The sequence below is a fragment of the Phaethon aethereus genome, assembly GCF_964289735.1.
Source record: "Phaethon aethereus genome assembly, chromosome: 16".
NCBI lineage: Eukaryota > Metazoa > Chordata > Aves > Phaethontiformes > Phaethontidae > Phaethon > Phaethon aethereus.
The window spans coordinates 8762894-8832559 of record NC_138592.1 but is presented as its reverse complement, the minus strand read 5'-3'; the positions used below and the strand labels follow the sequence as shown (position 1 = coordinate 8832559).

At 39.9% G+C, this 69666-nt stretch overlaps 1 protein-coding gene across 1 annotated transcript; it reads left to right on the top strand.

The window, feature by feature from the left end:
• Positions 1–11753: 11753 nt before the first annotated feature.
• Positions 11754–26817, top strand: PARD6B (par-6 family cell polarity regulator beta; the record flags this gene model as incomplete). The annotated part of the gene is made up of 3 exons (XM_082007272.1): positions 11754–11819; positions 16667–16889; positions 25988–26817. 3 exons carry the CDS (start codon positions 11754–11756, stop codon positions 26815–26817), a joined length of 1119 nt encoding a protein of 372 aa, XP_081863398.1.
• Between the last annotated feature and the right edge of the window lie 42849 nt (positions 26818–69666).

The following is a 69666-nucleotide window of genomic DNA, read 5'->3' as shown; positions in this document are numbered from 1 at the left end:
CAGAGAAGTTGTTTCTAATATGCATGTTCTTTTAGACACCACATCTTTTTCAGATCTCTCTCTCTCCATTCAACATGTGTTCCTTCAGACACATTTTGCATTGCTTGCTACCCTTACAAACGATCTTCTTCTGCTTTCTTTTTAATTAAGGTCTTTCCAAAGAGAATATGTAATGCCCCTTATTAATAGGTGTAGCTCCCATTCTACAGCTGTGAAAACACAGGTAGAGACGGATTAAGTCTTGATCCTAACAAAGGAAATGACTGAATCAGGAGTTTTGAGTACTGGTTCTGTACTCTGACTCTGGTTCAATACTCATGAAATGGCTCAAGAAATATGTAACCTTATTTTTCGAATTCCTTCAAGTTTCTTTGGTCGATGAACAACTCAATTTCCATATGTCCCAACTTATTTAAAACACTTTTTAAAACGGGAAATTAAACTCTGTCTGAAGGAAAATGTAACTGGGCTGTGACCCAAAATCTCAATTCGTATTTATGAGCAAAGAAAATGTAATCTGTGCACAGACAAAATGAGTTAACTAAAATATACCCAGCCTATACAATGACAGCTCCAAATCAGAAACCCTACAGGATGGCATAAACGTTGTCCTGCTCCTCTTACTCTTCCACCTGCTCCAGCCAGGCGTTCACCTCCCAGGGGTTCCCTGGGTGACTCCCGGCATAAATGTGTTTACCCCTGGATATAAGGCTACCACACCGTTCTGCACCGGTGCAGCCTCTGTAGGAACACCAGCATCCTTCGAGGCTTGCCTATTCACAGATGCCCGCGGACTCCTAAGGAGCCTACCCCCCATAGGTGACATGCACCCCTACAGGTGACGTGACCCCCCTCTCGGTGCCCTGTAGCTCTCACCTACCGATGCGGTGCCGGTACCTCCCCGTTGCCCCGCGCCTCTCGGACACCCGTCTCGCCGCCGGGTGCCCGAAGCGGCGTTCCCGGCGCGCCGCTGCCCTGAACCTCCCGCCGCCGGGCAGGGCGGGGGTCGCGGCCCGCGCTCCGCCGGCGCCCAGCGGGGCGGGCCGCCGCCTCTCCCCGCCCGGAGCCGGCACCCCGGGCGTCCCCGGCGGGGTCAGCTCCGCGGTCCTCCGCGGCCAGGTGTTTCCTACCTGCCCTCGCGGCGGCGGGGCGCGGAGCGGCTCTGCACCGCTCCCGCGGCAGCGCGGCGGCTGACGGCGGCGCGCAAGGGCTGAGCCCGTCGGGAGGGCCCCGATAGCCGCCGCTTATCGCCGCTGCCTCTCGCCCAGCTGGGCTCCGTTTCCAGGAAGCCGCGGCTCCGGGGCGCTTGTTTGCTGCTGGATGCCGATGGCCCCGTCCCGCCGGGGCCTTCCTCCCTCCTCCCTCCTCCCTCCCTCCCTCCGACGCCCCTCATGCTGGCAGGGGGGCCGGGAAAGCGCCGCGCGGCCCCAGCACAAGCCGAGCCTGCGGTCACGGCCCGGACCCTCTGCCGTCACTCGGGGAGCGGCCCGAGCGCCGCCTCGCTCGCTCCAGCCGTTTCCCTCCGGCCCCAGCGCGCCGCAGGGCGATGACAGACCGGCTGCCCAGGCGGGGACACCCGCCCCTGCCCCCCAGCTCTCACCCCTTCACTTCTTCTCAGGCATGTTCTCCCGTGCCTGGATTCCCTCCCTTCCCATCTTCCCCATCCATTGCTCACTCCTCTCCTCTTACCCACTCTCTTCACTATCTCTTTTAAGACTCCCTCCTCTCACAAGCCACAGTGTTTCCCTAATGATCATCTTTCTTTCTCTTACTGCCTCCTCCTCCTTTTTCCCATCCTGCCCTCACATAGTTTTTCTATTATTGAAGACGTGTAATTTGCACTGTCCTTGATCCTTTGTTAACCAAGCCCTGCTCCAAGTCGTTTCTGCTGCACCCACTACTGACCTCCTTGTTGCTCCTTCAGGCAGGACTGTTCCTCAAGACTGAGCTCCCTTCTGCCAGCTTTCTAGACACCTTCCAGATAAACCTGGAAAAAAGATGTGAAATTGTGATGTAGAAAGTAGGCTGACATCTTCCCCGGTTCCTTGCCTCACCCTATGAACCCACACAATCACACCTCTCTTCTTCTGAACGATGCCTTGACAGGTCTTTTGTAAACACCAACACACAAACGTGTTCCTGCCTTGGGCAGAGCACCTTGGATTAAGATATGTCTCATCCCTTTCCCATTTTCCCTTATGTTTTTTAGCCCCATTTCCCCATAACCTTCACATGTTGATAGACTGACAAGCACAGGAAGCTAGAAACTCCCCATGAGGAAAAATGAGCTGACTATACGGAATTTGGACATGCTCTTACGATAACTTTATTACTAATAGTGTTTGCTCCCCTCTCGACCATATTGAGCAACATGTACAACACATACCAGACTCCTCCATCCTGTTTCAAGAGGATAAAACACAAACTAAAGCTCTCAACGCACCAGATGACCAGAGATCCCACACAAGAACCTGTTAGGGCTGCGTTATTGTCTTCTTTTACAGTACTTTACAAAGTTGATTAGTATTTGTATTTTTCTGTGTGCATACTTAAAGAAAAATCTTGAAAGAGGCAAGGGAAGATATCTTGCACAGCTGAACATGTTTTTAAGAAGATGCATGACGGAACTGACACATGAAAGTGAGAGCAGTAAGAGACAAAACCAGACGGGCTGATGGCTTTGGCTGAGGAAACAACTCAAGCACTTTGGGGTTTATATACATTAGAAGATCGGTGCTGAGATGCAAGTAAAAGTGGGTTTCATATTGGATCTTGAAACTGATTGGGACCTGGAGCACTGAAATAGGCAATGGTGATACACCATGGAAAAGATGAGTGTCAGAGCTGGTGTACTAGGAGGACAAAGGAAGGACATGCAAATCCATGGACTTGCACATGTAAGTACGTGACATATTCTAACAATTGCAACTCCACTGTTCTCTTGATTTTGCTAGTATTTTTGAGTGTGATGATCAATCACACTGACTGCTTGAAGAACCACCACTCTGGCAAATATAACTGCAGCACTTTAAGATGCAGCTAGCTATGTGTCCTGCCCCTCTGCTCAGGTTTTCCAATCTTTCTGGACAGTCAGCAAAGCTGGATGTGTGCCCCAGCCTCGACCCACCAGTGTGAACGGTATCAGACCAACTCAGGCAGCACAAGACTTTCCTAAAATGTGGACTGTGAACTGCAGCAGTTAAAGTACGGATTCATGTCTTCGCATGCTAGCCCATAGCAGGGTGGAGCATACAGGGGCTATTTTAAATCAACTTAACTGGATTTGCAGGAGGAAATTTGTCAGAACACCAAATCTCTGCAGGAGCCCTACACAACCAGTTGACCAAAAAACCTTTACTGTTACTGTCATTTCCTCCTAAACATGAGACTTACAATAAATTTCACAGACCAGACCCTCAGCTAATGCAAATGACCGAGGTTCCATCACTCCCGGTGCAGATGTCCTTATTTACTTCAGCTGAGGATTTGCCTTACATGTTTTTATTCAAGTTTATTTTTTATGATCTTCATTTGCTGTGTCTTCATCTGGTGTGTTAATGTGGCTGTTGCTTGGTTTTCATTATTTTTAACTGCATTTCAGATTATTTGCTCTATGGTTTTGTTCACATTCTCCTTTTCCATGAAATTCTAATAAAACACTTGGCTACAGATTTTCCAAATTGAATACTGATGTTTAGTGCAGCTAATTGTGTAGCAGGGTTCAAAGCAAATTCTATAATGTAACAATTTACATATTCTTGAAAACAATGGACACAAACCTACAAACTATTGTTACAAGCTAGTTTCACATTCTTCTAGAATTTCCTTTAAAAATTCCATATTCTCACACATATGAAAAGTAGTAAATACTCCATTGCTGGCACCATTATAATATTTACAAAGAAAAAAAAAATACACTCTGATGCCGCTCAGAACTAGAGACATTAAAAAAATGCTAGTGTATTACCTCCCAAGGATCTTAAAGCACTTCACAAAAGCACTCCACAAATTCAGCCACTCAACCTCTATCAAGTAGTATGCCAATGATATACAAAGATCATTTTACAATGAAATATTCAGGACAATTGCAACTATATTATACATTTAATGTTTCAGCCTCACCAGTGTTCTGGCATAATCAGATTAACTATAATTTTATTGTTTAAGTACCAATCAAGTCATTTTTGTTTGTTTTCTAAACCAACTGAACTACAGACAGCAAACTCTGTGAGCAGACCAGGCTTCTCGGGAAGATCCAGACTAAACTGACTTTTAGAAAGGCTGCTATAAACCATACCTCTGTTTATAATAGCAATAGCTAATAACTCAGTAGTTAGGCCTATTAATATGATCCTTTACACCAGACTGACTTGGAGAAAACAATCATTCTTGCTGCTCTTAATGCAAGCAATATGTATGCAAACTTTGCTTGTGTCTCCACTCCACCCTTTTTTATTTTGCATTCTTTTAATTTCAGGCTACTTAGATGTTAATAAATATGAAGGTATCTGCATAGAAGTAGATCATCAAACAATCTACCAATATATTGACTAGGTGCTTTCGTTACTGTAACACAACAAACTTCACACCACATTATAACAAACCATCCCTATATAAAGAGCATTTACTCAAGAGTTTCTGAGGAAGTGTTAGAGTAAGATTAGACTGCAATTACACACACCCAGAACTCTAAGCACATGATTATTTTTGCTCCTCTGTGCATCTATCTGCACTGGAGTTTATAGTTCATGGTATTATAACTCAGGAGGGAAACTAAGACATGAGCCAACAGAAGCAAAGAGTATCTTCTAAAAGCTGAACGCAACTGGGACGGTGGCTGAACCCACAGGGATTCAGTATTTCCAAATGTGACATACACGGAAAAATTGAACTGCTTTTCAACTCCCCTTGGCTTCCACTTTTCTGTATTTACTTATTACCACTGCATCAGTACCATTTGGTTAATAAACAGTGACAGTTCTATTACGTTAGTGTATAAATGCCTGCCTGCTTAAACTCGGTAGTTTCACAGTGGGTTTGACTTGTTTGTGTGCACAGGCATAAAAATACTGAGGAGAAAAAGCCTATGTTGATTTGAATCGTTTAAATACAGTAATTGTTTTACATGTTTTCCTAAAACGTCGCTAAGTTAATCTTACGATTTCAGCAATAAATCAATGAAATACTGAAGGACTACAAGATTCATTTTAGTGTAAATTACAAATACACGTAAGGTTACGAGAGGACTTTCTGTACCAGTGGCGTTTCGAACAGCTGCCGGACGGCGCCTGCCCAGGTAAGCCTGGCAGCGCCGGCTTCCGCCTCCACGCCGCACCGGGAAGGGGGTCCCAGAGAGGCGCCTCCGACGCTCAGGGCGCGCACAGCGCCCCCTGCCGGGCTCGAGGGGCTCCCACCGCCAGCAGCAGCAGCGAAGGAATGGGCAGCAAGGGCTCCGGTAACACGCCACGAAAGCTTCCCACGCGTGATGCAAATGGACGATCCCCACCATATTCCGTTCTCAACAGGCTAATCCACCTTCTGCATGTATGTAATGCTGTCCAATCTGCATTACATCATATGCGTCACAGGCGCTTCTGGTTGAGCATGTGTGAGCAATCTTGGATGACTGGTGTATTATCCAATAATAATTCAATCATAATACATAATAATGAATAATTTAGACATAGAAAGCATGCAAGCTCAGGAAAAGGGAGGTAAACGCAAGATTTCTAAAAGAGTATCTGTGAAAGTATGGGGCAGGAGGGACTTGCTTACAAAAGCGATATACAAACTCACTACTAAGTGATGTCAAAATAACACGCTGACAAGTGATGCTGAGTGTTTAAGCATCACACCTTGGAGGACAGGAGGACATAAAGACAACATGGTCCAATCTAGCTGTGAAGCAGGCTACCGTGTAACAGGAGCTGTATGTTTATAAAAGATTAAACTGTTAGAATCTAGAGTAGCTTGCTCACTTTAAAGCTCAAACGTCATCCTTGTTAGACAGGAAATTACTTTTAACAAGTGACAAAGCCTAATCATTTGCTTTATTCTTCAAGCATAAAGTGCATAGTCACAAGTAACTTTAAGATCTATCAACCACCATTCTGTCTAAAAACTTTCCTTTGTAGTAAAAGGCGCGAGTACTCATTATTCAGCAGATGGCACTTAGAAAGTGCCACTAGGTTACAGCCACTAGCAGAGGGCATTGTTTTACTCACACATAGCGATAACATGCTTTCCAAACAAGCTTAAATGCAAAGTTTTTATTCCAAAAGGTTTGTTAAGCGGAGCTTTTTATCTAATTCTCTAAGAATAAGGCAAAATTAAAATTCTAACCTGTACCAAGTGAAGTTTAAAAGACATTTTAAAGCAATTACTCCATTGATCTGTCATTATTTTTCAAAATTCTAGATCAGGAGTACTCTGTGAGTACTGGAAAGACAACCAAGTAATGTTCACAAATTACTTTGAGGAAAGAAACACTGTGAAACACAAAGAAAGTGTTATCTATTGACCTACACTGCTCGAGCACCAGCATGGTTTCTTTTAAACAATTTAGCCAGAAGAGTTAAATCATTAAACTGTACACACATGTGCAAGTGTGAGATGTCAGCTGTGATTAGTACTACCATGTTTAAATAAGGAAGAATTTCAAAGTAATCTGGAGTCATTGAACAGAAATGGATTACTACATCAATGGGAAGAAAAAGCTTTGAAAGCTTTTTATTATTTTAGTTAGAAACCTCAGAGAGTACAAATTAATACATCAGTATCAGCTTTTGACTTGTTAGGAAAGTATTTTCAAAAAACTTCAAAAGTTTATCACAACTAAAACCCCTAACCAAGAAAAAGCCCTGAAATACAGGCTATCCACTGTGGGGACAAATGGCATACTTTCTAAAAAGTACTTGCAAGACATCCGCCATTAAGGGTCTGATGTTAGAGCTACCTGAAAGTCAGAATTCCCATTCAGAATGAAAAGCAAAAATTTCTACAGAGGTAAGAAAATCTGAAATAATTCACCGGCTTCTCTTGCCTAATAAATAAATAATTCCATAACGGTGCATTCTGATAATTCCTCAGCAGTGGATTCACAAGCCTACCAAGCACACCAGTATCAAGAGTCCTAACCACAGCTGGCTTTCACGGTGCTCCCATGTTTGTTACGGTCTCAATTCCGTGGCAGGAAGCATGACAGCTTTGGTGTCCCTGATTACTAGGGTATATTGCTGCTAGTCACGCCTTTCCACACAACTCTTCCTAGATTTGGGCAGATTCCTAGGTATGGTACCTATGTTTGACTTTAATTTATGGGAATATTTTCTGTGAATAACTTTAAATGTGTTCCCAAATCTGGATCTAGATTTATAGCACACCAGAAAAATGCTTATTTGACAGGCAGCATGATACCAAGACAACCTTTCCCATAAAGCTAGGCAAAATAAAACAAAAGTACAAATTGAAAGAAAAACCCACAACCCTAGGAAACCAGAAATATTTTATTGGAAAAGATCTCATATATGAACTTTAAAAATAATAATTCATTTTGTCACCAACAAGTAAGTAAATATTGCATCAAAGTAACAACTAAAGGTGCCTGGAGGAGGAGTGGGGGGAAAGAAAAAGGCTAATTGTTTTGCTGATAGCCAAAGCAGAGGCAGAATCAGAACACAGAAATTCTTCCATCTTAACTCTCTGGTTGCTCCTTGGGTCCATCCTATCTTTAACAGGTGAAGTAGCATTAGTTCGTCAGCTAACAATGTAAGTATTTTGTAGTATCTATTTACTGATCAAAATTATGATTTGAAGTGTGCATTATTTTGGACTTACATGCTCCTAGCTTCTTTGCAGTAGATATTTAAAAACAAGTGCTGCAGTTCTTAGGTATTCTTTTTTTTCCCCTCTAAATATGGAAATATTCTCAAGTCTTCCCAGGTACCTGTACAAAAAATGCATTGATAAAATCTATCCAGAAAAGACAAAGCAGTCCCTAGGGTTGAATGACGTTTAAACTATGCTCACACACTGGTATGTACACAGTCACTATAGTATTGGTAGGATTGTATCGTATTGCGGATTTCTGTACAAGAAAAGCAACAAACTTCTATATCACTACCTCAACTCTAAAAGTAATTTTATAGCTGTATAGCTAAAAAACCAAATACATTCATCACTAAACCAACTATTGGTGTGTGTGTCCCAAGAGAAACCCCCCCCCCCCCCAAAATTAAAATCCACAAAATCCCACAATTGTCACAATTTAAGGATAAGAAATTCAATTTTTATTATACAGGTGTTATTTAAATATTACTATTTTAATAGATATAATTTATATTAATGAATTAGCTAAACTGCCATGCAGTGGGGTTTAATTGATGTGCTTTGATCTTGTGTTTGTATGTATTTTGCTGTTAGTACAGATTGTATTTCATAGAGATAAGATATAACAAGCTATCCTTCCCAAATTCTTTCTATCTAATGCAACATTTGTAAATGCACATACCCTGTTCCAGGATCAGCAGTATTAACAGAATGTTATGAAACATATTTCCATGCCTTCATGGGCACCTATAAATAGTGCTCTACAATATTATTTGCATTTGTGAACATCAGATGTGTTTACAACAAAAATGCTTTGTCTGTACCACACACTTATTAAGGGGAAGGTAAAAGCAATTTGAGGTCACACGTGTCCCTAATATTCTGAAAATGCAGTTATCCAAGTGTAGACACTGCTCTTGAAAACTCCCCTTTCTGTAGGGAAATATAACTGGTATACAAGATTAATGTATCAAAATTGCAGAATGTATCATTCATTGCATGAAAATGAAAGCCTGTAAGTATAGATTTTTTTTTTTTTAAAGAAAGCAGGAGAATCTGTGGTATAACCTTATTATAATTTTTAAAATAAAGCTTCTTTTTTCCCCTCTTATTTTTCTCTTTCCAGAAAAAAAACAAACCAACCTCTCATCGACTGCAATACAAGTCAGAATACAATCTACTGAATCTATCAATCACTCTTGTGAGCTAGCATTGACAGTATAAATAAAGAATATTCTATGTTAAATATAAAAACAGTGTAAGCCCTAAACTATACAATAAAAATTTAGATGGGTCATCAATAACAGTCAACATACAGTGGCTGACATTTTCCATGCTTTATTCTTGGAAGTATTCTTTCAAGTCCCAGGAGGGCTGTATGGAATACCATTTCACTTAAAAAACAGGAAGTCTCAAGATGGGAAAGAAGCATTACAGTAGAATCTCGCTATAATCCATGGTGGACTTAGTGATCGAATTTCTACACCAATACAAACAAAGGGAAAAAAAGGCCTCCCAAAAAACATCCCCATCTCTCCAGAGATTAGGAAACCCAACCTGTATTTCAACTTCACAGAAGTTGAAACTGAACGTGCCATGAATAGCTCGATCAAGTCTGAATCACAGGTTTTACAAAACTTGTGACTAAAATAGCTCTATAAACTTGTGTTACAACTGGCACAAAAAGCCTGCCTCTCTACCTACCTTTATCTGAAATCAAATTGTTTATCACATTCTTTCCTCATACATCAGCTCCTTGTGATGAAAGCAAGCCAGTGATTAATACTTTTTATTAGGTTGGTTCCAGTGACTTGAAATGAATTTGCCCTGACTCCTTAAGCATGCTACCACACCCACTGCATGGCACTCCAACCATGCTAGGAATGCACAATAGGAAAAAAAATTATCTTAGACGATACTCCATAAATCTATAGCAATAAAATTAGCTGCACGATGGCTTCAAGCACAAATTGTCTTCAGGAGGTTCTTCCTCCCTCTCTCCAAAAGAAAAAAGGCAAACCAATATCTTTAAAAACCTGGAGAAGGCACTGTTCTCTTCTGTCACTTGCACTCTGTGCTCTCCTATAGCTCATTAAGCAAAACATGCTGTAGGAGACAGAAATGGAAAGTAGCCCAAACTCTTTTCAATTTTGTAATTACAAAGGGACAAAATAAGAGGTTTTATCCAAGTCTTGCTCACATAGCTGTCATCTACCTTCTGTTTACACCAGGATCACAGATTTTATCTAAATTTACAGACTGAATTCTCTATATATCCTTTTGCAGTGTAAAACCAAAACATACTAGATAAAGGATGGGAAGACTTGAATTAGCCTAGACACTGTCTGACAGCAAACTATACTTAACAATTAACAATATCCTCTGTACTAATTACAACTTGCCTTGGCTTGAGTGATAGCTGCAATTTCTTTGCCTTTGGCATGACGGGAGTAAGATCAACTGCACAAAAAAAGGCACCAACTTAAAAGTGATTCAGCACTGTTTGTTTTTTTTTTAATTACTGATTACCAACTGAGACTTGAGAACCGACTAGACACTCACACCTTGCCTCAACTGCAAGTTGTTTGAACTCCCTTCATAGCCGCCTGCATAACAATTATTAACAAGGATGCCTCACATCGAGTTCTCTTCTATCAGGTTGATAGATTAGGGGGAGACCTGTATTTCAAAGGTTTGTTGATGTATCTAGATTAACCTACATGCTTTCTTCTTTCCAATACATGCAAAATTATGTAAGTGAAAAGTAATTTTCCTTCAGATTGTAAAGTGTTTATGGTCTCTCCACTAAGGAGGTTTGTCTCTCAAGGTAGCTAAGCAAACCTTTATATGAAAATAATTGATTTATCCCAGAACTAAACCAATAAACAAGTTTACCTAAGACAACCACTCTGACACATTACCAGACCCTGCAGTATTATTCGTGGTTAAAATGAAAACAAACTCCACCAACACCTTTATGCATACAGATGCACCCTGAGAGGAAGATCAAAATTTCAGCCCGATAAGGACTTATTTTATGTAATGTGTCAACACGTACTCCCAACACCAGTGCGCTTTCTGTGCTAAATTCGCAGGATTCCAACATCTCTGGGGTGTCTTGAAGCCACTCGCCTGCAGGGCTGCCTGGCCCTAGGGGCTGCTAGCACAGAGGCTGCGAAGCGTCAGGGCCTGGCGGGCTGCCGGGCCCACCGCCCCAGCGCTGTCGGAGGACGCGGAGGTGCGGGCTAACGGCTCCCCGCGGCGAGAGGCGCAGCCCAGAGCCGGGCCGGCCCCAGCGCAGGGGGCGACGCGCTGAGGTGCCTGAGGAGAAGGCGGGGAACCGCACTTCAGCCACCCCAGCCCTATGTGTACACACCAGACCCGGCTACTCCAGGGCAAAGGTTGCTGAGGCACATCCCACACCTGCTCACTAGACGAGAAGGGGGAAGGAAAGGCTTCCTTATCACACAACAACCCCTCCTCCCCACCCACGCTGAGTGGCCGCCTCCATCTTGGAACCCCGCCGAGCCAGGCGCAGGTGCGCAGCCCCGTTCGCCAGCCGGCGACTGCGCATGCTCGCCGGCGGCAGGTGCGCGGCCCCGCCCTCCGCCGGCCGGCGCCCCTCCCTGCGGCGCAGGCGCTGTGGTGGCGCCGCGCGGTTGCCCCGCCCCGTCCCCGCGGCTGGCCGCTGGCTCGGCGGCGCGGCAGGTGCCAGGAGCCGCCGTGGCCCCGCCCCCCTCCCCTTGTCTGAGGGCGGAGGCGTCGCGGCGGCAGGAGCCGGCGGAGCGGTCGTGGTTGCCGGGGGCAGTTGGCTTCGGGTCGCGCCGCTCGCCCTCCTTTTCTGCCCCTCTCCCCTTCCCGCAGCGCGCTTGGGAGCAGCCGGGGGAGAGAGAGGAGAGAAGACAAGACACCGACCCTCCGGCGGCATGAACCGGCCTCACCGCGGGGCTGCGGGCAGCCGGGGCCTGGGCACCATGGAAGTGAAGAGTAAGGTGGGTGCCGGCCACCGCGCCTGAGGGCCGCGGGTGGCGGCGCCGGGGAGGGCGGGAGCCGGCCCGGCCTGGCCCTGCTCTGTGGGGGCGTCTGGCCGTCGGGTGGCTGTGGAGAAGGGCGGTGAGGGGACAGGGGGCAGGGGGAGCTGCTGACTCACCTGCCCGAGGTGGCACCGAGGCCGGCGGCCGCCGATGCGCGGCCCCGGTGTGACATGAGCGCCCCTCAGGCCGTCGGGCTTAGGGAGGCGGCGGGGGGCGGACCCCCTTCCCCACCTGGCTGTGCCTGCTGCAGCCAGCTCCTGCTGGTTTCCTCGGGCGGCTCAGCTGCTACGAGGCTGAGGCAGCGGGAGTTAGGTGGTGGTACCGCTTACTGGGTGCGCTGTCTGCGGGGGGGGAATAACTATTTTGGAAGTGTTTTACAACAACAGGTTAGTGGAGTTGGCCCCTTAGTTTCTGCATAGACTGAAAAGCATACAGAGAAGTAGATGTTTGGGGAAAGTTTGGGATATCTGGGACAAAAGAGATGTTTAGACTCATAATTCACAAACTCTTAAAACCTGTTCTTCATCTGAATTAGGCAAAGAGTAAATTTGTTTAACTTTGTGAATGTTTCTGTACTCCTTTTTTTTATTTAACTTAATGACTATGTGCTTCTGTGTTTCTTATTTTTTCTGGGGTAGAGCATATTCTTATAGCTTGCACTACTTGGTAGAGGTAAGCCCTAGCTAACTTGCTTTAAAGTAGAGCTTGCCTTGTTTTAGAGGCTTTCTGAGGATTTTACACTGGCAAGTATTTTATGAGTGTGTATCTGTACGTTACATCTTATACCAACAGCTTCTTGTGGTCAAAGCTTTGCACAACTCTGTAAATTCTCTCATGGGTGTATCTGCATCTGTTCTTCCTATTGTTAATTTTTCATGTGCTGGTTAGGGAAAGTCTTGCTGACAAAACGTTGATGTTCTGAAAGAAATTAGATTTTTGCTGTGGTTTATATTTGTAATATGTTGTTGATACGTCATTCTGCAGTTAACAGTCGTGAAAGTGGATGTGCAGTATTAGGTGGAGTATCAACCTATTGGTTAAATATGTGTAATGAGTTAAAACCCCTTTTTCATTGTCCAGACGAATTGCAAGCGCACCTACATGGATGTGTTTTCTTCCAGTGGTAGAAAAATAGATCTCTTGGGGGCTTTTTTTTAAACTGGTCTGCAGCCTGTTGTCTGCATTCTGTACCTTCTTTTCCTGCTAATCAAGTGTTACAGCAGCAGTATAGATGAAGCAGTCAGGACTTGTGGTGTTTTGTGCTTTTTTTTTAAGGATAACATAACATAGTGGTGAAAATTCGAGAAAATGTATGATTGGTCCCTACAGTTTGAATGATGATGATTTCTTTAAAGTGTTAACTTAGCTTTCATGTGGACAAAACTAGAAAGCACAGGAATACCTGGTAACCATACTTTCCAATACTAGTTAAGCGTAGCTCTTGCTGTGGTTGGTAAAGTCTTTTCATTTATGCTCTTGTACGATTGAAAACAATCAGTACAATGTGTTTATAAACAAAATACTTGTTATCTCAGCCCAAAACTCTAGGCTTACTGTTCCCCCTTTGTGTGTTTTCCTTGATTTAACATACATAGGAATCACCTGTGTGACTTGTTCTTTGGTGTTTGTACAGAGAAGTGTAGAAGTCCTAATGAATAGGAACTGTCTCTTAAGTGCATATTATGAAGGAGGTTTCAAGGCATTCCTAGAACTACTTGTTGCTAATGCATTATTTAACAGCACCTTGATTTAATACAGCATAGGAATCATCTTCCCTTTATGAAAATGAGCAATTCTAATGAGAAAGAAGAAAGGCTTGTGTGGGAGGTGGAGGGGACCATTACTGTGGAGTGGTCTAGGCTTTGAAGGTTTATCAGTGATGTACAGCTCTTTATTTAGATACTCGAATCAATAATCATGCCCCAACTGACAAAGCTGTGCCAGCACAGCCCATCTGTAGTTGCAGTTATATGAGCAAAATCCTTTTGTTAGTCTAGTTTATTCAATTTACGTAACTGGTCTGAACTTGCCCTGAGGAGTCCCCATAGTATATTATATCCAACTAGCGCTTTCTCTTGTGATAGAAAATCAAGTTTTATATCCCAAAATAGAGTTCCTCGTGATGGTATCAAAGTCCCAAAATAAACTTCCCGTTATCTAGATATAACATTCAGGCTTTTCCCTTCTCTCTCATGACTTGGATTTCATTCTGAAAAAAGTCATTCTAATATACCGGTAAGACGGATACGGTTGCTGTACTTCAAGTTCTGTCATTGCTGGAGACTTACAGTGTAGCAGCAGTATGCTGTGTTACAGAGGACTTAAAGGTATCTGTCTTAAGCAAGTATCTCTAGTAACTTCCTAGTATGCTGACATAGCTTGTGCTGTGTTCTCCCAGCTGAGTTAGCAGTGTAACAGCATGCCATCTGTGAGGAGCTCAGGTGGCAAGAATACTTCTCTTTCTAGTCTCTTCCAATCTCTCATCTCCTCTAAACTTGTAAGTGGAGCCTATTTAATCGAATGGCATGCAACGTTTGATATAAAATGAAAACATTTCAGGGGGTTAAAATAAACTATGAAATTGCACAACTTTATTTTTGTCTCTTTTATCTGCTTTGTAATAGCATTCAGTATGGGGCAAACCATGTTAGGAAATAATAGCCAGATTCTTAGTCTCCGTGTTTACACCAACTCTGTATAAGATCATGTGGAAAAAATAAAAATCACGTGTTTGAAAGTCTGGCCCTTTGTATGCCTGCTGCAGTAGGATTTAACTTTTACTTCAGATTGAGGGTGAGGTTGTTGGCTTTTTAAACTTTTATTACCGAATTAGGCTTAAACTTCGAAGCCAAACAATTGAAACTGATGCAACGCATGGACAGTTCCTGTGGCATTCATACTTTGCATAGCTGAAGAAAGATTTAAGAGGCACAGGATAATGTCTTTCACTGATGTCATGATCTGCTTCTGACGTGGTGGGAGTTCCTTCTGCAGGCTTTTCTTTGCTTCTCTTGTAAGCACGTATGAATCATTCCTTCTGCCTTATTGTTAGTTAATGTTACTATAATTGGAGTATTTCTAGAAGAGGAATGTTCCCAGATAATTCCTTTATTTGAAACTTGGAGGAAGGTGGGATGCTGGAAGGTGTAGCTTGTTTTGCCGTGCTGTGTTTGAGTTAGCATGGTGCTAATGTGCTAACAATGAGCTCCTTGTCTCTTTATTTTCATTCCTTTGTTTGTATGAGAGAACTCTAAAGCTGTTACTGTCCAAAAGGTTACAATCAAGGGTGAGGTAAAGGATGGTGTAAAGGCTTGGTAATGTGCACCTTCACACCTACTGTGTGTCCAAGCATGTGATACTGTGAGGCTCAAACTTTCAGTCAGTGAGTATTTTGTTCCATGTGCTTTTCTGTTCTGCTCGAAACTAAACTTACTAAAAATATTTAAAGTTTTTATGTTCACTGTAAGTCAGCAGTAGAATTCACAAAAAATGCCACCAACTGACTTTTTGTTTGTTTTCTATCTTTTTAGTGATTAGTTTATTATCCTTGAAATTCATATACAAGCTGGTCTGCTTTTAGCAACCTGGCTGATGTTATCTCTTAATTCCTTTTGACATCTTTGGTGTGTTGTGTGTGCCCGATACAGAGGGTTTGCAGTAATTTTTATCCAATATTCTGTTTGCTTTGGGTCCTGCCAGTGTTGGGCAGAACACTGTAATTTTACCAGTTATGCTTACTAAAATTAAATTTGTCTAGTCTACATCAAATGCTTACCCTTTTATTTACACCCAGTTTAATCTTAGCCTACCACCACGGAATCGTTACTAGCATTGATTTTTTTTTTTTTTTTTTAGTAATTGTTTGTAATGTAGGTGATATAGGAGACTGAAGCTCGACTGGACTAGGGAGCTGGGTTTTTTGTTGTGTGATCATACTGACTAAATGAAAAAACTGCCCCTGAAAGTACAGTCCCAGGGATTAAATGGGACTGTTTTGCATATCTTCTGTACCTTCTCTGTTTTATACCCTGATACAACCACATTTTAAAAGGCTATGCAATCAAGATTTGAGTCTTGATCATGCAGACAAATCTTCGGAATGCTCTTACGGAGTAGTGGCTGGTTGCCTCCTTTGTACCTCTCTTTGCTTAAGAGCAGAATTGACTTGAGGTCAGCTCACTAAGGCTTTACTGCACATAGTTTGTACTGAAAAGCAGCGGCCATTCTTCGTAGTTTTCAGGTCAAAGTGGCTTTTTAATTTCTTGTCCGAACAACTGGGAACCTGAAAACTACTCCATCTTGCACAGGTTAACCATAGCTGTATAACAATCTATACATACCGTTCTAAAGTGCACTGAAGTTTCTTTGAAAAAGTTCCAGGTAGTCACATACCATAGGAGGTTAATCATAATCTTGTTTTTGAGCCACCAAATCAGTGCTGGGTATGAATTCTGTCCCTTACCGAGTGCATGATGTTTCATAAGCATGTAAAAATCTGCAATTATTCTTGCACTAGTTTGTCACCTTAATGTTAAGCTCCCATATTAGTGACTGCTTTGACCTAAACGTAACAATGAAAACAACTTTTACATATTCAAAAGTACATGTTTTATCAAGGCTAAAAATACTTTTAACTTTGGAGGAAAAAACCCAGTAACTGACCTTTTTATGCCACTTCAAAATTATGGTTGTAGGTTTTAGTGCACTTTTAATTCCGTAACATTTCTGGTTTAACATTCAAATAGTTCTGTTGCTTGAGGATGTTAGATTTACATATTAATCATGTAAGATATATTTTGTTGTAGTTTGGAGCTGAATTTCGACGATTTTCTCTGGAGAGATCCAAACCTGGAAAGTTTGAGGAGTTCTATGGATTATTGCAGCATGTGCACAAGATACCAAATGTTGATGTTCTAGTGGGATATACGGACATTCATGGAGACCTGCTGCCTATCAATAACGATGACAATTATCATAAAGCAGTTTCCACAGCCAATCCTCTACTCAGGATTTTCATTCAGAGAAAAGGTAAGTGCACTTGACATCTGTGAATCATCTCTTCATTATACTGTGTTGCAGTAAACAGTGACGTATGGAAGAAAAAAAACCCCTTCCGTCCTATTTCATCATGTTGAATTTCATAATAATTATGGATCATGAAAGGTATTCACAACTCATCTCTCTTGCAAGAGCTTCCTCGGGCAACCTATTTGTACTTTGTGCTTTTTTGGTTGTATTTAGTTCAGTTAGATAAACTGAAGATAAATCTCTAACAAATGCTTCTTTCTGATTTTATCTAAGCAAATGAAAATAAACTTTAAATCTCTAGGGTTTTCTGCTCTGTATGTTGGATGCCTTTCACTTAAACTTCTGATTTTGATCAGACAAGGAGAGAGGCCGTTACAGGATAGAAAGGAATCTTAAAAGTCTTATTACAGGAAGTATTGAATGTCAGTATAAATTAAAGACAAACTTTGTGATAGGCTACTCATCACATTTTCCTAAAACATTCTGAAGCTTTCACAAATGACAACTAGACCTTAAATGTGAGTGCTGCTTAATTTGTTGGTTTGCCTTTAAAAATAGCATGTCTTCTAGGTACAGAGTTCTTTTTATAAAATTTGAAGTTGTATTTGTTCTTGTCAAGAACATATTCAGTATATAGAACTGAAGGGGAGGAGAGAAATCTAGTGATGTGATTTGAAATTTGTTTTAATCTAGAGAAGTCAAGAAAACCTGATTTCTGCACTTGTTGGTTTTCTGTTTACTTGAATACAGGTGTGAGTGTGCATGTATTGTGTGTGTATATATATGAATATATGCATGTGCAAATCCTATCACAATAAGTTGGTCAATGATCTTTGAATAGCAGACTGCTTGTTGCTTAGGCATTTTATAAAGACGCGCCCTGTTTCTGGCTGTTGCTAAGACAGGCTTATTTTCCCTTAGAAAATACTTGGGCATTGGAAGCTTTTATCAGCTTTCCCACTCCAAAAAATGAACAAGTTCCACAACAGCCTGACACAAAAACTATATTCAAAACCAGTGTGGCTGCTTGCCAGCTGCTGTGTTGCTGGCAAAATGTGTGTGTTTGCTTTGTTTGTACTAAGAATAGTGTAGTCTAGTAAGGCCTGTGTTTCCAGTCCTGAATTGCCAAAGGAATGAACTATTTGCTTTAATAGAACCTAGAGTTAGAAAAGGTCTATGATTCTCTTTAATCTCCATCAGTGGCCATATGACGAGAACAGATAAGCCACTTTGTCACACTGGGATTATTGAGTTTATATTTTAACACCATATGTTTTTAGATTGTTACTAGTGTTACAGCTGTAACACCTTACACCTTCATTGTATCTTTAAATAAAGCATGATGGGTTATTTCTAATTACTCTAGAGCAAGGAATTGATAATTGAATTGATACAATGCACAGTACTAGAAATAAGATGAACCCACTTAAGTTTTTCATGCCAAGGATTGATTAGCAGGAAAAGCTATGTAGAAAGTATTAGTTGTCATCACCTTCCCTTTGAGACAAGTATTCTGGCAGTAGAGTTTTAGGGAATAAAGAACCCAGGCTGGCATCTGAGTTCAGCACTTCCAGCACTGTACTTTGTTCTGAATTAGTTGTGATTACTTTGATCACTTCTGTTTGATTAAATTGAGACTGAGTCCATTAGCATCTTTGCCATATAGAACAGAGGTTTGTTTGATAGAAAATAAGGAAATAATTTTATTCTGTATTTTATTTGTAATGATTTGCCTGTAACTAAAGCTGAATTGCAGGAGCTAGAGATGTGTCATAATTTGTGCAACATAATTTGTTTAGGTGTGGTTAATCTCATTGCACAGATCTTTCTTGGCTGTACCTCTGAAATTGAAAATCAAATGTCTGAACAAATACTTGCTATTGATGGGGGAGCTTTGGTCTGTGCTGTTTTGGAGCTGTAACTTGTATGTGACACAAGTTACTTTTCCACCTGCAAGGCTTCTTGTGGCTTTCATACATTCTCTTAAATAATCTGAAAAATTTCTGTGGGTTTTCTAATAGAACTTTGCCTTTTTTTATATTTCCAGCAATAATAGTTGGGAATTTAAGGTCTTTGGCAAAAAGCTGCTGTGGGGAAGAGCAATTTTTTTTGCTATCTTAAAAGATACGGAATTTTATTATTACCTATAATAATAAAAAATTAATAGTAATTATTATTAAATTTACTCTTATTTCTTACTTATTTAGAAGCTACATGCAATTTGTGGAAAGCCAACATAAGGTATGAGCAGACTACAATAAAATCTAAGGTAGATAGTGTTAACTTCTTAATGTATTATGTGCAAGGAACACCTTAAAGGCTTGAAATGAGAGCAGCAAGATACTTTTGCATTGTAACTCATAAGTGACAATCGTGATAATATGACTTCAAAATTTCAGAAATTTTGATATGCCGGAGTAAGCATTCTTTTCCTGTTCTGTTCAATTTTTGACTCCTAATTTATGAAAGCTAGAAAGTTGTGTGTCCTAAGCATTTATGCATATTGGTTAATGTGGTAAGAAACCTAGAGATCCTGTAATGAAATTAAATCAAATCCCATTATTCCCCTTAGACTCTTCTGTTTGAATTTAACTAAATTCCTTTAAAATATTTCAAACTGTTCCACTGCTAAATCTAAACTGGAGGTTGATATTAACGAGTCCAGAATGGCTATCAGTCTGTGGAAAACAGTTGCTTATTGGCATTTCATTCTGCAGTTTAACAGATTAACAGGTACTGTTGACATCTGGAATTTAAAGGTTAAACTGATATATCGTGATTAAATCCAGATGTATGGGAGTCGCTCTGTCTGTGAGAATAATCTTACTGAAGATAAGATTGGTGGGAGGGGACCAAAGCGGACATGAGACATAGTCTGCACAGGCTCTGAAGGGTGGTTTGACGTGGAGGACTTTGCATTTTGAATACAAGAATAATAGAGATAATAACTGAACAAAAAGATACATTTCATTATAATGTCCTTAAAACTCACTTGCAGGATATTAAATTACAATATACAACTCCTGCAAGTTCTGCATGTACGTGGCTGTATATCGTAAAAAGTGGGTTATCTGGGTAATTCATTTGTGCCTCTTGAGATAGACTTTTTTACTGAGAAGCTTTATTTTGGTGAAAAGTAAGAGGAGTTGGCTTTTCAAACAGCTCTGTATGGAATATCCTAGCTATTCTGAGTCATGTTCCTAAAAACATAGGTTAGTTTCTTAAAATCATGTTTTGTTACAGCTTGTGACTAAAGAGACAAGATTTGTTGGGACTTATTTTAAAAATGTTAAGTTGCATTATATTCAAATGTATTGATGATTTGGTGGTTTTGAAAATTTAGTTCTTGAGGGGTAACTCTACATTGCTTTGCAAATAGATCAGGAAAACATTTTAAATATGTCTTGAACAATGTTAAATTGAAACCAAATTTTGGCATTTGCGGGCTTTTTGTTTTTAATTTAATAAGTGTATACAGATTGGTGCCACCTTGAGCTTGAAACTGCTGGGGGGAAAAAACTCTCTTCCACTATGTGGATGTTCTCCTTAACACTATCTGTAGTTAACACCTTGTCCTTTGGCTTTATGCCAAAATATTTTCTGCTGCAGCTTTAAACTGATTAGCTAGGTGCCAGAACAAAGATGCCTTTGTACTCAAGAATATTGCTTTAGAAAATTTGTTTAGCAGTGGAAGAGAGGTTAAACAGAGTCATGCTGCTTGTTTGAGATTGGAGAGATGAGTTTTCATCAACTTTTCACTATTTCTTTTTCCCACAAATTATCTAACTTTAACGGTATATCTTAAGGTTTATGCTAGTTTTGAATTGTTAGACTACTAAGACTAGGTACAATGCAAACCAACTACCCTCTGGTGCTTTAGTTTCTTAAATGTTTTGACACATGGCTTGCAATTTTGGGATGCTTTTGCTTCAATGTGTCATGTAACTTAAGTTTCTAAAAGCAAAAGCACCAGCTCAGTGTTAAGATTTCTGATTGTATATTTGTCTTCTGAAAGAGACTTTTAAAGTTCGTATCTCTTCCAAGAAATGTTTTTCTGATCTTGGTTTTTGGTTAGAAAGAGCTTTCGAACCTGTTAGTTCACATACAGATACATTTACTTAATATTTCTTTCAAAGCCAGTCCTTTTGCAACTGATCTTCATGTTTCTCTATTAACTGTGAAAAATTTGATTTGGACAAAAGTTTTAAGCCTGATCAGCTGGTAGTTGTGGGAAGGCAGGTTGGGTGATGATTTTTGTGAACTCTCTGTTCATGTCAGGGAAGGAAGTTGTAAAAGGCCATGGGAATAGTTCTAGATCTAACTGTTAGGTAAAGACCACAAACTTACTGTGACCATTCGCAGCACACGGTAAATCTACTTCTTGGTTGTAATAAATGTGTATATGTTTGTATATCGAGTATATGCCGAACTTTTCCATGTAGGCAACAGAAGGCTTGAAGGGCAGGAGAGGCATCCAGGTATGTGGCCTGCTATGAAGGTGAAGAAGCTTTACAGCCCACTGTGGCAAGCTGTGAATGTCAAATATGATATACATTTGATATGACAGAATGTGTAGGGTCCTCTGATTCTTTGGCAAGAATCTGAATGTCTGCAGTTTGAATTTAAGGAGAAAAACCCCAAAACTGAATACCTTTTAATATTGCAATGCATGTGGAAGAGCACTTGTAAAAAAATCAATACTGACAGTGTTTCGATACGCTTTGTTCCTTTGTACTGTTTCTAAATGAACTCTTGTAGTAAAAGCAGTATACACAGAGTTCTTCACTGATACCAATATGTTAGTACCTAATACTAGAGTTTTCATCAGCAATTTGTGCTCTAGCACAAATAAACTGCATGTGCGATTTTCCTATTTACATGAGCTTACTCTAAAAAAAAAAAAGGGCAGCGTAATATGGCTTAAGGTCTGAACAATATGGAACTAATCAGTTGATTAGTTCTTACTTACTCTTCAGAGAGCCAACTTATTCATTGGCTCTCTGGAGAACTTCCCAATGAACAGAGCTCTTCTGGACCAATGTGGCGTTAAATGCCTAGAAATATGTGTCACCACTATGAACCAAAAAGTGAAGCTTTTGAAATGAGCCAAAATGAACTTTTTGTCCATGCAATGTCTTTGTGGTCTTTGGAATATTTTTCTCTAGTCTTGTTGAGTTTAACATTGATTGTGCAGCCTTAAAACCAGAGTTCTAAAGTACCAGAGATCTACACTGCTTGGACATGCACTGCACAAAAAAGTTTTTATATAGCTTTCAAGACCACTGAGATGCATACCAGCTGCTGGGGGGGAGGGGGAAATCCATGACCTAAAAAAAATAATCTTTGCACTCATTGTCATTCTTAATTCTAATATTCAAGTCACAATTGTCTACTTGTCTAAAATTTTCACCTATACTATCACTTCCTTGCTGTCATTGGGTTACTTTTGTATCTAACAGTGGAAGATATTTAAAGCAAGACCCTTCTAATACCTTATTTCACAATTACCCTTTCCAGGTTGTTTTGTGAGCAATTGTGATTCCAAATAAAAGAGAGACACTATTGCAACTCACTGAATTGCAAAAATCCTCTCAATGTAACAACCAAACGACTAACTTGAAACTGGTTGGATGGGTTGTCAGTAGAGATAAGGGCAAAACTTCTCACACTTTTTTCTTTGATCATAAATTTTAAGCAAACACTAAAAAAATTGCTCCATGTTGTCTGAAAAATCAGCATGTTAATTTTCAGCAATGGAGTACAGGATTTTTAGTGGCTGATCTTCAGTCAGATATCCCAAAATGCATTTTACAGAGAAAATTGTTAAGTTTGCATTTTTGGAGGTGTCTTACACTTCAGACATAGTCTACCTGTTATGCTTTAGTTTGTGAGGTTGAATTGTTTTTTAGTCAAACCACTCTTCAATACAACTGACAGCACTTAGGCATTTGAAGAACAGATTTTAGGCTATTCTAAAGCCTTCTTGCTTGATGTTGAGATGTAATGTTATTTTAAGTAACCTTAAATTGATTTTTTTTCTCCTTAACCTTGTATGCTGAAGAATGATAGTAATTCCATGCTTTTCTGAGAGAACTTTTGAGACTCCCAAATAAACTAAAAATTTCCTGTATTTACAGTCATCTAATGTTGTCAGGCATAGCTAGTGTAGATTCTTCTGTTTGCTTCTGACTTCCTACTCTTCCTTGTACGGTTCATAGACTCCTAAAACAGCCCAGGTTGGAAGGGGCCTTGAAAGATCATCTGGCCCAACCTTCTATGGGAAAGGGAGCCTCAGTGAGATTATCTAGCACCCGGTCCAGTTGCATCTTGAAAACCTATAGTGATGGGGACTCCACTGCATCCTTGTGGATGGTTGGTTTAATGATTGATTGTTCTCACTGTAAAACCAAACACACTCACCCACCCCACCCCCCCAACAACAACAAAAAAAACAACACCACCCCCCCCCCCAAAAAAAAAACAACCAACCAAAAAAACCCCAGAAGACTTTCTTATATTGAGATGAAACCAATCCCAGTACAACTTGCACCCATTGCCCCCCTGTCTTTTCCATGTGTCTTCATCCACTTGGCAGACACCCTTTAAATACTGGAATACTGTGCTGAGGTCCCCCTGAGCCTTTTCTTCTCCAGGGAGAAAAGACCTAACTCCTTCAGCCTTTCTTCGTAGGGCAGGTTCTGCAGGCCTTTGATCATCTTCGTGCTTTGCTTTGGACCCTCTGCAGTCTGTCTGCGTTGTCCTTGAATTGTGAGGAGCAGAACTGGATGCAGTACTCGGGTGCAGCCTGACAAGTGCTGAGGAGTGGGTTGATCACGTCTCTGTCTCTGCTAGTAATGCCCCTGTGGATGCAGCCCAAGGATCCAGTTTGCCTTTGCTGCAGCAGCACACTGCTGACTCACGTTCAGCTTATCCACCAGGTCCCTCTCAGCAAGGCTGCTCCCCAGCCACACAGATCACAGCCTGTACTGGGCTCTTTGGTTATCTTACAACTGCAAAGTCCTGCACCTGGGGTATTTGTTAAACTTCGTACTGTTCCTGCTAGCCCACCCCTTAATTCAGCTTCATTTTTAGCTGCTGATCGTAAGACGACAGGGAAGCAGATTTTTGCAGAGGCTGTCTCAGTAGGTGAAGTGTGAGAGAGAAGGCCCTAGGGTGCTGTCAGTATGGACTTTCTCACATGAAGTGAGAGCGCTGTGGGGTGTCTGCACTTAAGTAACGTGGAATAATTTGTGTTAGTGCTGCCTTTGTTCATTTAGTAACTCTTGCAGAAACACCAGTGTGGATGAAGAGATGGCCAAATCTGAGAAACAGGAGAAGTAAAAATTAACTATGCGGGGTGGATGTAATATTCTAGAGAGGAATCTATGTCCTCCCAAAGTAACTGAGATTGTCACAAAAGTGACTCCAGAGTATAGTATGGCCACGTAGACTCAGCTGTCTTCAGAAATAACTCCTTTTTGTGTCAAATTTTAACAACTTCATCTGTAAACTTTAATACAAAAGATGTTCTGTCTTTAGCAAACAGCTTTGCTTCCCTTAAGGTGTGATTTATTTTTTTTAAACAACAAAATAATTAAGAAATATAAATGAGGCCATCATCAAGACATGTTTTTTAAACCATATTGATGAACTGGTTTATTACTATTGTGTGCACACAAGGTATGAGTTTGCAATTTGGTTCTTTCGGAGGGCTAATTTAAACTTGTTTCTTTTCCTGTTGTCATTTATCTTTTAGAATACTAAGTCCAAGGCTACCTTAGTAGACCAATCATTTTACTCTTAAAAAAACCCCAAACCTCTTCTTTTTTTCAGCAAAAAGGAAGGAGCTTGTATTACATGTTAGAATAATGTTAGACTATTGCTTCAGAACTACTTTCTCTGTTGTATTTTACTTAAAGCATCGGAAGTCCAAATATAACTGGTACATGTCTGTATATCTTCATCTTAGCCTAGGAAAAAAAATTTCTGATTTACCAACAATGTGTACTTTTTTCATCAGCAGTTGACAGCTCTCCTGAAATTTCACACTGGGATAGCATTTCCATAGTTATTTCAGTTCATGAATTGAAATGTATAGCAATTCTTTTACTTTCTTGGCTGTACTGATGGCATCTTAATGTGATAATCCAAAGAAATCCTAACTTCTCAGTCTCAGCGTTAGTGCAAACCAGTTCTGCTTGATTATTTTTTTTATCCACAGCAGAAAAAAAATAACCTATGTAACATTGTAAAAATACAAGTGTAAATCCAAGGAAACTCAGATCTGAATGTGTTTTGGTTCATTGTTTTTGGAGATTTACAGCATATTAAAAAGAAAAATGGAAGCTGCCTTCGGTAAATAGGCATTTTGGACATCAGAATTGCTTCTGCAGAACATATTTTTCTCTTCCATTAGAAGTATTTGTATGATTTGCATATGTGTTCTTTCTTAAATTCTAAGCCTTTTGCATACTTATGTATCAGATTGTGGCAGTTACAGCATTGCTTATATGAACAGTTTTGCTTGAAGTATTTGTGTGCAAGGTCCGTTTTTTTTCTGCTCCACAGCCATTTTACCTACATCGCATGGGGGCAGGGAAGAGAGTGCAGAATGGAATAAGCTTTCTGGAGTTTGAATCCAGGTCACTTGGCTAGCTTCCAGGACCTAGGCAATAATAGGCACACTGGCTGCTTTCCCTTTTACATTCTTCCTTTTCCAATGATCTGAAACCTGAGGAGAGAAAACTAACAAGTGGAATTACTCTGGATAAAATTAAAATGTTTCTAGGAATGTACTCACTCTTCCCATTCTAACCTTTTTCTCAAGCAGCTAGAATATAGTTCTTTGTGTCTCTACTGCTTTAGTATTTTTTTTGTCTACTGTCTTTCCTTCTGATAGTAGGAAACCAAGAGTATTACAAACTTTGAATCTCATAATGTTAAAGCTCTTGTTTCATGTGTAGAGAGAAATGTTTCTACTGTAGCAAGCCAGAAACCTTCTAGATTAGCAAATTCATTCTACTAACCTAAAACACAATAGCAATGCGATATGGACCACATATAAAATGATCTAATCATCGGTGTGCTATGTCTTACAGAAGATGCAGACTACAGTGCCTTTGGTACGGATACTATGACAAGGAAGAAAAATGTCTTATCAAATGTGTTACGTCCGGATAATCACAAGAAGAAACCACACATTGTCATTAGCATGCCACAAGACTTCAGACCAGTGTCTTCTATTATAGATGTAGATATTCTTCCAGAAACCCATCGTAGGGTACGACTTTACAAATACGGAACTGACAAACCCCTTGGATTTTATATACGAGATGGCTCTAGTGTCAGAGTAACGCCACATGGATTAGAGAAAGTTCCGGGGATTTTCATATCTAGGCTTGTCCCTGGAGGTCTGGCTCAAAGCACAGGCTTGCTGGCTGTTAATGATGAAGTACTGGAGGTGAATGGAATAGAGGTTTCAGGAAAAAGCCTTGATCAGGTTACAGACATGATGATTGCAAACAGCCGTAACCTGATCATTACGGTAAGGCCAGCAAACCAGAGAAATAATGTTGTGAGGAACAGTCGGACTTCTGGCAGCTCCGGTCAGTCTACTGAATCTAGCCTTCCAAGTAGCACGCCAAATATTTTAGCAAATTTCTTGCAAGGAGAAGAGGAGAGTGATGAAGAGGACATTATTATTGAAGATAGTGGTGAGCCACAGCAGATTCCAAAAGCTGCGCCTACCAGTGAAAGCCTAGAATCGTTGACAGAAATTGAACTCATTCATGAGCCAACACAAAATGGATTCCTTCCTTCCAGTGAGATGAACTTGAATCATTCAGTAGGCAGCATTAGCATGGAATATGAAGTACAAGATCCAGATCATAAGTCATTAGAAGAAGATGGAACTATAATAACACTATGAAATTACCTTGGTGTACTTTGTATTAAGGATGTGATACATATTTTAATTTGGCTTAATATGTAATACATTTTATACCTCCCCATCTACCAAGCACTACAGTTAAAGGAGGGAAAAAGTAAATACAAGAAGTTCAAAATTATGTAAGTTGTCTAACTTAGTTAATTCTGTGCTTCAATGTAAATACTTCACGAAGGTGGAAGATAAATGACTGAAGTTGGATGAGAAAAATTTAATTTGAAAATGAAGGATAGCTAAGAGATGGCTGTGAGCTTGATTTTCTTTTTTTTAATGCAAAATACTACTGGATTTATAGAAGTAAACTTCAATTATTGTGTGAGGCTGACTATCTAATGTACTGTGGCTTCATGTTCATCTGAAATGCTGCTTACGTACAATGGAGCTGCTTGAGCCACTTCATTCCTGTTCTGGACTGCTGTTTAGCTGGTAGAGCTGTTTATGTGGCTCTATGTATGAGGAAATTGAAAAATAAGCAGGAGGTGGGGTGGGAAGAGTTGTTGTTCACTGGTCTAGTTCCCTGACTGACACTGAGCCATAGGGATATGCGATAGTGGTCAGCAACTTGGCAACAGTCAGGATTTGAAGGTTGGGGATTCTGAAGTTGCCTGTTCCTTTGTAAGTGAATGTGCAGCCACAGGCTCATTAGTCATGTACCTTTACTTGCTTTAATGGCCAGGTAAGCTTAATGACTATAATTTTGAAATTCAAATGTGAAAGTCTTAACACTTATGCATCAAAGCCCTGTTCTCATTTTAGTTTGCAATATTTAAGGTTATCATTGGATTTAGTTGCTAATCCCAGCAAATTTTAAAGAAATCAGATGTAAACTTAATGCTATAGAAGTAACACACCATAAATATATGTTAAAATCGCAGTCTTAGTAGCAGCTGTGAAGGTTTCTACTAGCACAGGTTTGTTGTAGTGAGTCTGAATTATGTAAAAAGTTACTTTCTTCAAACTTGAACAAGTTAGAACAGCTTAAATTAAATCCCTGGGTTAAAAAAAGTTTTAAATCAGAATGAGGCTTTAATAGAGCTTGCTTGAGCCATGTGATATTAAATTACCCATTACAATGAACTAAACTGTAAATGCTGGTCATTCTGTGTACCACTGGCTGGGTATTTTGAATATTACAAAGTTGCTATATGTAAAACAAAATATTGATGACAAGTCCTAATACTGCAAGTGCATAAGTATGTGCATAATCAGCTGCAGACTTACTAGGAAACTTGCAGTGAGAGGCTTCTGGCGTTATTTTTCCCCTTTTAGTATGTTGCTTTACCACTTTGGCACTTGGTTCCCAACCTGACCCTTCTGTGGGTACATAAATTGTGTGGCAGGAAAATGAGATGGGGACTAATAGGAATGGGGAGAAGGATGGATAGAGCTTCTCACCAGGGATCCAGTAGTCTGTCAACCTCTAAGAAGGAAGCAGGATGCTACCAGTTCTGTACTGTGGTACTGTGCTTACCAGAGCCAGTAGTCTAGGTTCTTCGAAACATGTTCTACCCTGTGGGGAGATAGGATGGGTGGGAAAAGAGGCTAAACCCTTTCTTTTTTTTCCTTTGTCTATCTTGAGGAAACATCTACCTCTGATAACTTTACTAACAAGACACTAATAGTAAGTTTAATGTTAAGGCATCTGTAAAAGTCTTTATAGGATATCAGAGGCTAAAACTGTGTGTGTTTAAGATTTTTGTAATGATGGAAACAAAATTGCTTCAGGAATTATTGCTGTTTAATTTCACTAAATGCAAATTTTAAATTTATATCTCATGAGCAGTAGTATTTTCAAGCCTTCAATACCATTGGAGTTCAAGTCTTATAGATGTCAAGAAAGTTATTCATGCCAATTTTGATTTATGGAGAGTTAGCATAACAGACAATGGTATTTTTCAAATACAGGTTAGTTCTGCTCCGTCGGATTTATTTATGGTTTCTTTGGCGTGTATATGGAGAAGCTCTGGAATATTTTCCAACATGAGCAAGAATTTTGAAGTGTTTTACTTATTTTGCTGATAATTATTAAAATGAAGTAACCACATCCACTTAGTGTGAAACGAGGAAAATAACTGTTCATTCTGCAACATGTAGACTTTAAATATACATGTGTTCTGTCAGTGCTGCTCTACACTTCCTTTATTTGAGGAAGATTGTTTACTTTAAAATGTCTTTTTTTTCCTTTGTCAAAAGACTTTCCTTCCTATGTGAAATCATCAGTGGAGGGTGACTTTCATTTATTATGCTAGTTTGCACTTCTGTGCCTTTTGTTTACTTGAATGTATTGTGAATAATCAAAGGAATAAAGGCACTTGGATGAGAAGAGAAATGAGGTCCACAGATACAGAAAATGAACTGGTAGTGCACTTAATACAGGTGTAGTGTTTTCATTCAGTGGAAATACATTATGGGTCTGATGTGGTACATTAGTATTTTGCAGCTTGGATAATAGCTCTGAGCTATTAACTTACACAGGAGGGTTGAGTCTGAGAATGCCAGTGTTGCAAAGTAACTTATTGCTTAGGTACAAACACCCAAGGTTAGTGTGCTGCCAAACCCTGTGTGTTACCTAATCTGTACTTATAACAGATGCATGAATATTTTGAATATATATGCCAGTATTAAGGACTTGTAGAAATTTAACTAGGGTCCTACTCTAAATTGCATGAGAATTCATCTCTTAGGACCTTTATTGCAAACTAATTAATCTAAATGTGAGAGAATACTTTGACACACATTATGTTTTGTTTTACAGAAATTTGGTAACGTAGTAAAACTAAGTATTTGAAACTTGATAAAAACACTAAAGAATAAACCTAAAAATGAGTTTTAAAAAGTGTGTATTTACAGTTACAATGACAGACTGCACAGCATGTAATTGCTTAATGTTGCAGTTACCATAAAGTTTCTAAAGTTCTTCCATATTTTACTAATGCATACACTGTTAATTACAAAACGTTTTTAAATTGTTACTTCAGGATGATCAACAGTTGATTATGAGTGGCTAAACTTAATTTTATATATAAACGGTACTGGGGTTCAGTATAAGGTTTTCTAAAATATGCTGATATTGTTAGCCTTTCATTCACTACCTCCTAAATTTTTAACATCTGTACAGTTTTCTCCTTGGAAGAAAATACTTAAAGGCTTGACTGTTTTATATAGATTTTATCTTTATCTAAAAAAAAAAGAAAAAGAAAAAATCCAAAAGTGATAGTGAGGATGCTATGCATGATTGACAATATTACGCTGCTATTAATGTAATCTTTGTGTATTAAGTATCCTGTATATGTAAATTGTATTTTCAATCCAGATTTTATAAATTAATTTATAAATATCCAAATTATTTCAAAATGGAATGGAAAACTAAAATTCCTTTGACTAGTGTTATATGTTGTGTACATGCACAGTGGGGGGGGGGCATAGTCATTCCTTATTTGCAACTGGGACAATTAAGTGCACCTTAATAGGAAAAAGAACAAATTCTTAACAGAATTAAGATGCATTTACTTTTAAGTTCTGCTATGGTACTGGATAAGTCAAGCCTAACTGTGAATCATATTTTTTTTTTCCACAGCTGAATTAAATTTAGGACAATGTTCTCACAAGCTGTCTTTAACATGTGTATTTTTGTGAATATTATGTATTTTCTAATTAAATTTTACTTGCAATGTGATTTTTACATGAATGAACTTGTTTAAAATGTCAAATATCAGTATTTTTCTTATGACTTTAATGTATAATGTACATTGGTATCTCACTGAATGAAGATTGATTTTACAAAATCAAGCTAGATGTAGTTGTATATTAGTCTTATATTTTTACAGATTAATAATAAATGGATATAGAAATAAAATGTTTTCTTTCTCAATTACTTTGTCAGATAAGTAAAAATGAGGAAGAATGTATCCTCTTATTCTCAAGTGTGAAAGTAGATGGGCTTCATGTTTTTTCTGTTGGGCAGCAAAGTCGGCTCTGTTTTCATAGCAGACTTAAAAGTTTGCTTCCTCTGCTCCCTTCTCTGGAGCAAATCTCTACACATGGAAAGTATGCAACGGGTTCAAAACATTTGTCCTTCAGTCCTGTTGACTAACCTGTGATGTGCTTATTCCTACAGTAGCTGCAAATAATGAATGTTGCATTGTATTGCTTGCCTGAGGACTGCTCATAGTAAAGTTTAGGTCATGAGACCTGGGAGATGGTTCCTTGTCCTCTGTCATCTTTGTCAAGTGCTGCTGGTGATGTGGAAGTTTTTGCTGTTAGGGTAAGTATTTGGTATAACTGTCTGTATTAAAGTTTTAACTTGAACCTATTCCATGTGCAAATGTTTTCTCCCATATCTAATGCCTTGGCAGCTCTTGTAAACATTTACCTAGTGACAAAAGACTTGAGTTTTGTTTAGCCCTTCTGTGTAGGGCTTTTGTGACTGCTGGCCTCGGGGCCAATCATATGACTTCTGTTCCGTACCTTCCTTCATATATGCGTGACTAGTTTCATTTGTAGGGGTCAGTACTTTTCATACTTGCCTATGTAGCTATGGGAAGGTGACTAAAAGACTGAGAACAGCACTATGGTGTCTTAATAATGGTATGCAGCTGGAAGAACCCAGTTTACTTCATGTGTGTACTTGAGTCTGAATGTCTTGTAGCTAGAAGAAATTTCTTTACTTTGCACAGAAACTGATGGCTCACCCCTTTCCTAAAGGAATGCTGATGTTGGTATGGTATTCTTGAAATGGTGACCTTCAAGAATTCATGCTGCCTCTATTAAAATTCAGGTGTAGTATTTTTCTAAGTTCAGAACTTCTATCCAAATGCATAAAGCTCTGAAGCTGGTAGAGATTTCCAAGTTACTGACTCTTAACATGTGAATTGTGGGAGCAAGTAACTTTCTAGTATTACTGCTGAAATTTGTCAAGTGTTGGAAATTTGAATAAATTAGATATGAAAAAATGAGAAGCAAATCTGAAGGATTGCAGACAGACTGCAAGATTAAACAATGAAATGGCAAACACTTCAGTGTAGTTTAAGTGTGCGTGTGTGGGGAAAAATCTCTTAATTTTGTATATGTAGTGATAAATGCCAAGCTGACTTGCCCAGTCAGGGAGCCCATCCTGGCTATGATAGTTAAGTGAAAACATCAGCCTCCTACTTGCTAGCATAAAAGAAAACAACTGTGTTAGGAAAGGAATAAAGGGCAAAACTGATAACATAATGCTGCTGTATAAAACCAAGGATACCAAACTGAAAGAAAGTAAAGTCATCTGTATTATAGGATGTTTATAGTATAACAAAACTGAGTAGTAGAGGACTGATCAGCCTGAAAAAAATACCGTAAAAAGCAATAAAGCTGTGTGTAGAGAGTGTTGTATGAGGAAATTAAATTTCAACAGATGGATTGAAAAAGTGCAATTGAATATAATTTCCACTTATCAGCTTTGAGTTACTTGATTCATAGTGAATTTTATCTCCCTAAGAAGTAATTTTTAAGAAGGTCAAAAATACATTGCATCTAGAGGAGACCATTTCATATTTGGTATACTTCCACAGTATTAGTCTGATGTTGACTTGAACTCTCTGCAAATGCATCTCCTGCAGTGTTCCTTGCTTGGGACAGACACTGAGTGGGGGGGTACTTTCACTGAGGTGGGAAGTGCTTTTTGCAGCAAGAGTACAGACTATTTAGCTGTACTGTGTAGTCTCCATTAATGTTTCTGTGCCTTCCAGCAAGCTTCCATGTCTGAGAGAATTTGTCCTAAGTAAAATCCACTAAGAATCAAAGGGGTGGGGTTATTGCAGGAGCGAAGACTAAGGAACGTGTCCTCAGAAATGCACATATCTATGAGGATAAAGTAAGCTTGATAGGGCACTTAAGGTTGGACAAGAACTGAAAGAGTAGACTAATGCTAATATTGACATGGACTGAATCTGCAGTAGAAGCAGAGTACAGAAGCTAATCTGGGACACTTTAAGGGAAATAAGACTAAAATGCATACTCATGCAGATCAGCAACACTATTTCTACAAATTACTGTAATCCCTACTGGTAGGGATTTTCTAAAAACTAATTTTTTAATTTTTTAATTTTTTCCTAAACTAAGAAACTAATTGTAAAGGAAGACTGTAGCTTTCCCTACTGCTGCCTCCTTGAGGAAGGAATGCAACTGTTAAATACCATGCAATAACATCTGTCCTTTAAATGCCAACAGTATGTAACTTTTCTCGAAGCGTTGAGCTCTTAATAAGGTGTTAGGGCTTCAGTTATTTTATGAAACTGAAAATTCATGTATGGTTGCAGATAGGAAGACTTTCTGGTATTTTATAAGTAATCAATTGAAAATGCTCCTCTCCTTGGTATAACAACAGGAAAAAGGTTTAGACTAGTGCTAAACAGCCCTTTGAAGTTTTCTTCTTATCTTAAAACTAGTTGTGACATTCTAGTTTCAGACTTGCCTGGATTACTTCTGATGAACATGTGTTCCTTGCAATACAAGTATGAATATTCAGATACTATTATGTAGTAGCTGCATGTGGTAATGCTAGAGAAAAATAATCCACTTCAAGGTAGCTTCATAAATGGCTTCCAGTACTAGCATGAGGAAAAATGTGTTGGACAGTAACAGTATTGTTCTTGGATGCTGTAGAAGTATGCAAGAAATGGTACAGCTGGTTCTTGGAGAGGCAAGATGTAGCCAAGATTTAAGAATTCAGACTCCTTGTGCAGTTATGATAGATCACTTGTGTACTTTACGTTTCAAATAGGAGATAAATTTGTCTCTGAGAACTTAATGTAGTATGCTTGATTTTAAAAGTGCTTTAGAAATATGAAGCACAGAGTGAAGTGCTGTACTATTTAATCAGTGTTTCTTATTACAGCAGTTCAGAAGTGTGGCTAATAACATATCATTTCCTGTCCTTCCAATTAACATTCCTTTCTACTTGAACTACCATTTTATTACCAGATAGTATAAGGAAATACCTTGCATTTCATCAGTGTGAAAGACTTGTATCGGGCTCTTTAGCAAGTATATAAAAGCATATTTATTGCCGCCACGTTTGCTTTCCACAGGAGAACGTGGTTCTCTTTCTCTGGTGCAATGACTTCTTCAGAATGCTTTCTTCTGAGCACGTGGTAATACCTAGTTACTGAATGGCTTTTTTTTTTTTGTAGTCACAGATGCATTGGCAATGCTCAGAAACAAGGAATGGAGTTTGAGGGACAGGTGAGACCAGTAGGATGACATGAAAAGAGCTAGAGAAGGTAGGGACATCATCCAGTGAAGGGGTTCATGCTTGTATAAAAAACATTTTGTTGGTGTGGTTACAACAGACAAAGCTGATTTGTGTCATAATCTGGCATGTCAAAATCAGGCCTGAAAATAAGTGGTCTAGTTATTCACAGCTGAAAGACAAAATGGAGATGAGAGTAAAAAGTAGGAAGCAAATGGGAGGTATGCTAATCAAGGAGGTAAGAGTCCCGGCATATTGTAGAAAGGAATACTTAATTTTGCAATAGCCAAAGATTTGCCTATTATATTAAGCTATATAAGTTGGTCAAATAAAAGATACTCTCTTTACCTGCAAGCCTGGCCTCTCTCTTTAGACCCTTGTAGCTATAACAATAACCTGTAGGCATGTGAGACACTGGAATTCCTACAAGGCCTTTTTTTTTTAATTTTTGCTGCTTTGCTGTTGTTCTTGATATTGTGGACCTATTAAAAAAAAAAGTGGGCTTTTAATCTTTCTGTTGGAGGATGCAAAGGCTTTGGAACTCTTAAAACACTGAGGAGAAAGTATTGAATATATAAACATAGATTTCTCTGGCTTTCTGAATGCTACATAAGGTTACATAAAATGGTTGGACTTGTAATTCAGAAATTTTAAATTCTAATAGCTTAAATCCTCTAGTAACCTTGTTAATAAGTCTGCCCTTTATGTTCTTTCTGTCCTGTGCTGTAAAATGAGAAAAGTAGCTATATTTTGCAAACTTACAAATAAATGGGCTAAAACTTAATGCAAAAAAAAAAACTTGCAAAAGACAATTTGGGTTTTTGTTAAACATTGAAATGCTACTAACTGTCTTTCAGAAGTCCTTCAGGTGATTAATAACTGTATCTGTATAATGTAGAAAGATTGTTTGATTTTTTTTTTGAGTCATCCTGCAAAGTCTTGGGAAAAAAAAATGAAGCAATTCAACATATGGCTTTCCTTGTATTTTGACTGTACTGATAAACTGTGAGGCTAGTGAAGATAGAGGGGTTATCCTAACCTTACAGCTGAGACGCAGAGGTCATGAATCCATTTGGTCATAGAAGGAGAAACAGAATGCATGATCTGTTCTTTTTAGCACTGTTTTCTCTTGAGAGGTTTCTTCTACAGTAAATAATTCATGCCAGTGCTAATGCTTATGTGGCTGGCATAGTCTATATGAAATAATCAGGAGGAATCTAAGCACCTGAAGCACTTTTAAAGCACCTGAAGTATTCCCCCTGGCTCCTTGTGTTTCTTCTAAACACACCTCTTCATGCTTTTCCTCCTGTGATAGATAACTTAGATTTGTGACAGTTAATCTGTGATATACAACAAGTTAGGAGTATTTCATTCTGATCTGTAGCTTCCCAAATACACTTATCAAATCTCACTGAAGTTTTATCTGGTGCATCTTTCCCTGATAGAAGCAGTCCTTTCAAAGATACAGACTACAAACCCTTGAGGTCTACAGCATCACTGGTACCTGAGTGGCTGAGCAGAGAACAGGACTATGTTGTTAACTCTGCAAATACATAGCAAGCAAGATGACCAGACCTGGAGAACTTGCAATTGAAACGAGAAGCAAAAGTGCCCAGAGATGGAATGTGTTTCCCTTCTATACAGTGCTGGTCAGTAGATCAGGTTTTGCAAATACCTTATGATTTCTCAGATAAGAGGTTTTTAGTTGCCACAAGGGTAGCATAAAAGGGTCTGTCTGGTGCTGTTGTCAGGATGAGAAACACTGTATCTGTCCCTACTCTTCAGAAAAAAATTGTGGAAACCCTACAACCTATTAGCTCTTTCTTCTGTAGCTTCCAGTACTTCAAGCCTGGCTGCTTTCATCTTCTCAGCAAACTATGAACTATAAATTTAGCATTTTCTTATGAATGTTAAACTGAATTTAAATTTTTCCAATTATTCAGCAATAATTTGGTCTTATCCAAAGCTTTGGATGACAGTGCAGGCCTGTTGTGGCTTTCTGCTCTGCAAGCACTCAAATAATTTATAAGATTATAAAATTAGATGTCTCAAACCGAGTGGTAAATACTGCATAGTGCTGTATGTCCCTGCTACTACAGAGTCCACTTGACCCTTGTATGAGTCTTTGGTACAAGATGCATGGGCCAGACTTCTTTTGAGGATCCCAGGCTCCTCTGGATCTCTTCCAACTGAGAACACCACTGTTACTGAGAAGAAACACTGTTCCTGAGAAATCCTCCCGCTGTTCCATCTACCAATCCTTGGCTGGTCATTAGTTATCAAGTAGGTCCTGTTTCCTGCTTAGAGGAGGAAGAACAACTAAAAAACGGAGAACAGATGTCTGTGTTTCTCTCAGCTCTTAACCGCTGTCTTGATTGTCTGTACTTCTTGAAAATAGTGCTTTGGTTTAAGAGTGTTTTAAAGAAACCTATGCAAGGAAGAGCATCTTCTGTACTGAAGAAGCATCTGCAAGACCTAGGAGGAGTCTCTAACTGCAGCCTTCCACAGGCCGTCTCACAGCTCCATCCTCAGGGAGAAGGATGGGCTGGTTTTGTGATGTGGGCACTGTGTCTGAAGTTCTGCTCTGCCCCATATAAAATAGAATGTCTTTAACCTGCTGTCATTTAAATGCTCACCTTTCAAATGAGGCATAGACAAATGCTGAGCACCTTAAAGCTGCATTTTCAGCTCCAGCCTTTAATTTCAGCAATGAAAAAATAAGACATCAAGTCTAGTGCATCTGGTCACCGAGTGTCTTAGCCTCTGCCCTGCAGGCTGCAGTACGGGCTTGTTAAAGCCACAGGGGTGAGGTGTCACGGCTTCAAACGGAACTTCCAGCAGCGCTCTGGCCTCGTCCCCTCGCAGGGGCCGCTCTGGCTCCCGCTCCTGCCGCGGCTCGCAGTGCCTCGGCACTAGCCGCGCGCCCGCGTCCTCGCGCCGCAGCCGTTGCCGCTCCCGTGTCGCTAGGTGGCGCGCGCGTCCCGCTAAGGCGGCGCGGGCTGGGCGGGCGCGTGGAGGGAGGTGCGGCAGCTGGGGGCGGAGCGGCGGCGACGGCCAGGAGCTCCGCCGGGGACCGGCGGCAGCTGCCGCGGAGGTGATGCTGCGGCCGGAGGAGCCGCCGGAGCCCCGAGCAGGGGCGGCGGCTGAGGAGAGCGGGGCTCGGCGGCTCGCCCGCTGCCTGACCCCGCCGCCCGGGGAGGAGGTAGGCGCAGGCGTAGGGGTGCCGAGCAGGCGCTGCCCCGGCCCGAGGGCGGTCCGTCAGCTGGGGAGCGCGGGGCGGGCTCGGCGGCGCCCCTGGAGGGGCGGTGGCTGTAGTGGCCCAAGGGGACGGTTGAGGGTGGGGAGGCTGTAGCTGCGGCCGGCAGCCTCTGCTCGGCCCCGCGCCACCCTCCGTGCAGCGGCACTGGCCCCGGGGGCTGCCTGAGGCAAGGGGCGGCTCGGCCGCCGGGCCGGGGCCTCCCCGCCGCCCGGTCGGAGGCTGCCGCGGGCCGCCTGCCCCGGCCTGTGCCTCGGAAGCGCTCGCGCTCTCCCTGCCCGCGAGCCGCGGGGGTCCAGCGCCTCTTACCCGAGCCGTGCTCGGTGGGGCGCTGGTCCGGGCGGGGACGTGCGAGGAGCTCCCCTCCTGCCCGGCTCCGGGCTAGCCCGCTGCTCCTGGTGCTTGTCTGGTTTTTGGAGAGAGCGGGTGTTTGCCTTTCCTCCGGCTGAGGAGGGCCTAGTCTCAGGTCTCCCGTGTCTTGAGATGCAGTGTTGGATAAAGTTGAGCTACTGCTGAGCTCCTGAATAGCTGAATAAGTGTTTCCATGCTTCTTTTTTTAAATTACTATTGCTGTGGCTACTACTCTGTTACTTGGTTTTTGTGGAAAACAAGTCTTCTGGTGACAGTAAGGTCAGGCTTGGAGCACTGATGTGATTAAGTGGAATGATGCTTAGCTTGAGGATCTTCGGTGTGGTTACTTACCCGAGTCTAGCTGTTTAACTCAATCAGGATGGTTGCATAGCACAGTCACCATCCTGGTAGCAGATAATGAGACACTTTAGATCCCTGAAGGCAAAGAGGGAGGTTTTGAAGTTGCACTTTGTAGGCTAAGACACTCCCCCACCCACCTCCAAAAAAGAGAGGAAGGCTACAAAAACTGAAGTAGAGAGGACTTGGGAATATCCCCCTTTCTGACCTGTAGGTAGCTCCTGTCCTGCCTGAGACTGCTGGTGATGTAAAGTGAATAACATTCTCTTTGGGCAGATTGTTTAAAATGTTATCTTCTGAAGATAAAAGAGACTCCTAAATCAGTCTTTAAAACAGCTTCCCCTCACCCCCTTCCTTCATTTTGTCAGTAAAATGTTGATGTGATTTATTTTTGTCTCTAAGAAAAAAAAAAGAATGGGAAACTCCTGTTCAGTTTCACTATTGAAAGTATTTTCTTCCTATGCCTCTCCCTTGACATAATCACTTCCATTGATTTAATCTCTCCATATGTGATTATCTATGACTTGCAATAAGTCAGACCACTTATACACATAAAATCTTGGGATCTTTGTTTTTCTGCTCAGCATTTTCAAGGAGATGATACAATGCTTAGTCCGTGATACCCACATTATTTTCATGTGGTTAAACCACTGACAGCTTTTGTCTTACTTCTGGATTAAGACCTATTTTATTAGTCATCTGCATATCTATAGTGGGCCAGGAACAAGTACTGTTAATGCTATTAACAATTACAAAAATTAATTTTCAAGCTTGATTAAGATGACATTGCAAAGTAAACTACTTAGTGGGGAATAAGTCCCATTAAAGTATTAGTTCATGTCAGCTGGATTCTATTGGTTTTATCAAGTGCCACTCACACTGGTGTTAAGTAAGAAATAAAAAAGACCTGCCAAATAATAAAACAAGTTTCCTGTGTAGTGTTGTATGGCAGACTATGTGTTTTTGTAACTGAGTGCCAAGCCTGTTAGTTCTTACAAGGAATACAGGAACAACTTGTGTTCTTTGCTACTTGCAAGTCATTCTGTTTCCTTTGGGCATCTTCAGCTAAAATTAAACACTTGTTTTAATACTGATCTCTCTTGATTCTTGTGCATATCGGTAGCTTGCTCAAGGTAGTGATATAATTTAGGTATTTTCCTACTTGGGGATTAATCACAGTGTCTTCTTAAGTGTCTCTTCCTGTGGGCCTTGCATTGCTAGCTCAGCTCTGTCATGTGTCACAGTGTTGTGGAAATCAGAACGAGGGCTTTCGGTTCCTTTTCACAAAGAGTTGCCTCATTTTTGCATTTTTTAAATTTTGTGATTAGCCATAACAATTTCCTCTAGCATGTAACTCCTAATTTTCATTACTATTTTAAATTTTGTGTAGCAGTTGTAGCAAATGAGACTACGATAATGATGAATGCAAAATAAGATATTTGTATAGTCCAGCAGAAGATAGAAGATTTTGCTAAGTGAAAGCTTTTAAGCATATGCTGCCTAACGTAATATTATTCTGCCTGAATTGAATGTATCCTGTAAATAGCCATGAAAGACTTTAGTTTTACTATTGAAGTACGCTTGCCATTCTGCTCTTTTTGTTTCCCCTTCTACACTGATTGTTTTCCCTTTATAGGGTTTTTTTTTTAATATTCTAAAGCTGGCACAGGAGGACATCATACTGAAGGACCTGTTAATTTTCAGCAATATTGAAATGTTCCTGCAGGAGTCTCTAATGTTATGAAGAGCTATGTGGTTTCTGGTTTGGCTATTTTTAAAGTTTTTCATGCCTACCTTTTCATCTTAATGACATGGTAGGAGAGCACTTCAAATCCCAACAAAGGCAGCTTAACTTTTTGAGTGAAAGTGGAAGGCTTTTTGGAAAACTATGTAGAAGAGATTTAGTGCTGAATTTTCTTTTTTGTGTTCCTTAATGAAGTGTGATAAGTTAGAACACTATATTTACATCTTGTGGGCCTCAACAGTTGAAAATATAAAATACCTGACCCAGATCTTTTTATCAAGGAGCGAGCTTGGGATTAAAAAACAATTAAAAAAATCCTTGGGAAAAGCAGGTAAACTGTTATAAGGTTGAATGGGAGTGTAATGCTGAGGCAAGATGAAAGAAGGAGTGATTGGGGGAGTTACAAAAGCTTCTCTTATCTCAGGCTTGGAGTAAAGAGGGAGGAGATTGCTGTCGAGAAACAAAGACATTTAAAGGGGTGAGAAAGGGATATTACCATGGTACAGTATATACTGTGTAAAAGAAAGTCTGAAGGGAAAGCTAACCTCAAAGCTAGACTGCATATTTTTTCCTTCTGTTACATAATGAAGTAATGGTTTTAATTTTGTTTTGTTTTCCTTCCATAAATAAATGGGAGAATCAACAGTGGATATATGGGAACGTTAAACTGCCATCTGGAAGTGGTGCTGTTGTGCCTTTGGCTAAAGTTTCATAAGTTAACACTGCTCTTGCAAGTCTCTTCCTCTTGCTACCTGTTCTCTTTGTCAGTGCTAGCCTTAACATGGCTATGTAATGAATTGAGTTGAAGAACTGATCTGAGCTAAAATGATATGGCAAAGAAGTTAACGGTTAGTCTTAACCCAGAGCAATTTCCTGTTTCATTCCACCGTGAATGTCTGTCCTCTCACATGCAAAAGGTTGGCTTTAGGGGCATGAGTGAGTGATGGAAAAGGGTAGACTACTTTTATTGCCAATGTCAGCTTAGATAATTTTTAAGTGATTGTGAAATTACAATCTTAACTAAGAAACACTTGTCACCTCATATTTTGATCAATACTTTGAAATGTGTTCAGTGGGTTTTATTTCAGATCCTATGATAAATATACGGTGAGCTCTATAATCACCTGGCAGGAGCTTGTATGGTCTGTTTAGAAAGTACCTAATTACAGATGATGGTAAATATATTGTTGATACTGCAGTTTGCAACAGGCCCCTCTTAACAATTTCAGAAGGTGTCTTAAATACATTGAGCCCTTAAAATGATGTTTTTCTCTTTTGCAATTCATATGGAACTGCTAAGTATTTGTGGTTGAGTCCTTTTAAAACATAGTATTTTGGCTTTTTTATGCCTAGTGTGCTTTTATAGTAGCATGCCTTGAAGACATAGTGTTAAGTGGTTTGTTTGCATCTATTTTCTATTGTTTCTTACTATTGTTGTCTTCTGTTATGTTTCAGGCTATGTAACACTCTTCAGAGTAAAGATTAAGGACTGTGAATCTGTTTTGAATTAACTTATTCTCAATGGCGTCAGTAAACTTTGCTTCTGTCCTCTAACACATGCTATTCCAATGTTTGAATCTTTATGAACATTATGAGTGCAAGATGCTCATGGTAGATATTAGAAGGGCTAGTAATGTCAGCAAGCTACATGCCTGAAGCATGTCTGCAACTTCACTCAGAGCAGGACAGTAGCCTGTACAGCTAATGGATGTTTTGAACGGATCTTTAAATGGATGTTCTTTAATGCATCACCTGTCAAATTAGTGGAACTTACACCTGCTTTACAGTCCTGCATTTAATGATTGCTACCATTAAATGGCCTTCTCAAAGCTGTAAGTTTGACATCAGCTTTGGACTATTTCTTTAAGCCAACTGTGCTAGTCCTGAACATGTGGCTACATTAGTGGCTTCAGGCCTGTGAAGCTAACTGTGCACAGACTTGCCAAGAAATGTTGGGGGTTTGATAGAATTGTTCTGCAGACCATCTGATGCTTGTACCACCCACTGAGATTGTTCTGCTGTAAAATACACTTAACAAAAAAGCTAACAATTATGTTTCTCTGCCTTATGAAGACTTGAAGAAATCAGACTCAATGCTTAGAAATTTTTCACAAATTAAATGTATTATAGTAATGTGAAATCACTGGGAACTCTTTCTTATTGGAAAAGAGTGCATTTTTCTGTTGTTTAGCAGTGATCTTTGCAGAGTTAGCCTATGTGCAGTGGGGAGAAAGAGTGCTCTTTCTGAAGAGAAATTAGATGTGGAAATTCTCTTCCTTTAAGCATGCAAAGGAGCAGCAGAAGGAAAACAGCTTTTCCACACAGAAATCTTTACCTCAGATAGACATGGAACAGATTGTTAGGGGATGTAAACTCGTGTTAGCATCACTGAAATCCATGCATTGATTTACAGCATTTATGGATCCCTCCTGATAAACCTGTGGAGTATAATGTGTCTTGAGGTTTCTTCTGTTCAGATACGTACACAAACAAGAGGCGGTGAAACTTCTGTGGGTAGGTTTTAAATGTTGTATAAGTGAAATTACAATGTGAATATAATGTGATAGTTTATGCCACTGTGAAAAGACACACAAAGTTCATGAGACACGAGCATCTTGGGAAATAACCTGAACAGGAGTGTTAGTGTGGTCACTAAGCTGATGCTAACAAGTTCTCTGAGACAGTACATACCAGTCTTAGCTCAAAGCTGCTCTAGTATAGTTGCAGAGCTTTTGGGCCAAGCTGGGTCACATTCCTGCTACTCAGAACATGGCCTGAGCTCATATCTGCATTCTGCTGAACAGGTATTTCTCCTCAGCCCATGTTATGTCCTATATATGCACATACATGTTTGCCTATGTGAAAACAGCCACTATTTCTTCCATGTGCTTAAGACGTTGTTGTTCTTCCTTTCCTCTTCGTGAGAGCATAATTTGTCCTTTCTAGTTTTTGAGTCACTGTACTGGGAGTGTCCTGGAGTTGAGTCCTTCCCCAACTTTCATGATTGCAGAATAGCACATTCACTTGACATGGTGGATTTGGTCTCCTGGGTTCATGTGATTGCTCCCTGGATGACTTCTACCAGCCTTTTCAGAACACCCTTTCTAGAGTGACATGTACTTTGTTGCCCCACTAGTAACTTGTGTTTCCCTGTTGCTCTTCCTCTCTGGTTCTCTGGGGAAAAGGCTTTTGCCTTCCCTGTTGCTGACATCTTAGTGTTGGTGAAGAAGCAACCTCCAGGAATATCTCCATACCTGAAATTGCTCCCTCAGATCCGTTCTGTTGCAGAAGTTGGCAGAAAATAGGTCTCCAGAGGCATAACAACACCTTATTTGAGCTGGAAAGTTGACTCAGGCTCTGCAGAGAATGATGTTTGCTCCATTTATGTGGAATAGCTTTTATAAAGCAAAAGAGGAGTTGCATGCCAGTGACCATCGTCAGTTCATGCAAAGCACAACCTTTGAGGTGAACTTACATGTATGCTGCTCTTAACATTTGCTCAAGTCTAAAGCAAGAGCCTAGTATTTTCCATTCTACCCATCACCGACACAGTGCATTTGTCGTCTTACCTATTCTTCCTCTTCCAGCATCCTTTCATCTATCTAATGCCTTTATATGATAGCAACTCCCTTTGCCATATTGTTCCAGACAAGAGTGATTGTACCTGTTTTGGGATGTCCCTGGGCACTTTTAAGAATGGCAAAAAAAATCCTGGAGTTAGCCCAACTGTTGCATTGATAACTACACTTTGAATTTCAGAGATGACTCAAGTTTCATTAATTTTATTACCAGGTGAAAGGATAATGAATTTTATTTAGGAATGAGATCATTTGTTACAGCCCAGATGAAAAATGATAAAGAGCTCTGCTAAGGCACTCTTGCTCGTGTTCTGCTTTTATGATGACCATTTAAGCAAAGTAGCCCCAACAAATGGGACAGCTTCCCTTGGTTTGGCTTTATTTAAAAAAAAAAAAAGTTTTCATCGGGTTCATTATTAGGATAGGAAAATAGATTCAGGATTTTAAAAATTATTTAAATTACAGTGCAAATGCAGGATTTGGCATGGCTTTTTAATGTTACTGATTTCCATTTCCTGTATTGAATGCTGATTATTTCATTTGTTTTTAAAAATGTGCTCACAATAGAAGGTTTGTTCTCCTTGTAGTTGCAATTCTTTACTGGGGTTTTGTGAACAACAGTCTTTAATTCTAAACTTCAGTTAAAAGTGAGAGTCTTTCAGCTTTTGTCCTCTGCAGAGCTGGGTATGCCCGGGCTGTTGAGTTTTTCTGGAGTTCTGAACATGGGCTCCTTTTCCGATAGGAGAAAAACACTTCAGCAGCTGCCCAAAACTGCCATTCTGAGCAGCTCTTCATTTTCTTTCATATCGAAAGAAACAAAGCTTCAGAATAGTCAAAGTGTTTTGTTGGTTTTTGGTTTTTTCTTTTAGGTATTTGCTAATGGGTTGGGGTTTTGGGGGGTTTAACCATTTCTCTATCAGTGAATAACGTAAGCTGTTAACTTCAACTTCTATAAATGACACTTTGTTGTTACATCCAAGTGCAAATGTTAGAATAAACCTTTCTGCTTCAAAACTTGAGTGAGATGCTTGGCAAGGAGCTTTTGCTGAAACACGCGTTGACATTATAGGTGTAGAAGCCTGCTGGCAGAAAACTCATTGTGAGATCTAGAATGTGAAATCCATGCAGGGGACACCCTTCATTGCCATATGGGTCAATTCTTGGCGCAGGGGTGAAAAGTCCGTCCCAGAGCCTCCAAATTTTACGTTTCTCAATACAATGAGTTCTGTGTGTTTGGTTTTTGAACTTTTGGAATTGGTGATTGGGTGGTTGCCTAAAAATTCTCCAGCCCGGCTTGGGTTCTCCAGTGGGACAGCAGAAGAGGCGAGGTGTGGGGAGTGGTGTGGTGCCCGACCGCTGGTGCGCATCTGGCCGGCATGCACTGCTCTGACCCACTTGAGCCCACGGAGGCCCCAGCCTGGCCTCCGTTCCTGTTGTTTCTCCCCCCAGGTGAAAGACATGGAAGAGACGATTGAATTGCTGTTGAGGAGGCTGGAGGAGTTCTGCGGGATCACGGACGCGGTACGTGCCCCGAGGCCATGTCGCCGCCGGCCCTGAGGGCGAAGAGGCGGGCGGTGCGCGCGCGGCGGCCATCTTGATACCGCGGCCGCCGCAGGAAGGGCTGCGGTGCTGCGCGCGCAGCGGGGCGCCGCGCCCACCAGGTGGCGCAAGGGCGCCCGCAGACGGGCCGCCCCCGCGGGCACCGCCCCGCCGCAGGGCGGGGGGCGGTGGGAGGGGCTGGGGGGACTGCCCTGCTGCTGTCCTGGGTCCCCCCTTTCCGCGGGTGCGCGGCCCTCACAGTCGGTGACATACCGGGGGTAGATTTCGGTAGTAAATTCTCGAATCATTAAATAATCTCTGTTTTCCCTGGTCCTTTCTGTTACCTCCGTTGGCTTATGAAACTTTCCGAGAGGACGGCTCCAGTGCCACAACAGCCAGATCGTTTTGGACAGTGGCACTAGACTGGGTGATGCAGAGGGAGGTTCTCTCCTATGGGGACAGACTGAGAGAGTTGAGGTTGTTGAGCCTGGAGAAGAGAAGTCTTTGGGGACTTCTAGTACCTGAAGGGGGCCTACAGGAAAGATGGGGACAAACTTTTTAGCAGGACCTGTAGCAATAGGACAAAGGGAATTGGTTTTAAACTAAAAGAGCGTAGATTTCTACGAGATAGAAGGAAGAAATTTTTCCCAATGAGCATGGTGAAACGCCTGCACTAGTTGCCCAGAGAGGTAGTAGATACCTCATCCTTGGAAACATTCCAGGTCAGGCTGGACGGGGCTCTGAGCAACCTGATCTAGTTGAAGATGTCCCTGCTCACTGCAAGGAGTTTGGACTAGATGATCTTAAAAGGTCCTTTCCAACCCAAACTATTCTATGATTATGTGTGTTACAGTAACATTCATGGGCATCAGCTATGAATGAAGGCCACCTGTGCTAGGTTCTGTACAAATGCTGCAAGCTAGTTGTGTCTACTAAAAGCCTGCAGTCAGAATATGAGAGAAGTTGATATGGGTGGAATAACTGAGTGGGGAGTACTAATTAATGATAGGGTTGTGATTGATATGCTGTGCAACATTTGTAGCACACCAATTGTCTTCACCTTCGTCAGTGCCTAATTGTTTGGTGTAAACCATCAAGAGCAAGAGGTATGTGGTACTATTTAGCTTACCCCAGGCTTTCTGCACAAAGTGATGCTGTCTGAAGGCTATGTGGGTTATGGTGTTCATGTAAAAATAATGAATGTGATTTTTGCAGTCCAACTTTTCTTTCCTTCCTTATGCTAAATATGTAAAATTAGGTAGAGGAACTGGTACTGCATTTTAACATTTCCAGAGTGTTTCACAGAGTGTTAGTTCAGATATCATGGACCGAGTTTACCTAGAGGGACTTCCTCTTATAATCATTGATGCACAGACCATCTCACCTTCTCTTAGCACTTACCACAACATTTTTCTTCTGTCTTCAAGCATCTTATATAACGCATGTGTCATTGGCAACTACAGTGGTCTCTAGTTGTATTAAATGCACTTGTAATGGCAAGAAGTGACCAGCCAACATCTCCTAGGGGACTTGTTGCCTACAAGCTATTTTGTTGGATGATTCTTAGGAATTGCATAGATAAATGGAGAGGGACAAGATAAAGTAATGCAGATAAGAAAACTATGTAGCCAATGTTTCTTAGGCAGTTGAAATGCAATTTCCTGGCTTTTTTCTTACCAGCTTTAGTGCAAAGGAAAGACGTTGGTGTGCTGGCCTTTCTACATGTTTTCTTCTGTTTAATGAACAAATGTCAATATTGCCTCCTAAGCATCTTTCCACTTTTCTGTTCATGTATCCCAGTGTTGTTTGCAGAAATGTGGTGCTTAATCTCAAGGACAGAACTCATAATTCATAGGTGGCCCCAAAGCAGTCTGTCATGGTCTGTAAGAAACCATTGAAAACTCAAATGTTTGACACAGTTCATGCAAAATATCATCAGCTAACTAATGATTATTATTATTTGGTTATGGGACATATCTTTCTTGCACCTTGGATGTGAATTCTGCTCGAGGGAAGTGAGGCTATCATCCTTGTTCTAGATAATCAGTCAGCATTATAGCCAGTTACTAATCCTTTTTTTTACTTCTATCGGGGGTTTCTGGTTTGGTCATTGGCATATCTTGCTTATGGAAAGGAGGCATCATTTCTTCCTGAAAGAAGTGACATAGAGTGGAAAGAAACAAAAGCTTGGCTCATCAAAGTCTCACACGGTTAGTAGGGGACTTGAAAGGAGAAATAGCTGCCTTGTAAGAATGGTTCAGTATTAGCGGCTGTTTAAGCAGTTCTTTTTCCATTCAGCTTTTGACAAAAATAGCTATAAAGGAGCATGTGAACCTCAGAGCATGCAGTCTATTTTTTGATACATCTTGGCTTACATTTGTCAGCTTTAGATTCTGTAGTACAGCACATTTAGTCTGTGCAAATTGTAGAATACACGAGATTGGTTTGTCGGGCCAAAAACCCCTCTGAGTTCATTCCTGAAATGTGGTGATTGCTTCAGTGATACGACATCACCTGCTCAAAGCAAGTGGTTTCAATCGATAGGTCTTCACTGCTGATTGTATTCTGTCTGATTTCTTATTAAGTTCATTCACGCAGTTCTTCTCTTTGGGAGCTTATGCTAAGATTTTGTATGTACCTTATGCTTTTTCCCATCAATCAGGCATGCACCTTGCATTTTTGGTTCCAACATAGGGAAGATGGTTAGCTTGTTCAAATGGATCCAGTGGGCTTTTAAACGTCCTGTGAGACTTCTTCTCTTGCCAACCGTTTCTACAAAAAACACTAACCTAGTTCCAATACATTATCTTTGCATTTTCCCTGAAAACATATTTCCACAATCTGCAGGCTGTGAATAATTCTCTAGTATGCAGATTCTTGACCTTATCCAGGAACATCAAAGCACTGCAGTCAGGTGCTGATTCTGTGCCTTTCTATCCAGTACCTACAATGTAAGGTTCCATTCAGCAACACATCAAGTAGTATCCAGGAATCTGATAAACATAATGCAGTATTTGAACTGATTCCATCTTCTTTGCCTAGCAATAATTTGGTCTTTTGTCTATGCCAACAAAAGGCAAGGGGAATCTTGCTTTTTTCCAATCAGGCATTCAGTAAAGTAATCACATAGAGGGATTTGGCTTTTCTCCTTTGAGTGTGCTGCTGCTTTTCACTTACAAGTACTCTTGATGCATACATTTGAATATTGTAATGAGGAAAAAACCCTGGATCCTCAGTGCTAGGAAGACAAAATGCTATTTCCAGTGTCATGCTGTTGTACCTGGCTAGGCAAAGCATTGACACAGCACTTAAAATGGACACTTCTATGGTGAGTGAGTTGCAGTGACAATGTAAATACAGTTCAGTATGCCTTACACTTGCCAGGGAAGGAGCATCTTGCAATGGAAAGATTGTGCTAGAAGAATTTTAGTGCCAGTTATTTAACTTTTTGTGATGTCTTCCTTAGGGCACTGACTTCAACAAAGTAAATTAATGTCTTTTAAGTGGATTCTCAAATCTCAAATATAATTTTCAAGTTGTGATTTTTAACTGATCTATGATTTGAACCAGTGACACAAAAGCAAACCATTTTCATTGTAATAACCAGACTCTTGTATATGCTGTTCTCATATTGTTTCATGGGTCATTGTTGGTTACCTTTTTAGATACAATTCTTCGTGCTTCTTGTATATCTTTAAAGCATGATTGAAAATTATAGTTATTCAGAGATTCACAGCTGGTTTAGTTACATGTGGAAATTCACTATTTCCATTTCCTTGGCTTTTAATCCTTGAAGAAGATGTATGGATAGATACAAAATCTCTGCTTATGTTTGAAACTCCTCTTTTTTTTTTTCTTTTTTTTTAAACATTGATCCTCCAGCATGGCCACCAGTTTATAAAGCCACAGGTTAGTGGTTCTAAGGCACTGAACCTTCTTGCAGAACTCTCCCCATGGAAATGATGTGTTTGTAAATCTTGCTTTGTTATGGTTCCACAGACTAGCTGCTAACTGCTTATCTTTGTCTCATGGACTTACAGTTTGGGAACCTCCTCCCTGAGGCCCTAGGTGTGAAACCTGGTTTCATCACTGGCAAAAGGAGAGGAAAAGGTTGTTTTGTTTGGTTCGCTGTGGCTAGGGTTTGCTAACTTCTCAGGAACATACCAACCTCAGTTTTGTCTTTTCTCACCACGGAGCTGTTCAGTTTACAGTGGTTACTTTTACTCTTGATCCTTTTATGTTACTCTGTGTTAATATATGGGATCAAAGACTGAAAAAGAATATAGAGACATCCTTTCAAAAAAGTCCCTGGGACAACTAGAGTTTGCACAGTATCTTCGACTTGTGGCTCCAGCTACATTTTTTTCTTTTCCTGAAAAAATAATAGTTTTTATAAAATACAAAATAACAAGAATCTGTGCTTGTTTAACTGGTACAGCTTGAACTGCAGTGTATGCAAGGATCAGGTCTCACTGCTCTACATGCAATATGCCATTCCTGGTTTGTGTTCTAATTCATCATTCATACTCTGGTTGTGCTGTCTCCTAACTGACTTTGGTGCTGTTGGTTTGCTACCTCCTTGAGCTTAGTCTTGCTGACTTGAATTAGAAGACAAAACTCAATCAAACCTTCCCTCCTCACCCCCTCCTCCTATTAGCATAGTAAAATCTAGTAAGAGGAATACAGGATTTTCCCCATGGACTGCTGTGCTCTGGTGCTTGCGTTGAGCACTCAGCTAAATGTTCAGTAAGATAAAGTAAATACATTGCACAAGGGAAATAAATCTTGTTTTATAATGTGGAGTTTCAGACCAGTCCTGCTTTCTCTGACTCATGAGAGGTTGCTGCACCAAGAGAATCATTTCTCTTTGTCGTGTGCTGACTTCTCTTGAACCCCTCTGTCGCTGTGGTTCTGCAGACTGCTGCAGAATGACTCTTCTTGAATCATATTTGCATATCATTTCCTTTCATCACAGGCTGCTTGCTGGAAGATCAACTCTCCTGTGTCTTGTATTGGTTGTTTGCTTTCACCCTCAAAGAAAGATGGTTTAGATTTGTTCCATGTCTGCTCTGACCTTGTTGTGTTGATAGTTTTTGTAGTGGGTCTGTACAATATCTCCCTCTTTCTGGCTATGCCCCAAGCTGTGTTTATATTTGCAGTAGTTATCTAGCATTTAGCTGCAAGAGTGGCTTTTCCCTAGTCATTTCTGAGACTAACATTAGCAAACAAGTTTGTTGCCTTATCTTTGGAAATTCCAGGCTCAAATTTTAATTTGATGTAGTTTACCTGAGTATGAACCTCACCTCAGACAGATCACCAATCTGTTTTTCACATGTGCTTTATCTTAGAGGAAGGGGTTTTTTGTCTATTGTTGACCCAAAATAATTCAATAGAAGAAACCTGGAATTCATCTGCTTTGGCTCCTTCATTATGCATTCATTCTATATTTTTATTTAACATTAGGAAATATAAGTCTGATTCCATTCATGGGGATCCTGCCCAAGTGTCTGTGCTCAATTTCTGTTGGCCATAAAGTACATACTGTGAAGATAACAGTGTCTGTGAATACAGTTATGTCACTGCTGGGGGAGGTGTCCATATGTATATTTGGTGGATGTAGTGTTGAGACCAGTAATAGAGGAGATGCTGTTGGTTTGTTTACAATAGAAAACTGCTACTGGTTTTGATATGTCTGTTTGATCGCCCATTACAGAACAATTATAGCAGTATAAAAGCACTTGATCTGCATGTATTCATTCTGGTAATAAAAATACCATAAAATCTTACTATGTCATTTTACATGTATATAGCTTTGTCTACACTCAGCTTTTAAAAATATAACTTCTTAAAAAAAAAAAAGACAAATGAGTCGTATGATCACCAATATAACATCCAAATACCTATTAGAGTCTATAAAGCATGGTCCATGGGTTAAATGACTTTATAGCAGGCATTTATGCATGATTTGAGATTCTGGATTAAATCTCAACACACCCAGAGAATTCCCTGTATTAGTTGGGCTAATACTAGCCCAACTCTAGATTCTCACTGTTCTAGGTAAAAGATCCTTACTCTTCCCTGTGAAGCTGAAGGAAGAACATCTTCTAGCTCCATCTTTGGGACAAAAATCTCTTTTGAAGGGATCCTTGTTCCTCTGTATTCTTTAAGTCTACTAAAACTGTAGGCAGGATGGCTTTAATCCAGAAGTGAATCAAGACCTCCTATAGTCCATTGTAGTTGAGAGAGAAAACTTGTATGAAAGTGGGCTCAACTGCCTCTCTTCTTTGTCTTGTCAATATGTTGCTGCTTTGTTTTACAAATTAGAATGCCTATTTGGGTGTTTTAGTGGAGGTTTTTGTGGTTTTGCTTTTATCTTTCACTTCAGAGAGCTTTTCCCAGTTCTTGTCTTATCCATCATTTTTGGCTTGTGCATTCCATTAGCTGTAGTCCTCTGCTTGGAGGTGTATGTTATTGCCACCTAACAAAGCACTGGCAGTTGTTTGTATGGGAAATTGGGTAATTCTTGCTAACACAACACTTAGCAGGATAAGGTTCAGGCTCTTGTATAGGTATCGGAAACAAGCCTGGCTGTATTAGGTAACAAACCTCCACTATAATCTTTCCTGTATTAGGGTGCTTATGCACTGGACACTGAGAGGGACCAGGGAGCAGAAGCTTTCTCTGGCGTGCCTGCGCTATAATGTTATGCAAAGATTCTTGCTCTCCTGAGATCTCTCTTCCTGAGCACCTGTTGAAGGCAAGATACTAGAAGTGGTGTATTCAAAGATGTGACCCAGGACAGCCATTTCTTTGTTTCTGTGTTAATGCCGGTCTGTATTGCAAACTGAATCACATTAGGTAGGTGTAAACAGTCTTTTACCACCTTGTTCATAGCTAAGAGTGACCTTCCTATTACTCCTGAATTAGGACTACTTGCCATAGGCTTTTCAAATCCTGATTGAGAAGTAGTATGAGTTATCTCTTCTCCAATAAAATCAAAGCATGATGGATGGTATAGAGGCAGTTTTCATTTTAATTGCATCATTACCCCTTATGTCTTCAGTATTTCATAATAGAAAGTAGATATCTCTTGGGAAGAGTAGTGTGGAAATGTGGGGAGAAGAGGGAAGGATCTGGTTACAGTTTTGATGTGGGAGTCCTATCATCTACTATTGGGTTTTTTGTTGTCTCCTGGATTACTTGAGAAAGTAAGTTATTTTCCCAATCTGTACTTTATAACATACTGCAAAAGGGCCCTTGTGATATCTTTTCTGAATACATATTTTTTTAAATACCCATGTGAAAAAATAGTGAAGTGAAAAAAATAGTGTAGTGTTTATCTTCAGATTCGTACTCATGTGAGATACTTTTTTTCATGCAGATTAGAGGTGATACATCAGAGATCCTGGACAAGACCATTCCACTCATTAAAGAGAAGGTGATGGAAATGAACCATATCTATGCCAAAGTTGATAAATTAGAGGTTTGTTCATTGCATTAGAAAATTTACATCCTTCTTTTTATGTGTTTTATAGGTTAACTGTCCGGGTGTTTATATGGAGCACTCAGATGTTTATGGCTCTCTATTGTCTTATGTTTGTTTTTAAATCAATATGTTTATCCATAGTTCAGCACATATAAGTGTTTATGGTTTTGGAACATCACTGAGTAATTTATTGCTGTGGATTCTTCAATTCCTAATAGTAGATTAAAAGCATTAGTTGTGGTTTTGATGCTAATAATACTACTAATAATGTTAATTTCTTTTGTGGCTTGAAGGAGTATCTGTGAAACCATTTATAAATTCAGAAATTCAAGTCTCGCATCCACTGCTGGACATACCCGTTTTAAGTTGTTGATGATCATCTTATGTAGTAGTGGAGATATCTCTGAGCTCCCATCTTCTGTTGTGTCTGTTTTGGTGTTTATTGTATCCTGAATAAGGGAAAGCCAGTATGACTCACTAAGATGATGCCCTCACCATATTTAGTAAACAGTATGTTAAAATTTGTGTCAATTGAGGGCAAGTTTGCCTCTGGGAGGAATATAATGAATACATGATGACATAAATTGTGTAATGTTTAAAATAAGTTTTAACTGAGTCAAAGTGAAAGAAACCAAGTGTTTGTGGCATTAAATGCAGGTGGGCAGCGCTTAAGCTTCAGGCTCTACCCCTGTACAAAGTAATACCCTCTGGTAAGGTTTATTACACTGGGAGGGGCAGAGCAATTGACTTAGCTTTCAGCAAGTTTTCTTTAAATGCAGTTCCTTTTTTGTATATAGTTTACATTTTTACATGTACATTTGATAACAGACTTATCAAACCACTTCATATTTTATGGATTTACATAGCACTGGGAGAAAGCTTCAGACAGGAAATTGAGGCTAGGCATTTTAGACCAAAAGTGGGAACCAACTGTTAACCTGTTTAGAAATCTGTCTAATTTTCAGAACTGGGTATCCCAGTCTAAGGAATAGCTAGCGGGTTCTCAGCATACTTGACAATTTGGTCGTACTTGAATATATACTTAAGCTAGGACTGTGAAAAATGGCTAACTGAATCAGGTTTCAAACCACTGTTGTTGGAAGTGCCTCACCCACTTAGGTCTTTTTGCAAATTCCATGCTTATAGGTGGTTGGGATTTTGGGGGGAGTGGGTTTGTGTGTTTTTTGTCTTTGAATGGGAAAATAAAATTAAAACTAAGCAATTACTTGTGCCAAAAGTACGGTAAGCAACAGGGCTCCTTATTTTTTCCCTTTAATACAGGGAAGGCAAAAAAGAAACCCTTCGTGACCCTATTCCCTTAGTACAGCTTGTAGGGATATAGTAATTTGGAATATGAAGAAAACACCAGTCTTTGCTAGGCTACAGATTGCCCTTAAATAATGCAGCAGAATTTTGTTGAGATACTTTTTTTGGTTATCAAGGGAAGATAATACCTTGATTGGCTAAGAATCAGTTTTTCTCCCTAACGTAGCAAGCTGTAATGGCAGTAATCTGAGACCACAAGATTAAATTGGCAACTTGAGCAGTAGTTTATGTTTAATTAGAACTTTTAAATTTAAATCTTAGCATCCCTGGGGATTTTCAAGGGAGAAATTAACTTGTACTCCCAAGAGTAGAAAAGGAGAGGACTGTTGTGTAATTGTTATATAGGGTGAGAATCTGCTGGGTGTTAATTTTGATGTTGCCACTGGTGCTTTTTGGGCAATTAATTTACCTGTTCAGCCTCACCTTCCCCATCCCTAAAATGGGCAGTGCTCAACTTCTCAGAAAAAAAAAAAGTGAAGCTTAATCATTAATAGAGAGTATAAAAACTCTTTACAAATTGTTCTGTATTTTAACAAATAAATACTGTGTTCTTTATAGTCTTTGTCTTTCCCTTATGGCTCAAATTTCAAATGAAGCTGTGAGGCTGAACACATGTATGTTTTAGGTCAATATTTCCTGACCTTTTTTTAACTAAAATCACCTGTCTTTATCTTTTCCGCTGCTGTCTCCTCCCTCCTACCACTTCGGCCACTTTCTGTCTCCCACCAGTAGTAGCAATGTCTTTGCGCGTTCTGAAGAGCTTTTCACCTCACTGTGAAATGTTGCCAGACGTTTAGACACTATGCAAGTGCTTACATATTCTGTATGCTGAAAAGGGAGCAAAAGCCTGCCTTTAGGTAAGGAGAAAAATTAGCATTAGGTCATGACCAGTGGTTCTTGTGGCTGTAAACATCTGTAGTGTACTTATGAGTATGTGTCCCTTGGATATTTGTATTAGCAATAGTGCACTCTGAAATCTTGTTAAAGCTTTTTATTGGCCACCTGATCTCTAGCTAGTATAATGTTGAAACCCAGCACAGGTGCTTTTCATTTTCATTAAGTGTTTTTCCTCTCTCCATAGGCATTTGTTAAAATGGTTGCGCACCATGTTTCCTTCCTCGAAGAGCAAGTGCTTCAAGCAGAGAAGAGCCATGGCACCTTTCTTAATACTGTTTGCAAATTATTTCAGTGTGCAACTATCTTGTCATTTAAAAATGTGAGTATTTTTAAAGTTGCTTCCAACAGGTGGGAAAGTGATGTTAAATGCTCTTTCTGTATCAAGTGTGGCTTTACAGCATATTTAATTATTGATTTTAAGTGGTGTAAAAGAACTAGCTACAGTTTGCCTCTGTAAAGGGAATTTTTTTACTGTTTTTAAAACTTTAAATAATTTTCTTTTTTTTAAGAGTTGCTACTTAAGCACTGAATAGTTCCAGCAGTAATTTTTTAAGATCTCTACGTTTTGCTCCTGAATGAAAGGATTTTCTCTGTACATGTATATGCAAATAGGAAGCTTGTTATACATCATCTTGCAGTGAGAGACGTATGCATAGATTGCTTTTTCTATTTAGTCTTTATTTTTATGTCAGTTATGTCAAAATTACTTAATAGGGTCATCCACAGATGAGCACTAGAGGGGGATGAGAACTCTTTCAGTGAATTTTAGCAATATTTGCTGATAGAAGAAGAATGTTGAGAGTCAGGGATAATGAGATCTGATGTGGACTTGAGGAAGCTTTATGTACTCTTCATCCTTTCTGTCCCTGTTCTTTTCCAAGAATATCTTCATACTACTTACCTTTACATTCTGTTTTCCTTCTCTAAGCTCCCAGGTCATTCTCTAAATTTGTCATTTCCCCAGCAATTCATCAAATCATCAGTTTTTCTGAACTTGTCCCTTCTATTCCTCTCTCTCCATCTCGATGTGAATATACCGTGTTTTCTGTCTTAGCATATCTCTATCAGGATCCTTGTTCTAGTCTCAACCACCTCCCTGCTTTCATTTGTCCCTTCTGTTTTTCTGCCACTGTGTTTCCCTCCTCATTTTCTTCCAAGGGGCCTCCGTGCCAGTATGTGTAATACTGGGTAGGCAATAATACACAGGTGAACGCTTCAAATTTTTGTCTGGTGTCATAGCAACCTCTGGAAGCTTCAGGTGCAGGAAAAGTCCAGTTCAGTTTCTGCAGATCCATGACAAACCTTAACTGCCTAAAGCAAATAATGAATGTTCAGTCTGGTTAACAGAGGTGTAGACAGCAGATAGTGCATACTGATTTCATCTTCAGCTGTCAAAACTCTAGTGAATCTTTAGAAAACCATAATTTATATAGACTCAGCAAAGAGCTGTAACTTGGCCAAATTTGGTAGTATTTTCATAGGAATGGGAAAATATGTCCCTGATATGAGGGCAGTTTACTGCCAATTTAAAATCTTTGCTGTAGCTTATGAAGGCATTGGAGCTTTTCAAAAGCACTAAACAACACATACTTTTCCTGTATTTCATTATCTGAATTGGCTTGGTTTTGTTCCCTAAAACTTTCCAAACATGTTAAACCTGCAGCAGATACCCAGTCTGGAAAATATATCAAAGCTGGAAGTTTTGCAAGGTTGGTCTGCCTATACAAATAATGTTGTATAACTGGGACGTCAGTAAGAATGTGGAAAAGGCAAGGCTATTTACTCAGAAGCTGGCCTGAGTTGGGCTTGAAGACAGTATAGTGTTTTCAATTTTTTTTCCTTATAATTACAAAGAAAAAAATTTGAAATAGTGCATAATTGTGTATTCATGCTTGCAGGCATCTTGGAATGATAATATTAGTGAACAAAAGAGAAAAATAGGCAATGGCATAGTTTCCAACTGTACTGATCTTATCCCTCCCTGCCATCCTTCCCCCCCAGATAGTACATCTAGAAAACATGGTGAGAGAGGTAACAAGGATGAGCACAGGTAAGAAAAAGTTCTCTCGCAGGAATTTCTAAACAGACGAAGAGTCAGCCTGAGGGAGGACAGGACAGGACAGAGATCCATGAAGTGATTCTGTATGTGGAGCAGGTGAATAGAGAATGACTATTTACTCCCTCCCATAATGTAAGAACTAGGGTCATGCAATGAAATTATCATCTGGCAGGTTCACAGTACTAAAAGGGAGGTACTTACTTTACACGATGTAATAATATGCCATAGAAATTATGTCCACAAGGTGTTACATATTCCCAAAGCAATTACACAAATTCGTGGGGGGAAAAAAATCCAACAATAGATATTAAACAAAATATCCATCCTTCAGCCACGAATTCTTGAACAGTTGGAAATAAGTTTGCATATTTACCCTTTAAACCTTTCCCTAGGCAATCCCTTCAACTGATCACCACTTAAGAGGGATTATTTGGCTGCATGGACCTTTGAATGATGCAGTACAGCTGCTTGTTAATAACATTTACACTGTGGTTCTCACTGTAAATTCTGGCTCTGAGTGACAATGCTGTGTGTCGGTAAGGAATTATTCACTTCTAGTAGAAGTGTGCAGGAAAGGATTGAATTGGTTAAGGACATAAATGGAGTTTGAATTTCTACAGCAATTTTCCTTTTGGTTTGACTGTTGCCTGAAACCTGATAAGATCCCTGCCAACTATCCACACTTCTGTACTCTCTCCAAATCTGTTTCTTTCTAGTTGTCCACCCCCTGTGCCCTGTTGTGTAGGATATCATTGCAGAGATGCCCCTTTGGCACCTTTTGCCATTAGAAAATTAGTACTGTCGTGACCATTTTCGTAGGTGAGTTTAACTTGTTCTGAAATTATAGTATCCAGCTTGTCTATCTTCTCTCCATAGCCTTGATCAGATTGGCTAAAAAAGTTTGAGAGTTTCCTTCTCTCTGAGTGTGTGCATGTATATATTTCAGCTAAGTTTTTTTCTCTTCTAATTAAACATACATGTTATTTTGAACGTACAGGAAGTCTTATACTCATTGCTTTGCAATTACATTTCGAGGTGCAGCAAAATTCTTTAATGTCTGTCTTTTTTATCTTTGGCTATGATTTTTGGATATTCAGAAAGTTGTTTCCTATAGACTTCCAGTGCACAGTAACACCGGGAAAGGTGTCTAATCTTTGGGAGAAAAGTGAGTAATCAGAATTCACTCCTTGTGTTAGGAATATCCAAAGGTGGTCTGAAAAGAAACGACCTTATACTAAATATAAATTACAAACATGACTGGGTGAGTCTGACAGGTTATAAGAATATAACACCTCCTGAGGGAACAGAACAGAGGAAATAACTTTCTCTTGTGAAGTTTGTGGCTCTGTGGAAGAAAAGCTTTTCTTCTATAAAGCTTGAACTTTGGATGGGAGAAACTGTGGTTTCAAATCTTTTATCCAAACATATTATCTGTGCCCTGGCTGAATGAGGTTCAGCAATCATAGAGAAAGGACAGAAAATCTATGAAAACTTCAGCATGTGGAGTTTAAAAAAAACACTAGTATCTTTTCCAATGGAAGAAAACTGAATGTCAGTAACTGTTGCTGTTTTGTCATGCATCTTGTGATATCTCACATTTTCTTAAAGCCAGAAATTTTCTTTCAATGTCAGTGAGAATCTTGACAAATATTTATTTTTAGAGTAATTTTTAACCCTTGTATAGTTGCAGGGAAAGGTTTATAAGATCATAACCTCCAAATAATCACATGCTGATGGTATGAAGAAAAAGGTGCGCACGTTTGTTAGACTTTTTTTTCCAGGAGCTTTTTATTGTCTTATTTTTTTCTGCTAATATTGGAATCTCTAGAACAGCAGCTGCTTATCTGAGGTGAGGTTTGCTGTCTTGTCTTGGCTAAAGTGTTGGCTAATGGTTTTTCCTGACACCTGGGGTAGATTCTGACAAATTGAACTGGGAAATTGATAATGGGATATGAAGCATTCTGTGTGTTACTTTATTAGTTCATCTGAGCTCAATAATGAGCAGAAGTTATTAAGTTGTATTGACTAAAGTATCGAGGAAAGGGACCTGTACTTAACAGTTCTTTTCAGTGGTTACGAGTGTAAAGTGTCGAAGTGGACACAGACTTCTGGCTGCAGTCTCCGTAGATTGGTAGTAGATTCATTCTCTGAGAGAAGAAAGCTCAGAAGGACTAAGGAGCTATGTAGAGTTAATGTTTTGCTAATTGTAGAAGACAGCTAGCTGGGTTTGAGTTTTCATAAATAAATCTTAACAAAAATAAATCATTGGAATAAGAAATCTTTCCTATATTGAGATTTTGCAGTTTTGTAAGTTTTGCAGATCATTCGTCAAATGTAACTTAATGTAGTTTTCAGCTTCACTATTTGCTATATGTTACCAATTTCTTTTCCTGAAGACTCCAAAGATGCACATATTGGGATTTCTGTTACTGTCTTTGCCATTGACAATGTGTGATCACATATATGTCATGCGATGGCTTTGTGTCCTAATTTACCTCACAAGATAATGTTTAGTGTTTCCAAAATGACAGCCTTGAAGAAAAATATTTGTTAAATTATTACTAAAACATACCAGATGGGAAAGATGAGAAGAGAGAAAATAGAGCAGGGTATTTAAAAACTGGGGGTGTACTATGTTCGTATTTAAAACTCATTAATTTTCAAGTGCTGAATACTACCAGCCATTTTTTTAATATTGGGGAAAACAAAAAAATCGCATGTACTTTAATGTTAAGAATTTTGGGGGCGTGTTCAGCTTATTTTATCTGCAGCTATGCTTGAAGTTGATCCAGTTCCATTCTGATTTGGACTGATTCATTAACTGGTTTGGGAGCCCCAGAGAGGTCACACTGGTTCTGTGTTGAGAAAGATAACACTTAAAAATGGGAAGATTCAAGTGAGGGGATGCAGTAGGCCCTGAAGTCAAGATTTCAGCTACCCATGGCTTTAGCCCTCATTCGCCTGCTTCTTTGAGGGAGCCTGCAGAATTCTCAAAGTTAAACCAGAGTTTCTTGCCACTTTGCTGAGCCTAGTGTATAGTGGAAGAGCTTGAGAGGCTGAAACACTGTGCTTGGGCAATCAAGCAGTGCCACTGGAGGAGCAGATGAGACTGCTCGAGGCTTGAACACTGCACACAGGAGTAGAAATACACACATGCACACACCTGTGTACTGAGAACATTAGGGGGGCCTGGGGGATAAGTGGGAGTTTGGGCTGGTGGGATCCAGCAGGCACACATATAACACTTGACAATAACAGTATGCAGTTTTCAAGTATGCATGAACAGAAGTCAAAATACAAAATACTGCCTGTTCCTACTTGAACCAGTTTTGTTTGAATGCACCTAGAGCAGGTGTAAAAAGTCTTTACACTAGAAATGTCATTGTTAGACTGTCCAAAGCTGGACAGCACAGTGGCACATAAATAAGGATTTGCGCAGCACGTGTTCTGAGGTCCATTCATAGTGATGGGGAGAAACTGTAGTGTAATTGTGGCTCTGTAGAGAGCAGTTGGTGCAAAGGGTCTCTTGTACTAAACAGGTGCCACTTAGGGGAGACATCAGCTTTTAATCAAGCCATCATGCTGAAATGGTAGCAGGAAAAAAATTCTCTGGTTTATGTGCAACAACAATGTTAAAATAACAATCCAGATTCTTTTTTTTTACCAGTGCTAAGATTGGCTTATGACTTCCTGTTCTCTAATGGGAAGGGATTAGGCCCTTCATGTTTTGAAAGAGACCGAGCCAATTCCTGTTGCAAAATTCCAGCACTGAGATCAAATGAATGAATAAAAACAGTTAGGAAAAACTTGATTTGTCAGAAAGCCACCTTCATTAGTGCTCTCATCTCTTTTCTATCATAGAAATTGTTTTTAAGCCATAACTGTATCTCACTGACAAAAGCTTCTGGCTACATGTGTAAAGATTTGTAAAATACTGCTTTTCTGTAAGCTGGTATAATCTGTGCCAGAAAATAGAAACCCAGCCTCTGCATGTAAAGAGCTCCTCCTCCAGAGTTCAGTTCCAGTGACTCTATCAGTTAGTGCTGTTGAGCTTTAAATATATTCTGCAGTACATGGTTTACTAGGCTTTGATGCTTGCTCTTGAGAGGCAGGGAAAAAATCTTCCTTCAGAAATGTTTTACATAACATTGCCCTGTGAAGAGTTAAAGTGAATTAGCTACAGAAAAGATATTAGCTGGCGCCAGTGAAATAAGTGGTAAATGTCTCTCCACCCTCCCCTTTTCTTATGTTCCTTTTGGCTGCTCCTGTAAGGAATGCAGCAAGCAGCAGCTACTGCTTGCACTATTGATTTAAGCATTTGCATGTTATACATTGGAGCTTTGCACTGGCCTGTCTTCTGGGGCAATATAGGATGTCTTCTGTTTGTATCAGATTTTCTGTTTGTACTTGCATTTCTGTCTTCAATATGAGGTGCTGTGCCATTATATCTGTTGTTAAACAGCATGTGTCCACTCATTGATACAAAACAATGCGTGTAAAATACTTATTCACAATCCCAGTGGTTCATAAGCTTGTGCTGCTTTTGATTCTTAAAAAAAACAAAAGCAATAAGATAATAAAAGCTAAAACTTGGCTGCTGTGTCTCTAGCATGAATGCCCTAGGGCCAGCAGAGCAGCATGTTGTGAAAGATGATGTTGGGTCCCTTTCTTAGCAGAATTATTCTCACAACATCCCCGTTGCTTTGTTACAGGTGTTCCATTTGTGTAGCCGGTGTTAAGAGAAATCAACCACATTTTCCAAAATATTAGGATTCTCTTACTAAAAAAGGATTACTGTTTTCCCTCTTTTAGGATTTCTTTGGTTACACTATTTTTCTCAGTTTATGCTCTACCAGCTACATTTTAAATTCTAGTTGAGATGCAGAAACATAACACAGATTAGATGATGTTAGGGTTAAACTTTTCAAATGGATTGTAATACATTGAGAAATTATGTTCTTGCCAGCCATAGTTGTGGTGAGCTTGTTGGGAACTTTGTTTTACCATATTTCTGTGGATTATTGTCTCCACAGCATGGTATGCTCCTCCACTTATTTCTGTAACCATGTAATATATACTTTTGTAATGGTGTCTCATCAGAGGAATGTCTGTAGAAATTGTGGTCGCAGTGTGACAAAAGCAAAAATTTCTGTGTTTATTTTGCTCCTATTTTTAATTCTGCACACAAAAAAGTTGACCTTTAAAATTATTTTGTTTACAAAAGTTTTACTTAAATTATGAATTTTATAATTTTTTTTATAGTGGGGGCTAGATGGCTTAACTGAGACCGGGACGCTACATCTTGAAGCACATGATTGACGGTAATTCCAGGCACAAACTGCTTTCTGGGTAAACACATCAGACAAATGGGCAAAAGAAAACACAGGCACCATCTTGCTGGTGGGAATTGGAGGCATATAGAAATAAAATTACTTTATTATGGTTGTACCATAAATCTACAGTATGGCCTGGCACTACATTGAAGTGTCCACAGAACCGTGAGTAGAAGACTCTCTCTGCATGACACTTGTTTGCTGAACTATTGTAACGCTTCAGTTTTCCACCTGAAGTCCTTTAATTTTAAAGGATTATAAAAGAACAGGTAAACAAAGAATCCATTTTATAACTGGATAAACTGGTACAAGACCCAAGAAGATACTATGAGCTAGTAAAAGGTTTAAATAGAAAAATCCTCACTCCAGATATTCTACGCAGAGTAATTTCTATGTTAAAATTTGGATGAAGTTGGCATGGGGGAACTTTGGAAAGGAATTTTTATTTTGATTTGGTTTTTATAATATGGAATACATTGTAGCTTGTGGATTTTCACAGTATCCTAAAGTGATACTTGAACAGGAGCAACTCTCATGTAAATCACTTACTGTAAGTCAGGTTGATTTTTTCTGGAAGTACATTTATAGACTGACATGAATGAAATATGAAGGCTGTCTGGGAAATAAAAATCTTCATCCTGTATAAATACCTCCAAATAAAGTTGATCATAAGTATGTGTGTAGCTATCAACTCACATGCAAAGTGATCCACAAAATAGTGTTGTTTGTGAAATTAATCTGAATTTTAGCTTTCACTAAAGTACTTGAGATAATTTGTTTACAAGGTGAGAAGTGAAGAGTCAGTTACTGGAGAAATTTTTTCTTCTTTCCCTTTTAACAAATGACCACAGTGCTGCTAAAGGACACATTGCTGTTACTAAATTCCAGGCAATTTAGCAAGGTCAGTTAGAAGTGTTACAATTTTTACACAGACATACTCTGACAAATCTGGATTCTGCTTTCTTGTTCTGAGTGAAGCCTGAATCTTATTCTAGCCATGTGGCACCTCCTGCTTATGGAGTTTATTATTGCCTTCCTGTCTGCCCTTCCCCAGCTCCACACAGATGTCCAATTAACTCCCCCTTCATCTACTCTTTCCTCCATCTCCTTGTGCTGCCACATAGATGTTCCTACCTGGGACACCCACCCACATTTCTGGTGCCTCTGCCTTTTCTGTGTGAGACTGTTACATAGAGAAGTCTCCTGGGGGATTCTGCTGGCCTTCCCTGTGACTCATTTTCCTGATGACTGCTCTTGTCTTGGTGGTTGTTCATACTTCCTCCTCTTGGATTTTGTTTAGGATATTTTTTTAAGGAGTTGCATGTCATCTAGGAGCATGTGTAACTGTTAAATGCGTTTAGAATAAATACCTGTATTACAGGGCAATAACAAGAAAAAAGGAGTAAGTAAAAGTCAAATAGATGAAGCTCATGTGAAGAAGGTAACAGTGGCTGGATCTTTTGTTGATACGTTGAAGTAAAGTGAAACCAGTTTCATTTTCTTGTGTATGCTGGGCTACTAACTGGAGCAGTTTATCCACTGCTTCTGCAGTGCAGATGGGCACTAGAGAAGAGGCAGAGAAGCCAACTGGGGTTGAAAATCACTGCAGCTGTCTTAATGCAAGCTATTCTCTCTTTGAGCTGTCAGTTTAATGTATGCAGTCTGACACATTACTTCTTGAAGTAGCTCTTAAATGTAAAGGGGTAATCTTGGTCCAATATACTTTTGAAAATAGGAACTTGAATGTTGTAATGGGAGAGACACACATCTTTGTTTCCTACCATCAAAACTGTCTCAAGTAAATAAGCTATTTCCAAGTAGTCTTCAAAATTATGAAAGATATTAATAAAATCTGTGCAACTCTTCGGTATAAAGAAAGCTACTCACAAAATAAATTCAAATCTCAGGAAAAGGGCAGTAAGGAAGGAACTGAGGACAGTAATACTTAAACATATGGGTTTCATTAATGTGAGAATGAGTGAAGTGTTGAAAATGCTAAGTGAATTCAAGAAACACCTGGGCTTCTTTGTGGAGAGGAAAGATCTGATGTGGGAGTAAAAAACCATGAATTTTAAGTATGAAGGATCGGGTACCAGATGAGGTTTTTTCCACTATAAAGAATGCCTTGTGTTCAAGTATGTCCTGCTAGTGTCCATTTTTCAGTTGTGTGTGACATAAGCTGACATTTGTTTACTATGGTTACAACCACAGGTTTTTTGGGTTTTTTTTTAATTTTCTTTTTACTATTTCCAGTCATTGGGAATAGGACCCCAGCAGCTAATAAAGTTTTACTGAAATCGAGTCATGGTGGGTAACATTGAGAATACATCCAAAGAAAGGTGACATCCAGAGAAAAACTACTACTATGCTGTAGTTTTATGAAGGTAAAATAGTTCTATGGAGTAATGGGAAATGGATGAGATGGATCTTTAGCCAGAAGTCACAATTCCAAGTTTCATGCGCTGACTTTATCATTACAGCTGGGGCATATATTGGAGGCAGTGTTCGTGCACAGTTACTGTGCAGTGACTTTTGTGAAAAGGTTTTGTCCAGCTTCCAGTGGATAGGTTTCCACTTCATGCACCATCACCACGTGTGCTTCTCTCCCTGACAGCTTCTGTAAAGAAACTTGCTTTGGAATTTGCCCATCTAGATCAGGACCTGCTGCTCAGTGTATCTGGCTTACTAATGGTAGATGTCATACACCAAAGTGGTCCAGCAAATGCTTTCTTTATAAGCACCCATTTAAAACATGACACTTATTAAAAGGCACAAGTGCAGATCAGGCAATTTTTTTTCTTTTTTTTTCTTGGCACAGCTAAGCAGAACTTCATAGCACATAACTTCAGAAATATTTATTCCTTGGTGACCTGGTACCATAGCAAATTCCTTTTCACTTGCATTACTGAAATGCCTGAGTGCTCTTTAGGATTATTACTAGAAGCACGCTGAATATCAAATAAAATACCATTTTGGCTAAAACTAAAACAAAGCTTACCATCATGAATTGGCATCCTCTAAGTCACACGCCCAACTTTTGGGGAAAAATGTTCATCACCTGTAGTTTTCAAGGGCATAAGAAGTTAGAGAGTTAGAGCTGCTTTTTTTTTTTAAGCTAATTTTTTGAAAAACATTAGTTTAAAAATTGCGTGTTTCACGAAGTGGAGAAACATTCCATCTGCTGGTATCCATCCCTTCCTGGCTGGCCCATTTTCTGTGGCTGGCAGGCAGTTTTGTGCGTGATGTAATGGCTGTGTTGCAGGAAAGGTGCTTTGCTGTGCTGGAGCCTCTAGGAGCCGTAGCGACCAGCATTATTTTCCAGAGCCTCCAACGCAAATGCACACACGCTCATGCGTTGGTTCCCTTATGCACTCTGTCTACCAGCATATTACCCTTCCCCCACCTCTTTTACAAAGTGTTTCTCCCTGAGGCAAATTTCTTGCTGTCTGGAGTACCAAACGTGCACAGGCACTTTCTTTTTTCTTTGAGATTTCCTAGTGTAGTTATGATAAGGCAGCCATAGCTAAAAAGACAATTTTACATAGGTTATTCTGTTTTTAGTAGAGTTGAGTGTGTGTGTAAAAATCCCAAACAAACAACAACAAAAAACCCACCAAAAAACCAAAACAAAAACCCCAACAACAAAAAACCACCAAATCCAGAAACCCATAGATTATGGCTAAGTGAGGCCAGGTTTCTCCTATTTCTTTTTTTGAAGTGTCTTTACTCAGCAGTCACATTTTTTTTCTTGTGGTAAAAAATGCAACATGAGCAGATGGCAAGTATTAACACATGAAATGCAGTGTCTGCTTGAAGTTGATTTAACAGTACTCTACGTTTCTGTCACTGGCTTTCAGTTAGTTAAGTAGTGTTTACAAGTTAATGAATTTGTTCCACTTGAAATATTTGATGCTATGTGCTGAGGTTCAGCGGTAAAGGGATCCTTTAGGAGTAATCGAGGAAAGCATGAGGTTTCTAGACACTGAACTTGTGATGGGTTTTTTTTTTCTTTCACTGACTTTAGCATTTTTGCCATTAATATGAAACTGAAAAGAGAGGCAGAAGGAACAATAGTACATAGCAATGCACAGCCTTTTCTCTTAAATATTGTGAGATTGCTTTGAGCACCGCAGTGATACCATACCTTATAGCAGCTCCACATTTGAACCGTGTAGTTTGCAGTTTCATTTCTATTGAATGTTCCTAAACCTTAGACCAGGATTTGAAAAAAAAAAAAAAAACCACAAAAAAAAAACCCCAAAACAGTTTTATGTAGCAAGTCAGAAAACGTTTTCATATTTCTATGTGGTCTGATTCCATGCTTACTTTTCTTTGGAAGTATGAGTGCAAACTATTAAATAGGCTGCTATATATAAATTAGCCCACATTTGGCAGGAAAACTGCCTAGAATAGGGTGATCAAATTCAGTATATTTTCAGTTCATGAGTAAGACTCCTTACTACAACACCACATGCTGTCTACCTAATAACATTTGAAATTACGCCAGCTCCAAGAATTGTATTCATAGTAAGAAACAAATATTGGTTGCTGGTAATTGAGCATTATACACACTTAGTATTTTACACAGCAAATTTCTCTATTCATAGACTGAATGCTGTGTTTGTCAAAACTACCTAAACACCTAAACTTGCAAACCAGTATTCCTTGTCAGGCAACTTGTAAGCATGAGTGCACAGAAAGAGTTAATGTATTTTACTATTTGAGCAATTGGTGCCAAAATAGTATGTTCTGAAGGCTAAGTTGATATTTCTGGCATTAGTTTTTGAGTTTTCTAAAACTGTAGATTTTAGTTTTGTTAGGGCTTTTGTAAAATATGTTACTCACTTTAATAACAGTTTATTACAACAGGACTGAAGGTCAAGTTCCTCTTTGGAAAGGGTACCATACTTCGTTCACCTTTGGCTTGAAATGTAAGATCATAACTGCCAGCATAAGACCAAACTAATTGCACTGAATATGCATGAGTGTATCTTTAATACCTAAAAACTGACAGTGATTTACTGTATCCTTTGGGAAGGCTTCTCTCCCAAGTAAACAGTGCATGGTTAAGTACGGTTAAGATCAGTCTGCGAGCACAGGCAGCGGTGCTGCTTTCTTGAGACGGACGCCTGAGGTCACAGGATTTTAGCTACGTGAGAGATGGTACGGTTAACCCCCCGGCTGGTCTGTGCTCCTGCTGCATGCAGTTCATACACAGAAATGAGACTTGTTAACCCACGCATTTTATTGGGCTTTATGTATGTGTGACATCATTGGCAGCCAATCACAAAGTGCTTTAGGGCAGAGTTTAGAAGCTATTTCATAATATATTTATATTCAGTGCAGATATTTTTGGGCTTCGGTAGCATTCATTTTGTCGCAGAGTCCATATGTCAATATGGCTTGGGGGGGAAAAAAAAAAGGTATGAAAATAGTATGTTTGCCCTTGTTTTTTTGTAATTCAGCTGGGTGGCAAAATACTACAGAAAGCATAGCTGGTGCACTGCAAAACAGTTATTGTGGAAACGATTTTCTTCCTTCAGCAGCAGTAATGCTGCGAGTCAATCTTGGGACATTGTTGCGTGCTCCGTGGTAGGCTGCTCCTGCTTAAATAGCCAGACCTGCAGATATTTCCCAAGCTGCTCTGGTTTGCCAAGAACAAAAATGTGAGCCAGTCTGCAGAAAATGTGTGCGTGTGTGTGTGCCAGCCAGTCACCTCGGTAGCTGGGCTCGTCTCTGCTCGGCTGGAGTCACCCCAGCAGCTCGCCTTGCTCAGCTGGGCTTGGCTGGGTTCGGTTTGGCTGGACTGGGCTCCCTCCAACCCATTCTCCAGCCCTTGCGCAGCACCCGCTCCCTGGTGTGCAAGGTGCCTTGCCTCTCCTTTGCCTGGTTGCAGGCAGGGTGTTTTCTTCTCTATTAGTTGACACAACTTTACCTGTTGAAGGAGAACAATTCGCAGATAGTGTCTCTTCCAGAAAAGTAACTCCCCCCCATTCCTGCTTAACACTTTCATTTCCAGAGTGCTCCCTGTAGCAGGACCATATGGGATTGTAAAACCAAACTATGACGATAATTTACAGACCATAACAATAGGTTTTGGGATAAGTTGTTACTAAGACAAAACTGTATTTCTTTTTATAGAAAAAAGAAATGGAGGCTTGTGTCAGTGGAAGTTTGTATCAGTGGCTTGTATCACAGAAGTTTGGAGCTTACTGATGCAGTTGTAAATGAAAGAAGATTTATGTATGTTAAATTCGATCAGACAAAGTCATTTAGCAAAGTTACCTTTCTATTTCTAGGAACCCATATGCTGCAAATTCCTGTAGGTTAGAAGAGTATTCAAGGCAAGAATGCTGCATACTTGCCCTGTTTTTATACTCTAAGCATCAGCTGTTGGTCTCAGCTGGAGACAAGTTACTAAGCTTTGATTTGACCGTGTAGGCATGCTGGTTATTCTTGTATCTGTGGACAGATTTCTTCTTGTACTATTGTAGAACAGCATCACAGCCGCTGACTAGAGGTTGACATACAAGCCAAACCTCATTGATCTTTGTTTCCTGCTGTATTACTCTTGGAAACTGAATGTAATTTTCCATCTCCTATGACTTGTGGATGGGTCAGTCTCTGCTTGTCTGAATGCCTTCCCAGTGAGCATTAGAATATTGTGTATTTTGCCAGACTAAATCTAACACTTCCAGTTTTGCCACCATTTCTAACTATCTGCTGGATTGTCCAAGGTGCTGTGTGCTTTCAATTCCCATTGCCTTACATGGAAATATAGTAAGACTAGGGCATATCTGTTTTAACGCTTTTCCTTTAGGAATACTTTTTTCTAGCACTGTTTCTCTGTTAGGAATGTTGAGTTTGTTCTAACTGTGAATTCATCAGGAATGACATGACTATGATGTAACTGTGGATAAGGGGAGAGCAGTTGATGTCCTGTACCTTGTCTTTAGGAATTCTTTTGATACAGGTACCCACAGCATCTTTGTATCCAAATTGGGATGTTATCATCTAGATGGGTGGACTACTAGATAGGTGAACATATGATTGGATGATCAGACTTGAAGGGTAGTTGTTAATGGGATGTACTCTACCTGGATGCTAGTTACAGGTGTAGTTTATAAGACATTTGCCTAATATCTTTATCGATGACCTGGAGGTGGAGACAGAATGCAACCCTCCTCAAGTTTGTGGACTGCAGTGAACTAAGGGTTGTGCTCCAGAACAGGGTTGCCCTTCTGAGGACATCAGCTGGCCAGAGGGATGTGCTCATGTGAATCTTACAAAATTCAACAAGGACAAGCACTAAATCCTGCAGGTGGGATGGACTAATGCCCTGCTGTTGTACAAGCTGGGGATTGACTGGGTGGAGGGCAGCTCTGCTGAAAAAGACCGAGAGATCTTTTTAGATGACTGGCTAAGCATGAGTTAGCAGTGTGCCATCAATGAAGGCCAACAGATAATTGGGCAACATCAACAGAAGCATGACCAGTAGATTGAGGAAAATGATTATTCTTTTTAACTGGGGATTCCTTATACTTTATCTGGAATACCACATTTGGTTTTGGGGGCTGCACGACGAGAAAGATGTTGGTAAACTTGAGTGAGCTCAGGGTAGGGTTATCAAGATACTTGAGAGGGACATTATCAATGAAGAGAGGCTGAAACAGCTGA